We start from the raw sequence: 72,089 nt of genomic DNA, 5'->3' as shown, positions 1-72,089 counted from the left end.
GTTCAGCATGGAAATATCATTGCAACAGCTTTTATTTAGCCAGAAATCAAGAGTGTAAGTTTTTATGCGCTTAAAAGCATTTTCAGGCCGAATGAGCAAATATGCTTGTTTCTGCCAATTGCAGCAAAATACTGAAAGGAAAGTGGGTTTGCCTTCATATTTGACCCAGAACAACTCAGTTCAGCATGGAAATATCATTGCAACAGCTTTTATTTAGCCAGAAATCAAGAGTGTAAGTTTTTATGCGCTTAAAAGCATTTTCAGGCCGAATGAGCAAATATGCTTGTTTCTGCCAATTGCAGCAAAATACTGAAAGGAAAGTGGGTTTGCCTTCATATTTGACCCAGAACAACTCAGTTCAGCATGGAAATATCATTGCAACAGCTTTTATTTAGCCAGAAATCAAGAGTGTAAGTTTTTATGCGCTTAAAAGCATTTTCAGGCCGAATGAGCTGATTTCTGCCAACTGCAGCAAAACACTGAAAGGAAAGTGGGTTTGCCTTCATATTTGACCCAGAACAACTCAGTTCAGCATGGAAATATCATTGCAACAGCTTTTATTTAGCCAGAAATCAAGAGTGTAAGTTTTTATGCGCTTAAAAGCATTTTCAGGCCGAATGAGCAAATATGCTTGTTTCTGCCAATTGCAGCAAAATACTGAAAGGAAAGTAGGTTTGCCTTCATATTTGACCCAGAACAACTCAGTTCAGCATGGAAATATCATTGCAACAGCTTTTATTTAGCCAGAAATCAAGAGTGTAAGTTTTTATGCGCTTAAAAGCATTTTCAGGCCGAATGAGCAAATATGCTTGTTTCTGCCAATTGCAGCAAAATACTGAAAGGAAAGTGGGTTTGCCTTCATATTTGACCCAGAACAACTCAGTTCAGCATGGAAATATCATTGCAACAGCTTTTATTTAGCCAGAAATCAAGAGTGTAAGTTTTTATGCGCTTAAAAGCATTTTCAGGCCGAATGAGCAAATATGCTTGTTTCTGCCAATTGCAGCAAAATACTGAAAGGAAAGTGGGTTTGCCTTCATATTTGACCCAGAACAACTCAGTTCAGCATGGAAATATCATTGCAACAGCTTTTATTTAGCCAGAAATCAAGAGTGTAAGTTTTTATGCGCTTAAAAGCATTTTCAGGCCGAATGAGCAAATATGCTTGTTTCTGCCAATTGCAGCAAAATACTGAAAGGAAAGTGGGTTTGCCTTCATATTTTACCCAGAACAACTCAGTTCAGCATGGAAATATCATTGCAACAGCTTTTATTTAGCCAGAAATCAAGAGTGTAAGTTTTTATGCGCTTAAAAGCATTTTCAGGCCGAATGAGCTGATTTCTGCCAATTGCAGCAAAATACTGAAAGGAAGGTGGGTTTGCCTTCATATTTGACCTAGAACAACTCAGTTCAGCATGGAAATATCATTGCAACAGCTTTTATTTAGCCAGAAATCAAGAGTGTAAGTTTTTATGCGCTTAAAAGCATTTTCAGGCCGAATGAGCAAATATGCTTGTTTCTGCCAATTGCAGCAAAATACTGAAAGGAAAGTGGGTTTGCCTTCATATTTGACCCAGAACAACTCAGTTCAGCATGGAAATATCATTGCAACAGCTTTTATTTAGCCAGAAATCAAGAGTGTAAGTTTTTATGCGCTTAAAAGCATTTTCAGGCCGAATGAGCTGATTTCTGCCAATTGCAGCAAAATACTGAAAGGAAAGTGGGTTTGCCTTCATATTTGACCCAGAACAACTCAGTTCAGCATGGAAATATCATTGCAACAGCTTTTATTTAGCCAGAAATCAAGAGTGTAAGTTTTTATGCGCTTAAAAGCATTTTCAGGCCGAATGAGCTGATTTCTGCCAATTGCAGCAAAATACTGAAAGGAAAGTGGGTTTGCCTTCATATTTGACCCAGAACAACTCAGTTCAGCATGGAAATATCATTGCAACAGCTTTTATTTAGCCAGAAATCAAGAGTTTAAGTTTTTATGCGCTTAAAAGCATTTTCAGGCCGAATGAGCAAATATGCCTGTTTCTGCCAAATGCAGCAAAATACTGAAAGGAAAGTGGGTTTGCCTTCATATTTGAGCCAGAACAACTCAGTTCAGCATGGAAATATCATTGCAACCGCTTTTATTTAGCCAGAAATCAAGAGTGTAAGTTTTTATGCGCTTAAAAGCATTTTCAGGCCGAATGAGCAAATATGCCTGTTTCTGCCAAATGCAGCAAAATACTGAAAGGAAAGTGGGTTTGCCTTCATATTTGAGCCAGAACAACTCAGTTCAGCATGGAAATATCATTGCAACAGTTTTTATTTAGCCAGAAATCAAGAGTGTAAGTTTTTATGCGCTTAAAAGCATTTTCAGGCCGAATGAGCTGATTTCTGCAAATTGCAGCAAAATACTGAAAGGAAAGTGGGTTTGCCTTCATATTTGACCTAGAACAACTCAGTTCAGCATGGAAATATCATTGCAACAGCTTTTATTTAGCCAGAAATCAAGAGTGTAAGTTTTTATGCGCTTAAAAGCATTTTCAGGCCGAATGAGCTGATTTCTGCCAATTGCAGCAAAATACTGGAAGGAAAGTGGGTTTGCCTTCATATTTGACCCAGAACAACTCAGTTCAGCATGGAAATATCATTGCAACAGCTTTTATTTAGCCAGAAATCAAGAGTGTAAGTTTTTATGCGCTTAAAAGCATTTTCAGGCCGAATGAGCAAATATGCTTGTTTCTGCCAATTGCAGCAAAATACTGAAAGGAAAGTGGGTTTGCCTTCATATTTGACCCAGAACAACTCAGTTCAGCATGGAAATATCATTGCAACAGCTTTTATTTAGCCAGAAATCAAGAGTGTAAGTTTTTATGCGCTTAAAAGCATTTTCAGGCCGAATGAGCAAATATGCTTGTTTCTGCCAATTGCAGCAAAATACTGAAAGGAAAGTGGGTTTGCCTTCATATTTGACCCAGAACAACTCAGTTCAGCATGGAAATATCATTGCAACAGCTTTTATTTAGCCAGAAATCAAGAGTGTAAGTTTTTATGCGCTTAAAAGCATTTTCAGGCCGAATGAGCAAATATGCTTGTTTCTGCCAATTGCAGCAAAATACTGAAAGGAAAGTGGGTTTGCCTTCATATTTGACCCAGAACAACTCAGTTCAGCATGGAAATATCATTGCAACAGCTTTTATTTAGCCAGAAATCAAGAGTGTAAGTTTTTATGCGCTTAAAAGCATTTTCAGGCCGAATGAGCAAATATGCTTGTTTCTGCCAATTGCAGCAAAATACTGAAAGGAAAGTGGGTTTGCCTTCATATTTGACCCAGAACAACTCAGTTCAGCATGGAAATATCATTGCAACAGCTTTTATTTAGCCAGAAATCAAGAGTGTAAGTTTTTATGCGCTTAAAAGCATTTTCAGGCCGAATGAGCAAATATGCTTGTTTCTGCCAATTGCAGCAAAATACTGAAAGGAAAGTGGGTTTGCCTTCATATTTGACCCAGAACAACTCAGTTCAGCATGGAAATATCATTGCAACAGCTTTTATTTAGCCAGAAATCAAGAGTGTAAGTTTTTATGCGCTTAAAAGCATTTTCAGGCCGAATGAGCAAATATGCTTGTTTCTGCCAATTGCAGCAAAATACTGAAAGGAAAGTGGGTTTGCCTTCATATTTGACCCAGAACAACTCAGTTCAGACTGGAAATATCATTGCAACAGCTTTTATTTGGCCAGAAATCAAGAGTGTAAGTTTTTATGCGCTTAAAAGCATTTTCAGGCCGAATGAGCAAATATGCTTGTTTCTGCCAATTGCAGCAAAATACTGAAAGGAAAGTGGGTTTGCCTTCATATTTGACCCAGAACAACTCAGTTCAGCATGGAAATATCATTGCAACAGCTTTTATTTAGCCAGAAATCAAGAGTGTAAGTTTTTATGCGCTTAAAAGCATTTTCAGGCCGAATGAGCTGATTTCTGCCAATTGCAGCAAAATACTGAAAGGAAAGTGGGTTTGCCTTCATATTTGACCTAGAACAACTCAGTTCAGCATGGAAATATCATTGCAACAGCTTTTATTTAGCCAGAAATCAAGAGTGTAAGTTTTTATGCGCTTAAAAGCATTTTCAGGCCGAATCAGCAAATATGCTTGTTTCTGCCAATTGCAGCAAAATACTGAAAGGAAAGTGGGTTTGCCTTCATATTTGACCCAGAACAACTCAGTTCAGCATGGAAATATCATTGCAACAGCTTTTATTTAGCCAGAAATCAAGAGTGTAAGTTTTTATGCGCTTAAAAGCATTTTCAGGCCGAATGAGCTGATTTCTGCCAATTGCAGCAAAATACTGAAAGGAAAGTGGGTTTGCCTTCATATTTGACCCAGAACAACTCAGTTCAGCATGGAAATATCATTGCAACAGCTTTTATTTAGCCAGAAATCAAGAGTGTAAGTTTTTATGCGCTTAAAAGCATTTTCAGGCCGAATGAGCAAATATGCTTGTTTCTGCCAATTGCAGCAAAATACTGAAAGGAAAGTGGGTTTGCCTTCATATTTGAGCCAGAACAACTCAGTTCAGCATGGAAATATCATTGCAACAGCTTTTATTTAGCCAGAAATCAAGAGTTTAAGTTTTTATGCGCTTAAAAGCATTTTCAGGCCGAATGAGCAACTATGCCTGTTTCTGCCAAATGCAGTAAAATACTGAAAGGAAAGTGGGTTTGCCTTCATATTTGACCCAGAACAACTCAGTTCAGCATGGAAATATCATTGCAACAGCTTTTATTTAGCCAGAAATCAAGAGTGTAAGTTGTTATGCGCTTAAAAGCATTTTCAGGCCGAATGAGCAAATATGATTGTTTCTGCCAATTGCAGCAAAATACTGAAAGGAAAGTGGGTTTGCCTTCATATTTGACCCAGAACAACTCAGTTCAGCATGGAAATATCATTGCAACAGCTTTTATTTAGCCAGAAATCAAGAGTGTAAGTTTTTATGCGCTTAAAAGCATTTTCAGGCCGAATGAGCTGATTTCTGCCAATTGCAGCAAAATACTGAAAGGAAAGTGGGTTTGCCTTCATATTTGACCCAGAACAACTCAGTTCAGCATGGAAATATCATTGCAACAGCTTTTATTTAGCCAGAAATCAAGAGTGTAAGTTTTTATGCGCTTAAAAGCATTTTCAGGCCGAATGAGCTGATTTCTGCCAATTGCAGCAAAATACTGAAAGGAAAGTGGGTTTGCCTTCATATTTGACCCAGAACAACTCAGTTCAGCATGGAAATATCATTGCAACAGCTTTTATTTAGTCAGAAATCAAGAGTGTAAGTTTTTATGCGCTTAAAAGCATTTTCAGGCCGAATGAGCTGATTTCTGCCAATTGCAGCAAAATACTGAAAGGAAAGTGGGTTTGCCTTCATATCTGACCCAGAACAACTCAGTTCAGCATGGAAATATCATTGCAACAGCTTTTATTTAGCCAGAAATAAAGAGTGTAAGTTTTTATGCGCTTAAAAGCATTTTCAGGCCGAATGAGCAAATATGCTTGTTTCTGCCAATTGCAGCAAAATACTGAAAGGAAAGTGGGTTTGCCTTCATATTTGAGCCAGAACAACTCAGTTCAGCATGGAAATATCATTGCAACAGCTTTTATTTAGCCAGAAATCAAGAGTGTAAGTTTTTATGCGCTTAAAAGCATTTTCAGGCCGAATGAGCTGATTTCTGCCAATTGCAGCAAAATACTGAAAGGAAAGTAGGTTTGCCTTCATATTTGACCCAGAACAACTCAGTTCAGCATGGAAATATCATTGCAACCGCTTTTATTTAGCCAGAAATCAAGAGTGTAAGTTTTTATGCGCTTAAAAGCATTTTCAGGCCGAATGAGCTGATTTCTGCCAATTGCAGCAAAATACTGAAAAGAAAGTGGGTTTGCCTTCATATTTGACCCAGAACAACTCAGTTCAGCATGGAAATATCATTGCAACAGCTTTTATTTAGCCAGAAATCAAGAGTGTAAGTTTTTATGCGCTTAAAAGCATTTTCAGGCCGAATGAACAAATATGCTTGTTTCTGCCAATTGCAGCAAAATACTGAAAGGAAAGTGGGTTTGCCTTCATATTTGACCCAGAACAACTCAGTTCAGCATGGAAATATCATTGCAACAGCTTTTATTTAGCCAGAAATCAAGAGTGTAAGTTTTTATGCGCTTAAAAGCATTTTCAGGCCGAATGAACAAATATGCTTGTTTCTGCCAATTGCAGCAAAATACTGAAAGGAAAGTGGGTTTGCCTTCATATTTGACCCAGAACAACTCAGTTCAGCATGGAAATATCATTGCAACAGCTTTTATTTAGCCAGAAATCAAGAGTGTAAGTTTTTATGCGCTTAAAAGCATTTTCAGGCCGAATGAGCTGATTTCTGCCAATTGCAGCAAAATACTGAAAGGAAAGTGGGTTTGCCTTCATATTTGACCCAGAACAACTCAGTTCAGCATGGAAATATCATTGCAACAGCTTTTATTTAGCCAGAAATCAAGAGTGTAAGTTTTTATGCGCTTAAAAGCATTTTCAGGCCGAATGAGCAAATATGCTTGTTTCTGCCAATTGCAGCAAAATACTGAAAGGAAAGTGGGTTTGCCTTCATATTTGACCCAGAACAACTCAGTTCAGCATGGAAATATCATTGCAACAGCTTTTATTTAGCCAGAAATCAAGAGTGTAAGTTTTTATGCGCTTAAAAGCATTTTCAGGCCGAATGAGCTGATTTCTGCCAATTGCAGCAAAATACTGAAAGGAAAGTGGGTTTGCCTTCATATTTGACCCAGAACAACTCAGTTCAGCATGGAAATATCATTGCAACAGCTTTTATTTAGCCAGAAATCAAGAGTGTAAGTTTTTATGCGCTTAAAAGCATTTTCAGGCCGAATGAGCTGATTTCTGCCAATTGCAGCAAAATACTGAAAGGAAAGTGGGTTTGCCTTCATATTTGACCCAGAACAACTCAGTTCAGCATGGAAATATCATTGCAACAGCTTTTATTTAGCCAGAAATCAAGAGTGTAAGTTTTTATGCGCTTAAAAGCATTTTCAGGCCGAATGAGCAAATATGCTTGTTTCTGCCAATTGCAGCAAAATACAAGTGGGTTTGCCTTCATATTTGACCCAGAACAACTCAGTTCAGCATGGAAATATCATTGCAACAGCTTTTATTTAGCCAGAAATCAAGAGTGTAAGTTTTTATGCGCTTAAAAGCATTTTCAGGCCGAATGAGCAAATATGCTTGTTTCTGCCAATTGCAGCAAAATACTGAAAGGAAAGTGGGTTTGCCTTCATATTTGACCCAGAACAACTCAGTTCAGCATGGAAATATCATTGCAACAGCTTTTATTTAGACAGAAATCAAGAGTGTAAGTTTTTATGCGCTTAAAAGCATTTTCAGGCCGAATGAGCAAATATGCTTGTTTCTGCCAATTGCAGCAAAATACTGAAAGGAAAGTGGGTTTGCCTTCATATTTGACCCAGAACAACTCAGTTCAGCATGGAAATATCATTGCAACAGCTTTTATTTAGCCAGAAATCAAGAGTGTAAGTTTTTATGCGCTTAAAAGCATTTTCAGGCCGAATGAGCAAATATGCTTGTTTCTGCCAATTGCAGCAAAATACTGAAAGGAAAGTGGGTTTGCCTTCATATTTGACCCAGAACAACTCAGTTCAGCATGGAAATATCATTGCAACAGCTTTTATTTAGCCAGAAATCAAGAGTGTAAGTTTTTATGCGCTTAAAAGCATTTTCAGGCCGAATGAGCAAATATGCTTGTTTCTGCCAATTGCAGCAAAATACTGAAAGGAAAGTGGGTTTGCCTTCATATTTGACCCAGAACAACTCAGTTCAGCATGGAAATATCATTGCAACAGCTTTTATTTAGCCAGAAATCAAGAGTGTAAGTTTTTATGGGCTTAAAAGCATTTTCAGGCCGAATGAGCTGATTTCTGCCAATTGCAGCAAAATACTGAAAGGAAAGTGGGTTTGCCTTCATATTTGACCCAGAACAACTCAGTTCAGCATGGAAATATCATTGCAACAGCTTTTATTTAGCCAGAAATCAAGAGTGTAAGTTTTTATGCGCTTAAAAGCATTTTCAGGCCGAATGAGCAAATATGCTTGTTTCTGCCAATTGCAGCAAAATACTGAAAGGAAAGTGGGTTTGCCTTCATATTTGACCCAGAACAACTCAGTTCAGCATGGAAATATCATTGCAACAGCTTTTATTTAGCCAGAAATCAAGAGTGTAAGTTTTTATGCGCTTAAAAGCATTTTCAGGCCGAATGAGCAAATATGCTTGTTTCTGCCAATTGCAGCAAAATACTGAAAGGAAAGTGGGTTTGCCTTCACATTTGACCCAGAACAACTCAGTTCAGCATGGAAATATCATTGCAACAGCTTTTATTTAGCCAGAAATCAAGAGTGTAAGTTTTTATGCGCTTAAAAGCATTTTCAGGCCGAATGAGCAAATATGCTTGTTTCTGCCAATTGCAGCAAAATACTGAAAGGAAAGTGGGTTTGCCTTCATATTTGACCCAGAACAACTCAGTTCAGCATGGAAATATCATTGCAACAGCTTTTATTTAGCCAGAAATCAAGAGTGTAAGTTTTTATGCGCTTAAAAGCATTTTCAGGCCGAATGAGCAAATATGCTTGTTTCTGCCAATTGCAGCAAAATACTGAAAGGAAAGTGGGTTTGCCTTCATATTTGACCCAGAACAACTCAGTTCAGCATGGAAATATCATTGCAACAGCTTTTATTTAGCCAGAAATCAAGAGTGTAAGTTTTTATGCGCTTAAAAGCATTTTCAGGCCGAATGAGCAAATATGCTTGTTTCTGCCAATTGCAGCAAAATACTGAAAGGGAAGTGGGTTTGCCTTCATATTTGACCCAGAACACTCAGTTCAGCATGGAAATATCATTGCAACAGCTTTTATTTAGCCAGAAATCAAGAGTGTAAGTTTTTATGCGCTTAAAAGCATTTTCAGGCCGAATGAGCAAATATGCTTGTTTCTGCCAATTGCAGCAAAATACTGAAAGGAAAGTGGGTTTGCCTTCATATTTGACCCAGAACAACTCAGTTCAGCATGGAAATATCATTGCAACAGCTTTTATTTAGCCAGAAATCAAGAGTGTAAGTTTTTATGCGCTTAAAAGCATTTTCAGGCCGAATGAGCTGATTTCTGCCAATTGCAGCAAAATACTGAAAGGAAAGTGGGTTTGCCTTCATATTTGACCCAGAACAACTCAGTTCAGCATGGAAATATCATTGCAACAGCTTTTATTTAGCCAGAAATCAAGAGTGTAAGTTTTTATGCGCTTAAAAGCATTTTCAGGCCGAATGAGCAAATATGCTTGTTTCTGCCAATTGCAGCAAAATACTGAAAGGAAAGTGGGTTTGCCTTCATATTTGACCCAGAACAACTCAGTTCAGCATGGAAATATCATTGCAACAGCTTTTATTTATCCAGAAATCCAGAGTGTAAGTTTTTATGCGCTTAAAAGCATTTTCAGACCGAATGAGCTGATTTTAGTCAATTGCAGCAAAATACTGAAAGGAAAGTGGGTTTGCCTTCATATTTGACCCAGAACAACTCAGTTCAGCATTGAAATATCATTGCAACAGCTTTTATTTAGCCAGAAATCAAGAGTGCAAGTTTTTATGCGCTTAAAAGCATTTTCAGGCCGAATGAGCTGATTTCTGCCAATTGCAGCAAAATGCTGAAAGGAAAGTGGGTTTGCCTTCATATTTGACCCAGAACAACTCAGTTCAGCATGGAAATATCATTGCAACAGCTTTTATTTAGCCAGAAATCAAGAGTGTAAGTTTTTATGCGCTTAAAAGCATTTTCAGGCCGAATGAGCTGATTTCTGTCAATTGCAGCAAAATACTGAAAGGAAAGTGGGTTTGCCTTCATATTTGACCCAGAACAACTCAGTTCAGCATGGAAATATCATTGCAACAGCTTTTATTTAGCCAGAAATCAAGAGTGCAAGTTTTTATGCGCTTAAAAGCATTTTCAGGCCGAATGAGCTGATTTCTGCCAATTGCAGCAAAATACTGAAAGGAAAGTGGGTTTGCCTTCATATTTGACCCAGAACAACTCAGTTCAGCATGGAAATATCATTGCAACAGCTTTTATTTAGCCAGAAATCAAGAGTGTAAGTTTTTATGCGCTTAAAAGCATTTTCAGGCCGAATGAGCAAATATGCTTGTTTCTGCCAATTGCAGCAAAATACTGAAAGGAAAGTGGGTTTGCCTTCATATTTGACCCAGAACAACTCAGTTCAGCATGGAAATATCATTGCAACAGCTTTTATTTATCCAGAAATCAAGAGTGTAAGTTTTTATGCGCTTAAAAGCATTTTCAGGCCGAATGAGCAAATATGCTTGTTTCTGCCAATTGCAGCAAAATACTGAAAGGAAAGTGGGTTTGCCTTCATATTTGACCCCGAACAACTCAGTTCAGCATGGAAATATCATTGCAACAGCTTTTATTTAGCCAGAAATCAAGAGTGTAAGTTTTTATGCGCTTAAAAGCATTTTCAGGCCGAATGAGCAAATATGCTTGTTTCTGCCAATTGCAGCAAAATACTGAAAGGGAAGTGGGTTTGCCTTCATATTTGACCCAGAACAACTCAGTTCAGCATGGAAATATCATTGCAACAGCTTTTATTTAGCCAGAAATCAAGAGTGTAAGTTTTTATGCACTTAAAAGCATTTTCAGGCCGAATGAGCAAATATGCTTGTTTCTGCCAATTGCAGCAAAATACTGAAAGGAAAGTGGGTTTGCCTTCATATTTGACCCAGAACAACTCAGTTCAGCATGGAAATATCATTGCAACAGCTTTTATTTAGCCAGAAATCAAGAGTGTATGTTTTTATGCGCTTAAAAGCATTTTCAGGCCGAATGAGCAAATATGCTTGTTTCTGCCAATTGCAGCGAAATACTGAAAGGAAAGTGGGTTTGCCTTCATATTTGACCCAGAACAACTCAGTTCAGCATGGAAATATCATTGCAACAGCTTTTATTTAGCCAGAAATCCAGAGTGTAAGTTTTTATGCGCTTAAAAGCATTTTCAGGCAGAATGAGCTGATTTCTGTCAATTGCAGCAAAATACTGAAAGGAAAGTGGGTTTGCCTTCATATTTGACCCCGAACAACTCAGTTCAGCATGGAAATATCATTGCAACAGCTTTTATTTAGCCAGAAATCAAGAGTGTAAGTTTTTATGCGCTTAAAAGCCTTTTCAGACCGAATGAGCAAATATGCTTGATTCTGCCAATTGCAGCAAAATACTGAAAGGAAAGTGGGTTTGCCTTCATAGTTGACCCAGAACAACTCAGTTCAGCATGGAAATATCATTGCAACAGCTTTTATTTAGCCAGAAATCAAGAGTGTAAGTTTTTATGCGCTTAAAAGCATTTTCAGGCAGAATGAGCTGATTTCTGTCAATTGCAGCAAAATACTGAAAGGAAAGTGGGTTTGCCTTCATATTTGACCCCGAACAACTCAGTTCAGCATGGAAATATCATTGCAACAGCTTTTATTTAGCCAGAAATCAAGAGTGTAAGTTTTTATGCGCTTAAAAGCATTTTCAGGCCGAATGAGCAAATATGCTTGTTTCTGCCAATTGCAGCAAAATACTGAAAGGAAAGTGGGTTTGCCTTCATATTTGACCCCGAACAACTCAGTTCAGCATGGAAATATCATTGCAACAGCTTTTTTTTAGCCAGAAATCAAGAGTGTAAGTTTTTATGCGCTTAAAAGCATTTTCAGGCCGAATGAGCTGATTTCTGCCAATTGCAGCAAAATACTGAAAGGAAAGTGGGTTTGCCTTCATATTTGACCCAGAACAACTCAGTTCAGCATGGAAATATCATTGCAACAGCTTTTATTTAGCCAGAAATCAAGAGTGTAAGTTTTTATGCGCTTAAAAGCATTTTCAGGCCGAATGAGCAAATATGCTTGTTTCTGCCAATTGCAGCAAAATACTGAAAGGAAAGTGGGTTTGCCTTCATATTTGACCCAGAACAACTCAGTTCAGCATGGAAATATCATTGCAACAGCTTTTATTTAGCCAGAAATCAAGATTGTAAGTTTTTATGCGCTTAAAAGCATTTTCAGGCCGAATGAGCTGATTTCTGCCAATTGCAGCAAAATACTGAAAGGAAAGTGGGTTTGCCTTCATATTTGACCCAGAACAACTCAGTTCAGCATGGAAATATCATTGCAACAGCTTTTATTTAGCCAGAAATCAAGAGTGTAAGTTTTTATGCGCTTAAAAGCATTTTCAGGCCGAATGAGCTGATTTCTGCCAATTGCAGCAAAATACTGAAAGGAAAGTGGGTTTGCCTTCATATTTGACCCAGAACAACTCAGTTCAGCATGGAAATATCATTGCAACAGCTTTTATTTAGCCAGAAATCAAGAGTGTAAGTTTTTATGCGCTTAAAAGCATTTTCAGGCCGAATGAGCAAATATGCTTGTTTCTGCCAATTGCAGCAAAATACTGAAAGGAAAGTGGGTTTGCCTTCATATTTGACCCAGAACAACTCAGTTCAGCATGGAAATATCATTGCAACAGCTTTTATTTAGCCACAGTTCAGTGTAAGTTTTTATGCGCTTAATAGCATTTTCAGGCCAAATGGAGCTAATATGCTTGTTTCTGTCAATTGCAACAAAATAGTGAGAGAAAAGTGTGTTTGCCTTAATATTTGACCCAAAACAACTGAGTTCAGCATGGATATATCATTGCAACAGCCTTTTTATGTTACGTTATTATGCTCTTAAAAGCATTTTCAGGACGAATGGAGGTGGTTTTGAAGATATGGTTGCCTTGTCAGAACAATTACAACAAAATAGTGAATGGAAAGAGGTCACTTTTGTTTCCTCTTGTGAAACAGGCAATACCTCCAGGATTGTCTAGGGCAGGGGTCACATACCTTTTGAAACTGAGAGTTACTTCTCTGGTACCGAATAATGCGTAGGGCTACCAATTTAATACACCCTTTTAAAATAACAAATTTGCCGAATGTACCTTTAATTATATGTTTTTAATAATTAGTTAAATTAATGATATTCATTCAATTCAATTTAACTTTATTTATATAGCACCAATTTACAACAAGGTCATTTCAAGGCACTTTACAGAATCTATGTGAAAACACAGCTCAATGATTTCTCACACGGGCATCATGTTGGTGACTCGTGTAGGGGCTAAGATTCTGTGTTCTGACATGCCTCGACACCCCTCGTCAATGAACACTTACTGCTAATGATTTTGATGGAGTGTCATTTTAGATTGTGTGAAAAATTCCTTTTGTTTTAAAGATCCGCCCTTTCTTTCCTCGTCCAGCTGTATCAAGAATGATATTCTCGTCAAGGAGAGTGGTGGAGAGGTGTGTTATGTTGAGTAGAGCTATTGACATGCCAAGACTGGACAGGTGTATTGTCACGTACCAGTCAGTGCCTGCCACACCAACGTCGGCCATTAGTTTATGCATATTGAGTTTTTGTCCAGGTAACCTACGATATGTAGTGTTAAACAAGAAAAGTACATAGTCAGGAAACCGAGACGATGGCTTCAACCTGTTCTTTGATTCTTTAAAAATTCATGTGGATCTGCAAACTGACAGTGCTTTGATGTCAGCAGGAATGGACATCTCCCTGATCAACACTCCTCCAGCTCTTGCTGAAAACCATTACAGCATATTTCGATAAGCTCCAGCTTTGCTTGGATTCTCCCTGCCACGTTGGTGGAGTATGTTTGTCTCCTTCTCGAGTCTCCATGGAAAATGAATGGCAGCTGTCTTTGGCCCAGGGATCTGTCTCTTTAAGGGGGATTTAGCTGTTGTGTAGCTGTGGTGTAATTTTTTACTTTTTCCAATTTCTGGTACACTGAACTGTTGATTCTCGCCTCCCTGGGGGTCTAGAGGATTAGGCACTTTCACCACCACAGCCCGGGTTTCATTCCTGTTCAGGGAATGTGCTTTTGACGCTGCCTTAAAACCAGTAAATGCCCAGGAATGCTTTGTTGCCTTTTTAAATAGTTTACCTCCATACCCAAATTCCCCTGTCGTATTTGTGCACAGAAGATTGATGAACTCTTCCCTCAAATTAGAGTAATAAGCTTTGTAGGTGAACCCATATTTTCTGTGGATTGGCTGCAAAAAGGGAGCAGCCACACTCACGAGCACCACTTCAGGACAACAGTGGTAGGTGTTATTGGAAGGAAAGTTATGTTATCCAAAGTAATTCCTCATACTCACTCAATGCATTGGCCAGGAATCAAACCAAGACCAAGTGCTTGGGAAGCAGCTGTTCTTAACCACTATACCAGAGGATGGTCCCTGGTCTCAACGTTTGCCACAATGTGTATATGGGGTAAGGGACAGTGTAGTGGGGTGGTCCAAGTGATCACCAAGTTTTATGAACTTTCAAGAAACATATTGGTAGTTTCAGCTCAGGTGGCTTAAATGAGAATTGTGTGTCTGGAAAGAACAACGACGTGACAGTATTAATGGGAAACAAATGCCAAATTTGAGCCACAGTATAAAAGTATTATTCACTTTTGTGACCTCTTGTGAAACAGGCAATACCTCCCTGATCGTCTAGTGGCTCTCAAACGGCGCTCTCAAACACTGTAGCCTGGGGTCGCCCCCCCATCACGGAACGCTCCTCTCTTTCTGTATTTCGCTAATGAGAGGAGTCTCATTTTAGATTATGTTCACCAAAATAGTTGTTTTCAAAATCCGCCCTTCCTTTGGTTGTGCAGCTGTATCAAGAACAATATTCTTTTCAGGGAGAGTGGTGGAGAGCCTAAAGTCCCCCGTCAGCATAAACATTTAATCTTGGTGTCCATCTTCAACGTGTAATGGCATAACTCTCAACTCCAGTGGGAAAGATTACTTGAGTAAAACAGAATCTCTACAGCTTTTATTATATCCAGCAGTTGTCATACTTGGCATCAGGTCTGGTTTCAGTTAGTGGTGCTGGCGATTGGAAAGACAGTTATGTTACTTCTAGGTATTCAGAGGCAACCACATCTACCTGGACAGATCAGAGAAAGAGCACTTAAAGACTGCATGATGAAGTGGGCCACCTCAGCTCTGAACGTGCACTACATCTTGCCCATGCCAGGTTTTACTGGCCAAGAATGACCAGTTCCGTCGAAGAGAAATGTAGGAAATGTGCACGCTGTGTCAGGAGAAAGGTTTTGCCTCAGAAGGCTGCACCACACATTTCTGCAACCTACCCACTGGAACTTATCTGCATGGATTATTTGTCATGTGAGCCAGACAGTCAAGACACACATTATTCATTACTGACCATTTCACAAAGTTTGCTGTGGCTGTTCCTACTAAAGATCAAAAAACACAAACATTTGCAAAGTCTTTGTCAACTGCTTTTTTCTGTGAATATCATAAAAACACAAACTCGCAGACAAGTGGGAACGGATAATATATGTTGTGGTTAAACGAATCAAAGATAGCCCGATGTATGTGGTAAAAGCAGAAATCGCGGAAGGACCACATTGCACTCTGCACAGAGATCTCCTTTTGCCTTGTGGATTCTTACCTGTAGAGAAGAGGGCTTGCTCTAACTATTAGTGATGAATAATATGCTGTTCTGGCATGACAGAGGGCTTTTTTATACATTATTAAATTGTTTTTCCAGGCCTAACGGGATTTTCTAAATTAGTGGACTGACACTCTAACTTGCATGACGCCTGCTTTATTATGCACATTTTCAGATAAATATCTTTTGTAGTGGAATTGATTTTTAACTGCTGTATAGTCCATTGTTGTAAATGGTATTAGAAAATGGTCAGACAAAAGAGAATTATGATGAAATACAGTTAAATTATTAATTTCAATGCCTTATGTAAGGAAAAGGCCTAGGGTGTGACTAAAACGGTGAGGGGATTTATTTACATTTAAGAAAAAACAATTAAATGTAATAATAAATTAAATGCAGTGTTGAGACACTTACTGTCAACATACTGTCAACATGAATGTTAAAGTTACTCACTATAATGACTTTATCTGTACTAAGCACTAAATCGGATAGAAAATCTGAAAATTCAGTCAAAAACTCTGAGTAAGGGACTGGAGGACGGTACACAATAACAAATAGAATTGATGTGAAAGGCTAAGAGTAAGGCTCTAAAATGAGTTATAACTATGTTTAGGTCTAGGTTTTATTGGTAAGCTTGAGTGGAAGATTGCTGCTACTCCTCCACCTCGACCGGTGCTTCTAGAAACATGATAATTGTTATGACTTGGGGGGATGCCAACTGCTGGTTGGCACTGTGTCTCCAGTGGAGGCTACAGAGCCAGACCACGGCAGTGTGACATCGGGGTCTTGGGTGAATAAATATGTAGCTCAAGGTATTTAGAGCTGCGAGGTGCCTGTAGATGGTGGAAATGTTGCAGTGGAAATGTTGGAAAATGCCAACATTTGTGCAAACTTGTAGGCAGTTTGCACAAACCTGCATTGAAAAACTACGGAAGTGACTTCTATCCAGCATTTTAAATTTGATGGCAGCAACACATCTCAAAGAAGTTGGAACAAGGGCAACAAAAGGCTGGAAAAGTAATTACTACAAATAAAAAAACAAATGGAGGGCTTTGGACAACTAATTAAAAGAAGCAATGCGTCAAAATGCGTCTAAATATTGTGGAACAATTTCAGAAAAAATTCTCTCAATGTAAAAGTGTGAAAGCTATGACAATCCCACCATCTACAGTATATGATATCATCAAAAGATTCAGAGAATCAGTTGGAATCTGAAAGGTCAAAACTGGATGCGCTTAATCTTTGGGCCCTCAGGCAGCATTCCATTAAAAACAAACGTGATTTTCTACTAGACAAGACTGCATAGGCTCAGGAACACTTACAGAAATAACTGTCGCTGTATCGTGCAAAGAAGAAGAGATTTTTGCTTGCCTTGTTCTTGTAAGTTGCTTTGGATGAAAGTGTCTGCTAAATGACTAAATGTAAATGTACATGTAAACCATATGTAAACACGATCCAAAAAGGCTGCCATGATCTCTGGCCCAAAGCTCATTTAAAATGGTCTGAGGTAAAATGGAAAAATGTTCTCTTGTCAGATGAATCAAAATTTAAAATTTTTTTTGAAATACATGAATGCCATGTCCTATGAACTAAAGAGGAGAGGGACCATCCAGCTTGTTATCAATGGACAGTTCAAAAGCCTGCATCTTTGATGGTGTGTGGGTGCATTAGTGCCAATGGTGTGGGCAGCATACACATTTGGAAAGGTACCATCAATGCTGAAAAGTACATAGAGGTTTTAGAGCAAATACCCATCCATCTGGACAACGTCTCTTTCAGAAAAGGACTTGCATATTTCCGCAAGACAATGCTAAACCACATACTGCATCCATCATCCAAAACATGGCTTTGCAGGAGAGGAGTCCGACAACTGGCCTCTTCATTTTCCAGATGTTTATAGGCAGTTGTTAAAAGAAGCGGGGATGCTACACAGTTCACAACCTTTTGTGAAATGCGTTGCTGCCATCAAATTTATAATAAGCTAATATTTTTAATGAAATTGTAAAATGTCTCAAATGTGCTCTATTGTGAATAAAATGTGGGGTGGTGACATTTGCAAATCGTTGCATACTGTTTTTATTTATGTTTTACACATCATCCCTTCTTCTTTGGGATTGTAGTCGTACTGCTCTACCTTCCTGCACCATAGTCCCTACAGTCAAACCAGTCTGCCATAAAGCCCAGATCAGAGAAGGGCTGCAGTGATGGTTAGCCTTCTAGAATTTTGTCCCATCTAGGGTGTGACTAAAACGGTGAGGGGATTTATTTACATTTAAGAAAAACACAATTAAATGTAATAATAAATTGAAAATTAAAAAATTAAAAACCTAAATTTAAAATTGAAACGCAGTGTTGAGACACTTACTGTCAACATACACTTACAAAGCTGGATCTTAGTCAGTAAGCTCAAGTTCTTGGTAACCTCTCTTACTAAGGTCATTCTCCACAGATTGCTCAGTTTGGCTGGGAGATCGGCTCTTGTAAGAATCCTGGTTGTTCAAAACTTCTTCCGTTCAAGAATTATTGAGGCTCCTATGCTCTTGAGAACCTGCAGTGCAGCAAAAAAATTTTGTAGTCTTCCCTAGATCTGTGCCTTGCATGCAGTTCCTTTGACCTCATGGCTTTTGGTCTGTTATGGTATGCATTGGCCTTCTACAGGTGTGTCCCTTTACAAATCGTGTCCAATCAGTTTAATTTACCACAGGTGGACTCCAGTCAAGGTGTAGAAATATCTCTGTTATCATCAAGAGAAATGGGAGGTACCTAAGCTAAATTTCAAGTGTTGTTGCAAAGACTCTAAAAACTTAGACTAATGAAATATATAATACTTTTTCCTTTTTCATTCATTTGCAAATATTTCAACAATTCAGTTTTCACTTTGTCGTATTAGGATACTGAGTGTAGATTAATAAAAAAACATGAATTTAGACAACTCTACTATCAGGCTGCAGCACAAGAAAATTGGAAAAGTGAAGTAGGTCTGAAAACTTTCTGAATGCACTGTGCAGCAACTGTTGCTCAGATTTGTCACACAGGGACAACAGCATTTCGGCCCATCGTGCTTGCTGCAGAGAATCATGTGCAAGCAGAAGGCACAGGGTTGCCAGCTGTCCACAATAATAATCAATGTGCGCAATGTACTGCAATTTGTTTGTGTTGTTGTATAGCCAGTGCTGCGGTCAACTCTACAGCAGTACACAGTAGACTGCTGTAAAGAAGAAGGTAAATGTTAATTCTTTATCAAAACTGTAAAATGTCAGTATATATGCATACAATGCTTTTGCTACGTTTTACTTGCTAATACGTTTCATATCACATAAACATATTAGTTATCTTGGATTCACTGTGTTTTGATTGAAGTTCCCTCTGACGGCTGAGCCAAACAACACCAAAGATACATGCTAGTGTGACGAGTTTCAGAAGATGACCAGTGGGAGACCTTCTTGTGGGCTATGATGATGTAATTGTTGGGTTTAGGGGTTGTGCTTCTGCAGGGTTCATAAACTCAGGTTGAGTGTTTTTTATTTCATTGATTTTTGAGTTTATCTACAGGAGGACAAAAAATAGTAAAACACAGAGGAACTGTCCTGCAGGTGAATGGATGGGGGTTCTTAACAGCCGGTTTCTATACTGATGTTGTATTCATTCCCACTCCTGCAGTTCCTACACCTTGCTCATAAATCACTGCAGGGAATTTCACTGCAGTAGAGGAATCTATTCTTCCATCGTTAATTTTCCATCTGCTCCACCACCTCCTCTCTCTATTTTTGTGTAAGCTTTGTAAAAACTTTTTCTCCATGAGAATGACTGGTTGAAAATGTTGTTTGGCTGACATATTTAGGCCAAGCTAGGATGCTGCTGTAGCAGCAGTAACAAGCATTCCCACACTACTAGAAGAGAACTGGAGGCAGAAATACAGAGCATTAAGTACAGAGCACAGAGAACGTAAAGACTAGTAAAAAACAAAAATCACCACATTCATTGCAAACACTGTAAAGGTTTTATTTGATTGCTAATTTCAGAAGGAAACAATATTTACCATAAGCAAGAACAGATACAGAGGTGTTAAGGAATAAGGAATACTTCTGCCAGGAATGGTACCATGGGACCATTTGTGCCCCACATATTATTTCTAACAAGTTGGAACTGTGCTTCTTGACCAAATTCTGAATGAACTTATACTTTTACATATTGCAAAATAACAAACAATCACTGTGTTGGATTTAATCCTACTTAAGATGTAGGACAAATGGGAGATGCAGGGGTGAGAAAACTGCCTGCCAAATGCTGGGGGCGTGGGTTCATTTGTATTAAAAGGAAGTTATCACTGCAATTCACACCTCTCGGGTGTTAGGGCATCTTCATGGTTACCTACTGGACAGAAACACAACCAGAAGGACAGTCATGCAGAGCACATGATGCACAGATAATAGTAAACCTTTTTCCTTTAGTCTACTGTTAAGGATCACTGAGATACGACCAGCAGGGATTTTTATAATCATTACATCTGTGTTCATGTCCATCTCACTTCAAGAGATCACCTGGGCCTTCATAGATGGGAACTTCCTTCTTACAGGTCACTTGTTAGTTTTAAATTCACTAAAGTCACAATGTTCAGTGTTAAGCCCACGATTAAATACTAACTATAACCATAACATTACATTGTAATTACTATGTAATATTTACACCCAATGTGCTCCACAGTGCAGAATTTCCACCTGCATCAGCATGTTTGTCCAAAATGAAATTAATAACCTGGATGGTTACAGCTACTGGATGAAAAAAAAAATAAATCAAATAACGGTTCTCTACCCACTGGAACAATTGGTATTGACCAGCACCTTTGTACATTGTGTTAACTTTCACAACCCAGCTGCATTTAATGCTGGTTCAACAAATGGCTTAGAAACATTTGAAGAGAGACCAGATGGCTGAAAATCTTCAACATAAGTAGGTTGTTTTACTATGAACAACAATTCAAAATACAGGTGCTACCTGCAGGTATTTCTGCACCTGTACAGACTAAAGATCTTATAATAATGTGTCAGATAGACATTTAATCAAGATGTAATTTTTTTCTGCCGTTTATTTAATTCTCTGGTTTTAACCTGATCAGTATTTGTGCTTCAATAGTGTCTTCTCAATAATAAATGCAGATATAACGTTGAATCTTTTATTTATTTTTAACATCTAAAGTAATTGGTTTCCTAACATTTACAACCCCAATTCCAAAAGAGTTGGGAAGATTAGAAAACGTAAATAAAAACAGATTGCAAAGATTTGCAAATCTCATCAAACCATAGTTTATTCACTATAGAAAATTAACAACATATCAGAACATCATATCAGAAATATTACCATTTCATGGAAAATATTAACTTATTTTGAATTTAATGGCAGCAACACATTTGAAAAAACAGGGGCAACAAAAGGCTGGAAAAGTAATCGCCACAAATCAAAAACAAATGGAGGAGGATTTGACAACTGATGAGGTTAATTGACAACAGGTCAGTAACATGACTGGGAGCATGTTAGAGAGGCAGAGCCTCTCAAAAGTAAAGAAGGGCGGGGGTTCACTGATCCGTGACAAAATGGGGGAAGAGTTGTTGGTTCACTTCCCGGCTCCTCCGGTCACATGTCGAAGTGTCCTTGAGCAAGACACTGAACTCCAACTTAATTGCTCTTGGTGAGTGTTGGCCAGCTGCATAGCAGCTCCCCCACCAGTGTATGAGGGTCTATGTGATTGTGAGTGCAAATGGGTGAATAAGAAGCAGTGTAAAGTGCTTTGAGTGCCGATAGGTAGAAAAGCGCTATATAAGTGTAGACCATTTACAAGTCAAAGGAACTGGTTGTGGACTTTAGGAAGTCTGGTACTCCTGTCCATCTTCTTTCCATACGGGGAGAGGGGGTGGAAGTAGTTTCAGAGTACAAACACTTGGGGGTCCGCCTGGACAATAAACTGGACTGGTCAGTTAATGCGGCATCAATATACAGGAAAACACAGAGCAAGCTGTGTTTTCTAAGGAGACTAAGGTCTCATAAGGACTCATAAGATTTTATGAGTCTGTGGTGGCCACCTCAATCGTCTATGTTGTGGTTTGCTGGGGCAGCAATATGAAGGTAGCAGACAGTAACAGAATGGGCAAACTAATAAGGAGGGCTGGTTCTGTTCTGGTGGAGAAGCTGGAACTTTTGCATGTTGTGGCTGAGGAGGATGTTGTCCACACTCCTCTCAATCCTGGACAATCTCTCCCACCCACTCCACTGGGCTGCACAGATGAGCACTTTCAGCCAGAGACTGATCACAATCAAGTGCTCAACAGAACACCACAGGAGATCCTGTCTCCCAGTGGCCCGTCTGTGAAAAAGAAGGGGACTAAATAGACGAAATAGTCAAAATGGACAACTAGTATTGTTTTTATTTTCATTTACGTTTACTCCTGCAGCTGGGTTTTTTCTTACTTATTGATCAGTAGTATGTACTTGTACTTGTCGATTGTCTTGGTTTGGTGAAAGTTTTTCCTTTAATTTCTACTTTTCACGGGGAGAGCAGCTTTAACAAGGCAAAACAATTTTCCTATGGGATCAATAAAGTTGTTTGAATCTTGAATTTTCTGATTGTTTTCACCTGTTCCTTGGTTCATTTATACCCAACTCTACCCACAGTCCACTGACGCATTCTGGGCATTTCTCCTTGTGCTTCTGCCCAGTTCCAGATTATTTATTATCGTATTTCATGGACTCATTACTTTGGTCTGAGATTTGGTTCATAGTTTTTTCTGCCTTGTTGTCACCGCATCACCAGTTCCTGTTCCCCAGCTGATCGGTGCAGCAACTGTCTCTGTTCCTGGGTCAGCCGACATCCCTTCAGGCCCTGCACCTGATCCACAGTTGGTTGGTTCCTCGCCTGTCTCCGGGTCAACAGACATCCTACCTGCTTTTCACGTCACACCTTGGTTTCACCCCAGTGCCTCAACTTAGGTTATACCAAGAACCAGCTACTATCTACAACTTTTGCAAAAGGAAAAAGAGCCAAGTAAAGTCAAGTCAAGCCAGTACTATGCAGTGAAAAGCCCCACTAGCCTACTATTGATCACTAGAAAATATAGAACAGACAGTGGAGATAAATGTAGGGAGGTGAACATAACCTTTCTTCAAACACTGTCCAAGAGAAATCAGTAGACAGCAGCTGTTTTTTTCCCCAATATTTATGGCCTTTATTTTAAATTGGGAAATGTACTATTGGCCTTTCCTCAGGAAGAATTATGTTAGAAAGCTGAAATTAAGAATTGTGAATAAATACTAACTGGTTTACAAGAGCAATGTTTTGTTTTATTTACAAATAGTACAAAATACAACATATCAAATTTGAAACTGAAACTTTTAATTGTTAAAAAATACATAATGATTTTAATTGTTCAAAATAAGCTGGGGCAGTGTCATTCACACGTTGTTGCATCACTTCTTTATTCAACACTTGGTTTGGGAACTGAGGGATATTAGCTTATTTTAAAGCAACAAAAAAGGCACAAAAAAACCCCACCTGATATTTATAGCTTGTAAGGTATAGTAAATGCACAACAGTTCTGTTTCTGGATTTTGTATTAAAAGAGCTTTGGAGAAAAGTTTATCATTCTTTAAAAAATGTGTGTTTAATGCTTTGAGAAACATGTTTTTCAATGTAAAATTACAAAAAGTTTGAGGATCTAATCATCTACGGTCTATAATATTAAAACATTCAGAGAATTCAGAGAAATCTATGTACACAAGGTGTAAAAACTATTCACAAATGCAAAATCTACCATGTAAATGGTCTATACTTATATAGTGCTTTTCTCCCTTACGGGTACCCAAAGAACTTTACACTGCTTCCCATTTAAACTAACAATCACACAAACTCACACACAGATGGGGGAGCTGCTATGCAGCTGGGCTGCATCATTGGGATTAGTTGTTTGGGTTGTGTCTTGCTTAAAGACACTTTGAGATGTGACCAGCACACAATTCCCCTATAATGTAAAGAAACAACCATATATTAACAAAATTCAGAAACCAGGTATAGAGAAGTAGTAAATTGCCCCGTGTTCTGATAAATGAAAAATGTTAAATTGTTCGTGGAAATTATGGATGTATCCTCCACGCTAAAGGGGAGAGGGATCATCTGACTTGTTTTAAGTTAACAGTTCTGTGATTGTGTGGGAGTACATTAGTTCATAGGTCATAGACATGGGTTACTTTTATATCTGTAAAAGGGCATCTTTAATGCTGAATGATATACAGATTCATCCCAGTAGTCTTCTTCATCTATACAGATTTTTTGAGCCACATAATGTTTACTGAAATCCAGACATTTTTTAAAAGGAAGGCCTTGCTAAGTTAAGTAAGACAATTTCAAACCACATTCTGAACATATTATAAAATGGATCTATTTCTCATTACATTTGAATCCTATGATAAAGCATTTTCTAATGTCCATAGGGGTGAAGGATGAGAATGTAACCACAAGGGGGCAGAAGCCATTGTCTTCTTGTGTCAGTCCCAAGTCTGGATAAATGCAGAGGGTTATATTAGGAAGAGTATCCAATGTAAAACAAATGCCAAATTAAACATAGGAGAAGGAGAGATTGGTGACTGTTGCAGATTTTTAGACATGTACATGTCTAAAAATCTGCAACAGTCACCTTCACTAGAAGGGAACAGGTGATGAGAATATGATGGGCAGGTTTGGTCTTAAGGACGGGAACGCAGAAGGACAGATGTTAGTAAAATTTGCAAAGAGGATGGAATAGGTTGTAGTGAACACTTTCTTCCAGAATGGGCGACATATAAGAGCAGATGTAGAAGCACTCAGGTGGATTACAGCTTGTGCAAATGTCGTAATCTGAAAGAGATCAGTGACTGTAAAGTATTGATAAGAGAGAGTGTAGTCAGTTTTAAATGACTCTGGTGGTGACGAAGATGAAGAGCACTAAGGCAGAGCAGAGGAAAAAGTGGTAGTTGTGTACAATGCTGTGTAGCTTTCGGGAAGGAGTTGAGACAGTCTCTGGGTGGTCAAGAGGTTCTTCCAGATGACTTGACTACTAAAGCTAATGTGGTCAGGGTGACAAGTAGGAGATAAGGTCAGAGGGGTCAGATTGAGGTGGTTTGGACATGTTCAGAGGAGAGATTGTGAATATATAGGTGGAAAGATGCTGAGGTTGGAGCTGCCAGGCAGGAGGTCTAGCGGAAGACCAAAGAGGAAATTTATGGATGTAGTGAGAGAGGACATGAAGTAAGTTGGTGTGAGAAGAGGATGCAGGGGATTGGGTTAGATGGAGGTAGATGATTCACTGTGGTGACCCCTGAAAGGAAACAGCCAAAAGCAAAAAGGAGAAGATAGGGGTGGGGGATGAGAGTAGTAAATACCTCTGCCAACCAATGAGGCATTTGCAGCACTGGACCATTTATTTTAGACTGTAATGTTATTATGATTTGCTTGTAGTCAGGCTCCAGGAATGGTCATGTTGTCCAGTTAGTGGACCATTTGATTTCACACAGTATCACTGCTAGTGTAGCACCATTATCCCATGATTTGTTTTTCTTTACTGTATGATAAAATACCTACACTAATGATTATCTTATCTGGTCTCACTGTGATTTGAGTTTGGTGCTAATCAAACAAGACTAAGTCTAAAGCCATAGTAGAGGCACTTTGAGACTATACTTGGAAACAGTAAAATTTTGTATTTTAACATGCCCACAAAGCTACAGTAATACATGAATGTTTTTCAAGTACATTTGGTAACATTTGACCTATAGCATTAACAGCCAATGGATGTTCAGTAAGGAACAAAGTGGGACAGAAAAAAGAGAACAACTCAGAAAAATGTTACATGAACTTTTATGATTTTCTTTAACTTACTTTTTTAAAACCGTTACAAAACAAATAAATCGAGGAACAAACAGAAAACGAAAAACAACTTCTCGAGACCCCCCCCTCCCATTTTACATTTCATATGGGTGTAAGTCACATGGCCACAAGTCTTTGAACTTGATTAACTTGTGTGTTCAGTCGCAGTCCGTCTACAAGGCACCCTGACAAAAATTGGGTTGTTCTTGCTCAGCATAGGCCCTCGCTTTATGAGATGATAAAAAGTGTTGGTCTATAGAGAGAGATGAAGACTAGCATTTACAGTACATACAAACACACATTCTGAACTGTTTTTTTACATTTTCTCAAATACTGTTACTTAGACAAAAGGACTGCACTGTACAAGAACTTTACGAATAATTCTGCTGGCCAAGAACATGTATAGTTATAATGCAAACTTTTCTCTGGAGCCCACACACTCACAAACACATTCACACACAGGCCAGTCATCATGTTGTGGTGAGGGAAATATTCCAGAATGGTTCCATACAGTGCACCAGGTCCCAAACAGACTGTAATTCCAATCCAGCCCCTGCTACTCCACGCAGTTCTGATGGCACCCTGGGACCTGGTTTTGGTAGATCCTTTAATACGATCTGATCCAGACTGAGATCATTTAGCAAAGACTGAAACCCACTGCAGACTAGCTTCTCTCTTTTTCATCCCTCTTCTCTGACCGTCCCCTTAGCGTTCTGAAAAAACAAGATTCAGTTCAATATTAATGTAGGACCGAATCGCACTGATATTAAAGTTTTCCATCCTTAAGAAACAAAAGGCAAAAATGGTTATGCACAATATAAAAAAAATTTTCAAAGGTTCAAAAAATATTTTCTTTCCCATTTTTTTCAAAGGTTCAAAAAATATTTTCTTTCCCATTTTTTTAATTTGGTATTTAGTCACAACAGAGTTATTTTTCCTTCTATTCTATTCCCTTTCTCCTCCTCTCACCACTGGCCCTTAGCAGCAGTGCTCCTCCTCTGCTGGGAGATGCTGTAGATCTCCTGCAGCTGTTTCTTCTGGTCATCACTGAGTGAAGCTGTCAAACACTGGTACCAGGCTGTATCAGTGTTCTGGACCCCTAAAACACATAGACATAGCACGGTTATGATGAAAGTTGCAGAGTTAGTGAGACTCACAGAGAGAAAGGACAAGACCTAGGTTATAAGATTATGCTCGGTTTTGTATGTAATGCAAGTTAGCATAAGTGAATAAAAGTCTGACTATGGGTTTATTTGCAGTCTTGTGGAATCGACCAAATTAAACTTTTCTAAGGATTGTACTGCTTTTATGGTTATTACATATTGGAAAAATGACATACTAAGCAGAGCGGAGGTGAAGAACTGATACTCGTCTTCTCCATTGTCATAGTCAAGAGGCGTGCTATACTCCTCTAGGGGTGTTCCCTCAAAGCCATCATCATCCCAGTAGTCTTCTTCATCTTCATCTTCATTTTCACCACCCTGGCCTGTCGGCATGCTAGACTGCTGCCCCATGGCATTACGGTTCTCACTCACCTCATCTTCATCGCTTGGAATCTCCTCTGCGAAAACAGGAAATAATACAAATCAATTCAAATAAAAGTCCTCTTAAGGCAGTTTCTGCTCGATAATTTTAATGTTTGAAGGCTGAAAGAGAAAGAAACGCTACTTGGACACCACATAATAAGACAAACTATATAGTTGGATACTTATCACAGAAGTGGTAAGTCTATTTAAATAAAAGTGATATACACAAATACTTCCATTACTCTTGGCAAAATCATTCATGCATAACTAGGTAAGGGAGCGTTGGTGTACAGCTATTTCTAAGTCTCTCCAGAGATGCTTAAGTGAATTAAGGTCTGGACTCTGGGTGGGCCATTTCAGGACTTTCGCTAAAGCCACTCCTGTGTTTTCTTGCTGATATGCTTCAGATTATTGTCTAATTGAGATGTAAACCATTGCCCCAGCCTGAGATCCTCTAGAAAAGGTTTTCACTTAGGATTGCTTTCTGCTTCCATCTTTTTTTTTGTTCCAATTAGTCAACATATAACATATAAATATATATATATATATATATATATATATATATATATATATATATATATATATATATATATATATATTTATATATATATATGTGTGTGTGTTTTATATATAACTTTTTTTTATATATAACATATAAAACATATTTTTGGTCTAACTGGACCATAAATTCTTCTTCCAGCTGGCTTCAGTGTCTCCTGCATGCCTTCTGACAAAGTCTAACCTAATGTACTACTTTAACATTTACGCCTTTTTATGTTTTTCCCCCTTGACTGAAAGCATATTTCATACCAGAACAGGTTTAACTTTATTTGAACTAAAACATAAGCTTTTGTGGTAACAACACACCATTCAGAACCATTTATTGCGTTGGAATCAATGCATTTTAAATACCATGCCGCACGCGAGACCCTTAGCTGTCACCATAACAATAAGTTCATTTATCAGCCTGGCACACAGGCAGTAGACAAGACATCTTAATTCCTTTATGCTTGACTGAAGCAAAGTTGAGCCTGTGGGAGCAAAAAAGTAAATGTTCTGCAGCTATTTTGAGAGTGACGCTGAATGAGGATTCGAGAAGTAGACGATTCATTGCAGAATGGAGCATCTCATTTCATTACTATCACTAAGACAATTTCTATCCTCCTTTGCGTTCTTTCTGTCCTAATTCATTCTTTTGCTTTTGTTCCATCATCACTGTACTGGTGTCCTCCCAAATTCCCTTTACTCTCACCTCTCTTCCTGTAGTTTTCAAACTTTTTTCCTCACCATTTTGGTCTTCGTCCTGAGGGCCTGCATGGGCTAGGAGGTCTGGTTTGTTGATGAGGCGAGATGCGTAAAGGTGTTTGAGGCCCAAGAACAGGAGTAGGATGGAGGGGACAATCTGACCTGCGACTCCTTCGAGCACAGGGGGCCGGCAGGGGAGCTCCATCAGCACACTTAGGCCGATAATGCACATCTTGCGGTCATGGAGCCTGAGGAGTGGAGTGGAGAGTGAAACAAAGAGAGAGACTGCAAATGAAGAGAACTGACAGCATAAAATCCTAAAAAAATATTTTAAGAATCCACAAATAAGTATTTATTGTAGTTTCAAGCTCTCTACAGACATTAGAAATGCCAAGTTAAATCTCCTTAAAACATTGTAATCCACAACTAAACTGGATTTCACAACCAAAACCAAGAAGGAAAGCTGGCAAAACTTTTTTGTTCTGAAATAATTTTTGGGCATCATAGGATAAAACAACAGTAAAGAAAAGGGCTGATGTTTGTTACGTAAATTAACCACATCTTATGTATAGCAGTACAAAGGCTTCTAAGTGATTCTATGAAAACTTTTAACTGTTATTCCAGCTATATTAATACAAACCCGATTCCAAAAAAGTTGGCACACTGTACAAATTGTGAATAAAAAAGGAATGCAATAATTTACAAATCTCATAAATGTATATTTTATTTTAGAATACAACATAGATGACATAGCATAGATGACTGTGCTTGTCTACAAATTAAAAAGATGTGACACTCCTGACTAACTTGTTTTGACTGCACACAGTCGCTGGTGTAAAGGTGAGGGAATATTTGTATAAAGTTGAGGCTTTCTAGACTTTCCGTTTTTATTGTAGCTGAGCACAATGAATATGTGTGAATTACCAATTAAAATGGACGCAGTGAAACGGGAGCTGGATTAGATCAATCTGCTTGTACAGCCACTGTAAGGTTTTTTTTATCTAGGTTTGTATTTTAAGTACAGATTATATTACTTTACACAATTATCTATTTTACTATTAATAAAAGATATATTCTTAAATTAATATGGATGTATTATGAAAATATTTTTTTAAGTTTATAGTTCATATAGCTGTCTTTTGCCAGAAGAAGGAAAACGGGGAATGTAATCTGCAGCCTTTCAACTTTAAAATATATCATCAATGTATCCTGTTATGATCCCATATATTGACGGATATCATCCCATCCCTGCTGACTAAAGTTTGTTTTTACAACACTGTCTTTTTTCTTTCACTTCACTTTCGCTTACATAAGGTATCACACATAACTTCTTTGCTGAAAATTGGTAAATATTTTTCGCAACTGATACCTCAACTTTGATACTGCTTCGTGATTTCTTTCAACGTCAAATTAGAATCGTCAAATTAGACAAAGGAATTACTTTAACCTGCATTAACCTTGTTAACCTTAGTTCTCACCTCAGCTGGGCTCCATCTGTCTTCCTCCTGACCTGCAGTGTCCCCTGTATGTGTGTGTGTCTGTGTGTGTGCTATAAATATGATAAGGATCTGTCAACATTCAAACTTACAGTCGTACTGTTTGCCCAACATGTTTACAGTCACACTAAGTTTTGCCCTGTTGGGACATACGTAAGTATCAACATTTAGTATCAAATGAAAAGGCGTTTTTCCGAAGTGGATAGATTTGAATCAATTCAGTCCCTTTAAAGTAGCCAAGTTCAATATCCAGCGCTAAACCTAACCAGTAAAAACGCTTCCTCCTCACCCCAGAAAGAACTCTGTGTCATTCATCCACTGGTTAATGAAGTGGGCAGTAATTGGCTGTGGGTTGTGTGGGAAGTGCATGTTGTCTAGAGTGTGGATGAGAAGGGCTGGGTTGTAGTACAGAGCAGCAATGGCCACCTGCAGGCACATGGTCCTCAGCTCACTAGACTTCACTCCCCTCATCAAACGCTCCAGCACTGCCTCCACAAACAGAGGGATGCACTGCAGGGAGGAAAACAGCGAAATCAGGCTGTTGAACTGTCAGCATCAATTTATCCATTTATACTTTTTATTGTTGCACATAAAATGTTATTTTACAAATAAGGACCAAGATCTGACTCTAGTCTCACAAGTGTTAGCTGGTCATTTTGATTACTTCTTTAAAAATATTAATTATTCATCATCATTCATCAGCAATTTGTAAGCCACTTAGTGAACCTTAGCAGAAGAGGGTTCCGGTGCATCAACATTGACATTATGCACCACCCAGCTACAGCAGCTGCTATGTAATATTATAACATTGTGCAGTAAATAGGTCTAAAGCCTGACTGGTGTCACTAAAGACCAATATTATACTCAACATGAAGACATGTAGATGTAAGGTCTGTCCTGAATGGGGCTGTCTCTGACCTGATCGATGCCTCTGCCTCTGCACTGCAGTACAATAACCTCCAAGAGTTTGGCAGCATGACACTCTGCATCCTCACCTGCATCTACGGTCAGCACCTACAACAGGTCAAAGATTGAAAAACAAGAGTCTGCGGCCTTTTTTAGGGAAACTGGAAATCTGTTCAGGTTCTATGCAACTGTGAGCAGCTGAAGACATTTGTAGCCCCACCTTTTTGCACATGTTATAGATGACTTCTAAGTGCTTCGGGTTGGACAGAAGCATGTCTGTATCCACAGTAACGTAGTTATGCAAAAGAGGCATCATATCTGTAACACAAACAAATCATCATTATTGCGACTACCATTTGTAGGGGGTTGGTGAATCAACATGCAAACAGCAAGATTTTCTGTCCTGGTATACTGCAAAAACTAAAATACATCATTTATATATAATATATTTACTATGAACATCAATGCTCAAGTTCTTTGTAAGATTTGGTTTATTCTGATTAATATTTAATTACCATATACAATTAGTTTCTAATTATGACATACACCACATCCCATATTTATATATTGAACCTTGTCCAAAGTAGCTAGTGGTCGTGATCCCTACAGTCCTTTTATATGGCTGACACGGACTGTATTTACATGCATGTAAGTAAACTGATTACTGGAAATTCGTATAAATACAGCAAATGACAAATTAAATGACTTATTTTTGAAGCCTGGATTTTAACTCTACAGTGAAAGAAAACACTACTTAATTACTTTTTTGGCTGTGTTCATGTCTTTGCAGAAGGGAGAGGCAGAGTGATGGGGGGAGTGAGGAAAAGAGGGGAGAGAAGCAGAACAAAACTGCCTGAGTAAAAAAAGAAATTTGCAGTGGAAAGTTATATAGAGCTCTACAATACACTTTATATTACTTAAATTTTCAGTTGGAATTTGGGTGGACTTTAAAAAAGAGGCGACATTCAATCCTTTCATTCAGCCTTTTACTCAACTGCCTATCTGATCCCTTGTTCTGAAGAACCACTGTTGGAGAAAGATGATTAAAAACCTGGTTACACATATACATGGTTCTCTAGGAGAAATCTACCTGGGGAAATTAGGTTTCCCTAACCCCCTTGCCTGATTCTGAAAACCAGCTTTTCCGTTTACATGAAAGTAAAAAAATTGGATTTCCTTGAAAAGCCGACTGCACCGTTGTTACTTAAGTGCATGTAAATGCACTGACTAGTCATTCAAACACCTTTTGTTACTTCATGACATAAGATTCCTCTCTGTATCCCAATGATAATAATGCCTATTCTACCTATTACATTTCAACAAGGCACAACTCCTAACTGAACACTTTTTTACATAACTGTCACATGAAGCTGATTAATATGTTACCAACAGTGTGCCAAGCTGTCATCAAGGCAAAGAGAAGCTATTTCGACCTAAAATATAAAACATATGGCATATGCGTTATTTCAATGTTTGTGTTCAGTTGTCATTTACAATGTTCTGTAGAAAATAACAGAAACAGCTAACAAAAAATTTAAATAAACACTGAATGTGAATGTAAGCTGTATCTCAAACTTGCATATGCAAATCATAACAGCCATTATTTGGTTGCATCTGAGTATTGAAGGCACAGGATAAAATTTTGGCGTCTAAGGTACCTGTGAAGTAATCAAAGCAGTCATGTTGGAAGACCTCGTACAGAACACCCAGGAGTTGCCACATCTGGGGGGAGATGGTCTGACAAGTGAGGCCAAACGCCAGTGAGAGGATTTCCTCGTAGAATTCTGTATAGGAGGCCAAGAAAGGATTGTTTATGTACAGTCTGTCACGGAACACATTCACAGCGCATTCTATATGACTTCACCTCGATGACTGAGACAAAAAAACAGCTTTAATTGGGATTTGTGTAATGTGCCTAACCATACGTGCATACTTTAATGGAGAGGTAATACCAGACTGAGCATGGCCTTGAGGAATAAGGCAATTTCGTATACTTGTCCTCTTTATAACAAATCCCTTTATGAAATTTGATTTATTTATTTTTTTTAAGCTCTAAAAGGTTAGAACAATCATGAATATCTTTAGCTCAGGGGCTGTAAAAGTGATGGTCCTTCTGGACCTATGAAGATCCCATTCAAAAAAATACTATGCTAACATTTTTGACTCATGTCAAGCAGCGCAATCTTAAACCAGCTTTAAGAATGAGAGGTATTATAAAGAGTAGGTGGTGAGTTTAGCCTATGTCTAGGAGTCACTGCAACTAATAAACAAAAAAATATAGAAAATGATCAGCTTTATCCTTACTAAAAATGAGATTCCTTCAGAATAGGTTTTGAACAAACCCACCGATTAGGTAAAGGCTTAAATTATTACATCATAATATCCACTTTAAAAATTCACCACAAGATATGGATCAACATCTTAGTCCAACTTTTACATCATTTACTGTCTGTAGTGAGGCATTATTAGTGACGAAACCAAAAAAAAAAGAAAAGAGAAGAAAAGAAAAAGGCGATTAAAGACACTATAAAGAGTGTTTAAAGCGTGTTTAAATTAAAAAGGTCAAGTATTATCAGATGGACCGAAAAGAAACAACCATATATAGATAAGACAAAGACAGCAGTGATTTGTGTACATCTTAAGCTGTAGTTTTCTGATGTTAAAAAGAGGAACCACAATATGAGTCTTTTATTGTGTCTCCTCTGATTAATTTAATTAACACATAAGGAAATATCTTAACCAGTACAGGCACACGGGTACTGAGGCTGTTTTTCAGAAGCTGTAATACCCCCAAGAGGAAGATCATCAATATGATTATGGAAACTTAACTTATACTTAGAGGGGTATAATTCTTTTTTGGCTCTGCAGTCTATTTTCTGAAAAGCACCCAAATTTGAAGATGTCTACTTTCAAGGGCAGTTGTGCACATATTTGCTGACTAGCTTCTTACAGTACAGACTTATAGAATACAAGAAGCCTTGTGGGCAAGATCGCCACTGAATCATTTCTTGTTATGAATCAAATTAGTTGGGAAAAAGGGACAAAGTCATCTATGAAAGTGAAATAACATTTTCGTTTTACAGTTTGTGGAAGCCAGAGGGAACAATATCAAATTAATTAATGAAGCAAACCTGTGATGAAATTAACAGCTTCATATTTTTAGGGTGAGGTGAGACTGACAAAAATTTAGCAATGGTGCAGGTTGACGAGCGAATCTAAGTGTGTAAGTGAGTGGGTTAAGCAAAAACACTGAACTGCATGTGCACACACACCTGCCATACCTATGATGGGCTTCTGCAAGACCAGGCCAATCACCTGCAAACAGATGCCCTCCAGCTGCTGAGTGATCTGATGGATGAAAAGATAAACAATATAAAATTTTAATACTATAAATACAGCTGGAACAGCAAGTATTTTTAATTTCTATAGAGTCAATGTGTGTGTGTAGGACCTCCTTGTGGTCCTCCATAACAGTAAGGATGGTGTCAATGGTGCTGAGGATGCCAAGAGCCATGACAGTCTTGTCCTCGTTCTCCTCGTACTCCTCACTCTGAAGGACCCTGGTGAAGATCTCAGCCTGCCAGGCACACAAACACTCTGAGGTTAGACATACAATTCAGAACAACGTACAGCACTCCGTACTTGGCAACAGTCATAAAAGAAATGTTTGTATTGTGCTTGTACCAGGTTCTGTGTCATGTCCACAGCAATGGTGGCCACTTCCTGGTTGTACTCGCAGATCATCTTCTGAATGACATTGGTTAGGTCGTCATTTTCCGTCTCTTTCACTACATGCAGAAGCTCCTGCATGACTGGTCGTATGTACGGCCTGATGTACAACTTGGCTACGCAAAGACACACAGAGGACAAAAGGGGACATTTACATAATTCAATATCACTATATATAATTTTCTATGAAAATATCAATGAATATCATGATGTGGTAGCTTTGTGTGAGGCACTGTAAGTACAACCATGACTGAAAGTATTGAAACCCTGTCACTTAATTTAAAAATAATATTCCATTCATTTCCCATCAAAGTACACATTAAGTATACAGTACATGAGTTAAACTACACTTAACATGAACGTTCTGGAGTAAATTTAAGTCAACTTTAAATTACCAAAAAAAAAAAAACTGAATATCAGTTTGCTGCACTTGGATTAATTAAATTCAGATTTTCAAATTAAGCAACTAAGTCCGTATTAATTTTTAAAGCTATGAAATTAGATTAGCTAAAATATAAGAAAAAAATCATTGGTAGTTGTTAAAAGATGTTTAAAGATGTGTATGCAGTTTGTAGTTATATATGATTTAATTAGTTCCTTCCACTTGTTTTTATACTAAAAGTCTTTATTTAGAGATTTAGGCAATAGATGTACAGTGCATCCATAAAGTATTAATTATTTTCGTCAAAGTTCTACAAAGAATACCCCATAACGTGAAAGGTTTGTCTGAAATCTTGGCAAATTTATTAAAAATACGAGGAAAGTATTCACAGCCTTTGGCATGACACTCAAAATCAAGCTCTGGCTACCGCTGGCTTTCCACTATCATCCTTGAGATGTTGCTACAACTTGATTGCAGTCCACCTGTAGAAAATTCATTGAACATCATTTGGAAAAGCATACACCTGTCTATATAAGGTTATATATAATGACATTTAACGGTGCCTATCAGAGCCGAAACCAAGCCATGAAGTCCAAGGACTTGTCTGTAGACCTCCGAGACAGGATTGTATTGAGGCACAGATCTGAAGAAGGGTACAAAAACATTTTTGCAGTATTGAAGATCCCAAAGAGCACAGTGGCCTCCATCATCTGTAAATGGTATAGTATATTGAACCACCAGGACTCTTCCTAGAGCAAGCCACCCGGCCAAACTGAGTGATCGAGAGAGAAGGGCCTAAGTCAGGGAGATGACCAAGAACCCGATGGTCACTCTTACAGAGCTCCAGCATTTCTCTGAGGAAAGGAGAACCTTCCAAAAGAACAACCATCTCTGCAGCACTCCGCCAATCAGGTCTGTATGGTAGAGTGGCCAGACGGACACAACTTTCAGTAAAGGCACATGACTGACCACCTAAAGGATTCTCAGACCATGAGAAACAAAATTCTGAAGAAACAAAGATTAATATCTGCAACGGAACGGTTCATCTTTCAACAGGTCAATGACCCAAAGCACACAGCCAAAAAAAAAAGGAGTGGGTACAGTGAATGGGAGAAACTGCCCAAAAATAGGTGTGCCAAGCTTATAGCATCATACTCAAAAAGACTTGAGGCTGTAATTGGTGCCAGAGGTGCTTCAACAAAGTATTAAGCAAAGGGGGTGAATACTTATGCAAGCGTGATTTTATTTTTATTTTTTTTTTATTGAATTTGCATTTCAAACAAACTTCTTTCATGTTGTTATGATGGGGTATTGTAAGTAGAACCTTGAGGAAAATAATGTATTTAATCAATCTGGAATAAGGCTGTCACATAGCAAAATGCTGAAAAGTTAAGCAATTCGAATACTTTCTGGATGCACTGTATTTCAAGCACTAATTTATTATCCACATTCTACAGACCTTGTTCTTGGTTGCTGACCAGTGTCTGCAAAGCGATGGCAGCCTCCACCTTGACAGGCATCTCTTTGTCATCAATCAAATCCTGTTTGACCAACTCAACGGCATTCCTCAGCACGAGCTCATCGTGGAAACGCAGCGGGCTGAAGCTGTGCAGCACCCAGCATGACTGCAAAAACACAGCAGAGGAGTTCAGATGAATACAGTGCAGCAAGACTACAATAGATCTCTGAACCCACCACCTCAAGTGTCTATAACTGCTGCACCAGGTGTGTCACTGTGGACTATTGAATACATCTGTGATGCAGAAAGCTTCAAAACACAGACTCACAGTGACTGAACGGAGCAGCCAGCAGGACTGTAGGGAAGAAATCCAAAGGAAGAGTTAAAATTTTTTAGGTACCATTGTTAAGTGACGTCCACATACAATTCATGCACCAAGTCGCATACACAATTGTTATTGGCACTGGAATGGGAACGCAACAACAGAAACCAGCCACAGCTGTGAGAGCTGACATTGTGCCTGTGTGGCCACTGGCCTACAGTCGTGTGGTGCCATCTGCTGAATACACCTAAGCATTACTTTAAGTCCTGTACACAGAGACAATCTCATTGTTTTCATGTCTCATTTTATTACAGTTAAATCATTAGTACCTTTTCAGATGAAAAAGCCATTTTTTTTTTTATTAATTTCTTTTTTTTTTTACAAAATGAAATCAGCTACTAAATGACAATTAATTAGAAAGAAACATCTCTAAAGATAATTTAATATTAAGGTGCCCTGGAAGCCTAATGGTTAAGATCCATTCCACATAAGAGCAAGAGTACCTTTAGTGGATGTTAAACTTCACAAAAGATATGTTCTTTCCTATTTGGCTTAAAAAGGAGCTCCTCCACAAATGTCCAACAAACCTAACAAATGCAGGTTAATCTCCTCTGTTTTTAACTGACTATGAGGGGTTGACATTGGCTGATGGTGAACCGATATAACCCCACATTTCTGTGCGCATCTGTCCACTGGTCATTTTCACATGTTTTGGAAATATTCAAAAATTTCTACAATTTTAAACAGAATGTAGGTACAGAGATAAAATCAGTAATGAATCCAGAGATTGATTGGGATTGTAGTGGGATTTCAGTTTTAGTTTAGTTTTCTTTATTTGAAGCCCCAATGTGGAACATTTTAACATAAAAAAAGATTCAAAATCACGTTTGATGGTACACTGAATAGTAACAGGGCAAACAAATTCAACATATTCCAAATAACAAATTCAGCAAAAATGTCACATCTGAGGAAGCAAAGATCAGGAAAATGGAGAGAGGACAGAGAGTAAATATCAGACATACTTTTTATCATTGGCAAGAGCTAAAAGACAATGGAAATAAGCTAAGTCGTTGTTCTTGCTGTTGGCTCAGTAAGTATAAGCCCATCTGCTGCTGTTTTTTGTGTTGTGTTTGATATGTGGCTGTGTTAGGGAAGTTTTAGTTTTAGACCATGTTGAAACTATGCTACACAGGAAGAAAAATATCTGAGCAATACATCTTTGTTGAAACTTAGCCGAGTTCTGCTTTTTCACGTGTAGCAGAAACACAAGGTAGCAAAGGCAGACTCCTGCCCAAGGTAACAAACTGACCTTTCCTTCCCAATGTAAGGAGAGTGGACCCCCTACTTTCCCAGATCATGCTTTGGAAAGCTTAAATCAAATTTCTCTAGATGAAATTTCAACCGGCCAAACTGAGTGTTCTCCTGTGACATGTAAATGCACATAGACACTGAACCCCTGACTTTGTAGGTTTAAATTATCAACACTCCCCTACAAGAGAACCATCCTTATCAAGATCCCACTCAGGTTGAACTCAGGAGATCCTGGTATGCGTGATTCTCCCTTATACGCCCCTACCTTGGTGTGAAGCAGACACTGTCGTAAAACCATAAACCTTAACCACAGAAAGAGACTGACTTTGGCAACTTTGGCGCAGGAAGGTAGCGTGGTTGTCCACCAATCTCACATTTGTTGGTTCAATCACACGTCGAAGTGTCCTTGAGCAAGACACTGAACCCCAATTTAGTTGCTCCCGGTGAGTGTTGGGCAGCTGCATAGCAGCTTCCCCACTGTTTCAGGAGTGTGTGTGATTGTGATTGCAAAATGGTGAATAAGAAGCAGAGTAAAGCGCTTTGAGTGCCGATAGGTAGAAAAGCGCTATATAAGTGCAGACTATGACTTTAATTTGGAACAAGTCCAATATATGTATGAACTAATGTCATAAGCTTCATGAAACCTGAATAATAAGTTTCCATGAGAGATTTTATGATGTTTGACCTGAATCTGGTTAAAATCCGATGGAAATTCGTAGTGATAATATTTTGTTAGAAAAATTGGTAAATGTATGATGGAACCCACAGCGCCACAGAATGGTAATAATGCTCATCATGTCCATGACTAATCTGACCTTTGTCCCACTATAGAGCTTGTAAAGTTTTTAAATGCATTGTTAATATTTGATTTTATATCACGTGACCTAATGCATGCTTTGTTTATGATATTTGGCAATATCTTGATTCCATGTAATTTTTGACTACCATGCAAGGTGCTCACCTGGGAGCAACTTGGAGTTCAGTGTCTTGCAATGACATTCAAAGATGTGAAAAATATTGGAGAAAGTGGATGAAGTAAACCTTCTTTTTTTATTTAATATATTTCAGAAATCTTTACACGAAGATAAAAAAAAATGTATAGAACAAAATATAAAACTATAAAATAAAACAATAAATAAAATGTAAGAAAAAATACTCTGATTACTCCGTTCTGAAAGCGATGGAGAACCTGATACTGAATGTGAATGAGAACTAGGACCTTGTGGCTTAGATCAAATTTAATTTTTCCTTACATATATTTAAATGTTTAGATCTCATTCACTTGGGGAGAAAAGTTTTATTTGGGCAACTCTAATATGACCACAGCTGAACAAGAGCAGCTGAAACTGAACAGTGATTTTGTACTGTAAGATACGGCTAAAAACTACACAATTCATTTCACATGTCAGGAGAAATGTTTATCGGTCAGATGAGGTAAAAGCAGCTGTAATGTCAGTTGTACTATAAACAATGAAAGCAAATGTGCTTTCAGCTGATGCCTTGCTTTTTAAAAGCTCCATTATTTTCATGTCTCAATTTATAATTGAGACACAATGACACGGGTCCTTGTGGGGGAACACCAATTACTGTAGAATGGCATAAAAACAAGATATTTAAAAATAATGCCTGTGTAGGGAAAATAAGGGTTTTACTCACCCTGGCTCGTAGGTAGCCCATGGGAGAGTTGAGCAAAGGGAAGACATAGTTTTGCAGCATCAACTCCATTTGTTCCCTGTACATCCGCTTCTGCAGAATGACACATGCACACAGTGGTGATTTCCACAGGAAAAAAAAAAAGTCTCAAACAGAAGTGTGTGTGAAGATGTGTGTGTACCTTCAGTAAAAGCTCAGCTAAAGCTCCGATGCAGTGCAGTGCTCCATCCTTCCTGCGGAGGTCAGCAGAGGGGTCTGTAAGTATCTGGTGGCAGAACTCCATCATCTGAGGAAGAACCTGCCATGAGGAAAACAAAAATATGACACAGAAAAAGCTGATGCAGTGAGTTTATTATTTAGAGTGAGAGTGGCATCTGAAAATTTATCTGAATGCCTTCAAATAACTTAAATAACTAAATTGCAGGAATAGAAAAACTACTCTAAAATATACCTGATTTTTCATTGTAGTACTGGGGGAGTTCCCGTGACTCTCGCCAATCTTTGTGTAGCCTCAGTTGTCGAACAAAGGTGCCCATGAGGCCATTTTGGCAACTGAACACTACCTAGACTTTCTTTGACATGGTGTTCCTAAAATAAATTTGACCTTCCCTGAAAAAGACATCATCGGGATGCTGCATATGTTGGACCTTAATCTGTTTATACTGTTCAGCAATAATGAAGCCTTCACAGTTGTGCAAGTTACCCACACTTCATGGTTGCTTTTGAACTGTGAATTCCTTTTTAATCAATTGGCATTCGCTGAATTGCGCCCACGTGGCCAATTCATTTTAAAAATGCCTGTAGACACATCTACAGCCTGCACTGCAACTTCCTCTCACATGTGTGACAGAAAATTAGAGCACGCTGATGCATGACATTATTTGAGAGCATCAATGTCAGTAACTAAACCAGATGCGTTTTTTGGCACATAAAGAGAGCAGTGTTTGAGATTAGTGGACCTGAACATATTACTTTGGTCATGATACAGTCTCTTCTCTCTTTCTGTCTGACAGCAGCCCTGACTCCCAGGTGCCCCCACCCTGCCAGGAGTAGACTACCTGCTCAGCTGAGAATCACATGACAGAGAGAGAGGTGGACCAAGAATCTGTCAGTGATAGTGACAGAATATTATATTATTCAAAAATGATTCAGCTGCTGTATGATCATTGAGGAAGATGCTGTAATGTGTTATACAAAGTGAAGATTGTGTACTTAGCCCAGCTTCACTGATACCGATGTGGTAAAATTGGTGACAGAAACAAAGTATCAAACAATGCAGCCTTTCTAGGAAAATAATTTTATCAGATATTCTTGTTGCTGCACTATAAATAATATTTTTATGAAATAAAATATTTCTGATCTGGTTCTGAATTAATTTAGTTTGAGCAATTGTATTTTTTGTTTACAATTATAATTATTTAAAATAATAAAATAATAAATATTTTGAATAATCATAAAAAAGCATATATGTCTCATTAATATACATTATATATATATAATATACATTAATATTAAATTATATTTTTTATTATGCTAAAAGAGAGAAAGTCCTTTTTTTTTTAACTATGATATGTTTGAAGCTGCTCACAGACAAAGTCACAGACTTATTTAACCATCAAACACAACACTTGCTGGTCATATGTACATCTACCAGTAATAGAGCATGTACAACCACAATCTGGTGAACATTGAGAACAAAAACTTACAACTCATCACTTACAATTCTGACAACCCTCTGAAGTCCCCCTTTCACTTCTAACCCAGCTTCATAACAACGGTGCTCTTTAAGCTACTACAATAAATTGTTACTCAACAACGGCTTTTGGATTGTCAGTAGAACAGGTTTTGCACCTTCATTTAGCATGAGAACGGAAAACAAACACATTTTTTATAAATGGGATATTTGTAAGTTTGCTTTGTTGTCTTTGAGAGTGAGAGGAACCAGCTACCCACTTCAGCCATATCCAGGGTAGTGTGTGTACATGTACTTTGAAGGGTACTGATTGCCAATTAGACAAATCAGCAATTGACTGTGGCTCAGGAGGTAGAGCAGTCATCCACCAATCCCAGGGTTGTTGGTTCAATCCCCGGCTCCTCCAGTCACATATCAAAGTGACCATGAGTAGGACACTGTACCCTAACTTAGTTACTCCAGTCAGTTAAGGCCACCTGCATAGCACTTCTCCCATCAGTGTGTGCATGTATGAATGGGTGAATGAGAAGAAGTGTAAAACGCTTTGGCTAAAAATACATGGAGATATAAGTGCAGACCATTCAGGTCTCTCTGTGACAAAAACATGAACGATGGATGCCTAATTTTTAGCCTTTATTTTTTAATGATGGTTATTCAAATATTTAAGTACAGAAAATGGGTATAAAAAGCATTTAGGTAAAAATATAAATCATTTTCTATTTATTAGGGGCAACTGTGGCTCAGGAGATAGAGCGGTTGTCCAGCTGTTGTCAATCTGTGCCAAAAAATGCCAATACTCACCTCCTTCCTTTTGCGGGCAGCTTTACAAAGGAGGCTCTGAGCGGCTGTGGCCGGGAGGGCATGATCATCATAGAGGTCTGCAACACAGACAAACATGCTCACTCACACAAAAAATTGGATTGAAACAACATGTTCAAAAACAAGGCACACACCTTTCTCAAACACCCCATACAATGGCAGAGATGAAGGTGAAAGGTCAAAGCTAAAAAGTGTAGACCAATAAAAAAACCAATTCACTTTCTGTGAGTTTGTCTTGTACTTTATTAACGTACTGTACACGACTGTAACACATCTTAAGTTGAGCAATGTGATGTCTGGGGGAGATTTCTGGTGGGAATGTAGGTGTCATTAATGAAGTCAGAAACACAAAAAGTGTTTGAATACTCACTGAACTTCATGCGGATGTACTCATAGGGGTCTTCCTGCCAGAGCTTCTCATCCTCATCTTTGTAACACATGAGAGGGAAGATGACCTCTTGGCATATGGTCTGCAAGAGAGGAAGAAGCATAACAGACTTACAATTTAACCTCTAAATAAAGGACAGATTCACAATTTTCAAGTGAGTCCAAAAACATCAGCCAGGTACATGTATGAAGACTAAAAAGCGGTTTTAATTGCTGTAATTTTTTTCAGTGAAAATGATGGAAGTCAAAATCCAAAGCTGTAGTTTTGTTAAACCAGGTATTCAAATTTGTCAAAAATTCATCCAGGGGAGGTAATGTGGGAGTTCAACAAGGACTCAACTTCAGCCCAGACTAAAGAAACAGCTTGGACAAGTACTGAAAGAAAAACAAAAACAAAAAAAAACACAAGTCCATTTGCTCTGATATGACTTCCATATATAATTAAAAAATATAACTCTAAAACAAGTCTCATTTTAGTCTTTTTGGTGTAAAAAGAGTTGATGTAGAGAGAACGTAACAAAAATATGGAATTTAATAGTATGCTGTAACAATGGAAGATAGGTTAAAGCCTGACATATTTAGATTCTCTCCCTCTCTTTAAAGAGGCCACATTGTGTACAAATTAAGGCTTATATGTTACTCGGGGGCTATTTTGATATAAGAGTTTATGATTTTCATTTGATGATGTCACTTATGGAGTGAATGTAAATACGTGCTCACCTCAAGCATTGGGCCTTTAATTATGTGTGATAGTGTATATTTATTACACCAGACCACAAAATGCACAATAAGGCCACTTTAATTCATTTTTACACAGATGGAAGACTACAAATTTTGCCGTCCATTAATTTACATAGGACGCATCTTTTGAAGGTATCTCGTAAAGAGATCCAGAAAGAATTATTCCAGCAAGTTAAGCCTGTTTCAGTGTTCATATGTGCATCTCATTGTCGTTTTGAGACACATTAGAAAAACTGTGAACCTGTCCTTTCATTAGTTCATCAACACAGCATTAGTTGCCAACAATCTATTTACAATCAGTTATTTGGCGGGCAACAAAAACAACTAACTTGTTCTTCTATGTTTTATTTACCTATAAACTAAATACTGTATATCTGGGGTTTAGGCTAACACATTTATAGCTATTGCTTTGGCCTCTGGGAATTTTTTTACTGACAAATGATCAATTTGGAGATAAAAAAAATAGATTTTCCACAATATGATGAATTAAGTCTGCTGTTTAATGTACTGGTTAGACATTAAAGAATGATCTAAGAAGTCAAGTTGGTTGGACTGATTTCTGTGTTTATATCAGAAAAGTTTAATGTTTGATGTTTTGTTGTGACAATACAGCCTCACTAGGAAACTGTTGGCATACATTCCTAGTGGAAACATTCCTAGTACAAAATATGAGAAAATGTGTGCCTGGCTACATGCAGCCTTTATTTTGGACATTTTGAGTCGTGGTAAGATTGAAAAGGTCTGTCTTTAAAACACGCAGCATCAAATTCCTCCCTGCTTGTCCTACCTGCATGTGTGGTTTCATATGTTTCCAGGTTATGGAGTGTGACAGGCTTTGGGTGAGGTAGTTGAGGCACTGCTGCAGGACACGAGGAGTAACATACTGCTTCTGTCGGTGCTGGTCCACAACTTTCAGCAGGACCTGGACAGACAAAAACAAAAACAAAAAACAAAATATAAGTCAGTCAGAACTAAACAAAGTCTAAAGCACCATCTTCAAGTCTCAGTTATGAATGCTGACCTGCTGTATGCCCACTGCATATGTCTTCAGGAAAAATTCTGCAAACTCATAGTACTCCTTTGTCACATTGCCAGGACTTCCATATCTGTAAGTCAGAACAGAAGAAAGTGAACAGCTGAAAACTCCAAGTGGGATTATTAGTTACGATGTAAGAGCAACTCTGGATTTACCGCTCAAACAGTCTGGTGATGATTCGCAATGCCCACTTCTTACACTTCCACCATGCCAGCTCAGGACGGTCATCCTCATCAACCTCCAAAGTGTCCTAACAAAAACACACTTTACAGTCAGATTTATGAACCTGTATAGCCAAAGAATAACAGTAACATTTACATTTTACTTTTATAAAGTAACTAATATCTTATGAGGCCTTAATAATCAGTTTCAAAATCCTTTTTCTAAGTTGCAGTTTTCCAGGATAATATTTGACAGAGGGACAAAATGTGCAGCAGATCAGAAATCTGTCACTATTATTTAAATAGTCATGTTTTTTAGAGATGTCAAGATCTGTGGATATTTCAAAGGATCAATACTCACCAAAATAAATCCAATCAAGTTCCAATACTTATTTACAGTGCCTTTAATAAGCATTTATTAAAAACACTGGATCATAGACAGTTTGATTTGGCTGTTTGACCAAAATAAAAGTGAAAACAGATCTCTATAAACTAATCTAAATTAGTTAACAGGTTCTGGAAAAGGAGTAATGACAACAGGTGTTGCCTGTTTTCTTCTGCAGTCAGCATTTTATGGGACAGGGACAAAAAGAAAGAAAAGAAACAAAAAAAGGAAAATTAAATCTCAACAAAACTTTGCTAGAAGGTATGCTGGGGACTGATGCCATCTGAGACCAAAATTAAACTTTATGACCATCAGACAAGATGCTATGACTGTCGTTTACTTTTTGGACAATTGTAGTAGCAGAAAATGTAACAAAGTGAAACATCTTCATCCTACAAATATTACACAGTGGATAAAATGTCAGATGTCAGACATACATTAAATGAAGTATTGAAGTATAAGTAATAAAGTATTGGACCCAGAAAACTGGGTTGGGACATCCTCAGTTTTTTCTTTAGTTTTATAGTTGGTAAATTGCCTAATGCATTGTACAACACATTTACAGAACTTTCTGCTGTAAATCAGTCTCATTTCTCATTATCCATGGATGTGGCCTACCAAAAAATGTTGTTCAGGTGTTTCAGTCCCCCCTTTTGTAACCCTACTGTTACATTCCATCAGGTCCAGGAAAATTATTGATTTAGTTATTGTATGCATGTGTGTGTCTTACAGCGGGAACATCTCGGTCCATTATGGCTCGCAGGATTTCCATCCACTGTGTCATCACTGTATTGTTGATCAGCTGGAGAGGCAGCGAGTACTGCAGGACAAACATAAGGTTATTGCTTTCAACTATACTCAAGTAAAAGCACTGTTACTCTGTGAAAGAAATACTCAAGTAGAATTAAAAGTAGCCAGCAAAATGCTGAAGGAAAAACAAATACTTTCTGGCAGAACAACCTCTAACTATAATTGGAGTCTGAATGTTTCCACTCCTCCGTGCACAGCAGGTTTTTGCACCACATATCCTGCAGTCACTGTCCCTGGCTTTTATCACAAGCTGACACAAACACACAAAAAAAAACACACACACACCTGTACAAGAGCATGGAAGATCTTGAGGATCTGTTTCTGAATGAGGACAGAGAAGATAGTGTAGTCGACAAGCAGCTGGCTGATGAGCTGCTGGATTCTCAGCAGGAAAATTTGCATGGCTGCAAGCAATGGCTGCCTCTCATCTGCCTTTCTGTACCTAAAGTTAACACACAATTGCAAAAAGAAACATAGCAGCAAAGTCTGAGTTCCTCTGTCAGCTTTATGGCTGTCAAATGCTACAGTGCTAAGGACAGCAGTTTTTTTAATTGAAGCACAAGTACTATGGGTGACCTCATTTATCTGCTGTCCTGACGTGAAGAGGTTCAGAGAGGTGATACGGAACACAGGAACATGAACAGGTTACTTACTCATAGGTTTTGACCAGCTGGTAGAGAGCCAGCAAACTTCCATACCAGCTGCCACTGCTCTGAGACTGCAGGTACATGTTGATCTTGTCCACTATGGCAGTCCAGCGTCCTGGAAAGTCGTGCTTAATGATGGCTCGTAGACACATGGTCAGCTGGGCTCTACCGACAGTACACAAACAAGAGTCACTAACTACAACAGCCAGGTTCGTTTGTCCATGACACAACATCCATGACGCTCTTCAAAAGAAATGAACACTCTAATCCAGGGGTCACCAACATGGTGCCCGTGGGCACGAGTAGCCCGCGGTCCTGTTCTAAAAATAGCTCACTATAGCACCATATACCAATGAGCTGCATCTAATTTTTTGTTGCTATTCTTTTCTAAAATCACATTTGAAAGTTATTGTAAGAAATAATTAACATGATCTGTGTCTTCACATAGATGAACATCATTAATTTAATGAATTATTAATAATAACATATAATTAACGGTAAATTGAGCAAATTTGTTATTTCAAAAGCGCATATTAAACTGGTAGCCCTTCGCATTAATCAGTACCCAAGAAGTAGCTCTCAGTTTCAAAAAGGTTGGTGACCCCTGTTTTAATCCATAGAGACACAGCCAGAATGATAGGGTGGCATGCATGTGTATCTACCGTATAGACTCTGGGCAGCGGATGATGGCCTCTACAATGTGGTCTCTGATCTGCTGCCGGTCATTTTCGTGGATGTTGAAGGGAAAGACGACTTCACCCAGAGATGGCTCCCTGTCCTGCCAGTACTGACTCACCATGTTCTTCAGGTAGATTGCAGCTTCACACGCACGTGCACACACACACACACACCCCCCGTTTATTTTACTCAATTTTCCCTACACTGTTATGTTGTCAAATACTCACTCGAGACCACGTGTGGATTAAAGCCACTAAAAATAGTCCCTAACAAATTCCTTCCTCTTTCACAAAAACTAGTGAGCAGCTGGAACAAATGGAGGCAAGTAGGTTTAGAGAGATGGAATAACACATTATTAGTTTGAGTTTTTTTCATTAAAGTTGTTTACAAATGTAAAACCATTGCATTTGTTTCTTTAATGAGGTGGCTGCATATAATGACATACATAAGAGCCATCTCATCTGATATAAAATTAATTAATTAGCTTTGGTCACCTGATCAAGGCATATTTAAAGGTAAGTGAGATGAAGACGGCAGTGAGTACTGTTTTGCTGGACTGTGTAGTGCTGTACCTGCTTGGCGAACAGGAAATTCCACTTGCTCGGAAACAATGATCTGAAGCAGGGTTGGGGCAAAGTTGATGATCTTGTAGGACTGTAACACACAGAACAGACTCAGTGAAGAGAACTAAATCTGCAAATTCTGTGTGTGATACAATAAAATTTAAATCTACTTCTGAAAAAACATTGCAATACATTCATGTGCACACAAAAATGTGTTGGATACACTGTTATGACATACAGTCCCCTGCAAAAGTATTGGAACAGCTAATTAAATTTCTTTTGCTGTACAATGAAGTTCTTTGGGTTAAAGATCAAATAATTGCTATTAGAACACAGTTCAGTATTTCAGATTTAATGGTATTCAAACCTAGATATTTTAAATAACAGAACAATATGTGGATCAGTTTACACAAACTTTAAGTGAGCTTAATATTGCAAAATGAGACTGACAGATGTTTCTTGTTACCCAGGTGTGTACAAACAATAAAAAGTTCTAAATGAATAAAATAATCTTCGGTTTTACCTGTGAATACTGTATTTGTTGTTCAAAATAATAAATCAACATAAAGACCACAGAGCTGTCTATGAGAGGTAAGCAAGTCATTTTAAATCTAAGAAATGCAGGAAAACATATCTCGGGTTGTGTGGCTGCTTCTGGTAAAGACTTAATGATCTTTATTAATGACATTAATCATGATGGAAGCAGCAGAATTGAATGAATTCAGAGGTGAACAGAAAAATTGTGCCTGCAAATTTACAGAGAAATGCATCAGAGCTAATTGGAAGGAGCCTCATCATGCAGCACTGACTCAAAACTCACCATACTTTTAAGTCTAGGCTAAAACTTTCCTCTTTCATAAAGCTTATAGTTAGTTATAGTTAACCCACCAATGCACTGAGCTCCTTTCCTCCTCTTGACCCTCCTTTCCTCTCACCCCACAATTGTCACCACTGTATGACTTTAACTCTGTGTGTTTCCTCCCGTAGTTGTCTTTCTCCTCTTTCTCCCTCTTTCTGTCCCTTTCTGTATGTGTCCCCGGCTTTGGAGCTGTGTGTTTTCCAGTGTACAGCTACTGGTCCAACCAAACTGCCCAATGTTTTATTGTTGCTTTTTGTTGCTCTTTTCTTTTCTGTCTCCATTTTTCACACCCCCCCAACCGGTCAAGGCAGATGGCTGCCGAACCCTAAGCCTGGTTCTGCTGGAGGTTTCTCCTGTTAAAGGGAATTTTTTTTTCTCTCCACTGTTGCCTAGGGCTTGCTCTAGGGGGGAATTGTTGGGTTTTCTCTGTACATCTTTATAGTTTTGACTTTATTCTGTAAAGTGCCTTGAGATAACTTTGTTATGAATTGGCATTATATAGTAAATTGAGTAAAATTGAGGTTAAAAGTGGAAGGTATTAGACTGAGCAACTCAATAACCACATATTAAACCATCCGAACATGTATTTTATCTGCTTAAGAGGAGAATAAAGGGAGAACCCCCAAACACAAACAACTTAAGGAGGCTGCAGTTTTAACCTAAAAAGGCATCAAAAGAAGAAACCAACAATTTGGTGACACCAGAAAGTCACAGACTCGATACAATTAACGCAGACTGGGGATCTGAAACAAAGAATTAACTTTTATTTACTTAAAAAAAAAAATCAGACAGATACTTTGGAACAGATTAACTGTGGGTGACATGATACAAAAGCTTCTAAGTTCTATGTTGTTTAATATATAAAGTTGAAAGTACCATCAAATAAAAGCTATTTTTCTTTTCTCTTTGTCAGTTCTTTTTTAAAGGCTGAGAGGTGAAGTTGACTGTGAACTAGACAATAGGAACGTTATACATATTTTCTCTCATTTAAGAGATTGTGTGGTGGTACCAAATACTGGGAGCTGCAGAACCTGAACTGCAGACAATTCTATAGAACACCTTTCTGCTTTTTGGATAGTTTTCAGTACCATTAGGAATACACACGTTTAAGGTCCAAAACCATATAACTTCAGTTTATAAATGAAGTACAACATTTTTACATTCTTTTAAAATCATAATAGAACTGTAAATGACATGAATGTAATATACTTAATTTTACGGGAAATCTAAAAACTAAGTTGTAGGTTCTATATCATTGAATGACTGAGAGTTAACATTTTATACCACATCACAGACAAGTTGCCTAAAGCACATTATGGTGCAATAAATAACTCCTATATATTTATCAATGTGATATTTAGAGCCGATACTTGTGGTTTTATCACTTCAGTGTGACACGAGGCTTCTGAACGGGCTCCTGTGTTGACATGCTAAACTTTATGTAGCACTGGTGCTGAAGGGTCATGGTGATGAGGCTTTGACTCCTTTTGTTTCTCGACGTAGCAGTGTGGGAACACTTCGGCCAAAATGACGATCACTGGCCTGACAGAAACCGTCAAAACCGCGGCGGAACACCCACCAGGCCGAACGCTAGGCTTGATCGCCAACACACGGCCTGTCCTCGTCCACAAACACCGGCATCAGCCCCCTCAACTCCCTTCCCAAAAAACAGCAACAAACAAAAACCGAGCAATTAGTTTATCTTGCCCACCTGATTGAGTTCATTCTCCGCGGCTATCCTCAGATTAGGGTCGATCGTCCCTTTCAGAGCTTGGATTATCCGGTTGGGATCCATCGTGTGTTCACTTCCACGGTTCCTTCGGCGTATTTACTATCACATACATGTAGCATTAGCTAACGTTTGTGTCCTAAATCCAACCAAGAGTTATGGATCTCCTGCAACTGTGGCCGAGCAGCAGCAAACATGCGAATTATAAACACAACTTCCGCTCACTGCTTTCAAAATAAGTCATAATCGTAAGGCTCATTATCAGCTTTTCAAAGCTCCTGTGGGTTTATCGTGAAGGTAGAGTCACAGCTCACTCTTTCAAACTTTCACTAGCTTTACAGAAACCTTGGCCCTGCCCCGTTTTACCGGCAACCAGCTGTCGGCGGATGTAAAGCAAAGTAAACAGACAATTCACGGTTTTTCCTGCTCTTCGCCACAGTGGTCCCTCGGAAAGTTTGCTGCCACCTCGAGCGCTGGGGCCGTTACTGCTGGAGACTATTCTGCTTTAAAACCTGCCTCTGCAGCCCCTATATTAATATATCTGATTCTAGCTGAAAAACTTGAGGTAGAACAAGCGGTCAAATGATGTCATTTGGATGAGTTCTGGAGGAGCAGAGAACGTTGTCAGCATGTTGACAAAACTAGTTTCCAAAAAAAGGACAGAAAGATGGATAACTAAATAGAAATTACAGTTTTAGACTACAGTATAAAAATATGTCTAAAAGAGGTAAAAATGTGTAGTTGATGTAGAGTGAGTCCAGTTAGTCCTTGAGAACAGAGAATTGGAGGCTGTTGACACCAAGAAGTCCCTGTGGCACTTTACTTTGAGGCTACCGTAACCTACCAAAAATATATTTTATAAAAAGTTAAGACTAGATTTGATAAACTGAAAATAAAGTTTTAAAGTGACTAAACACTACTTTGAAGTGAGGAAATTAATTTAACATGAACAAAACAAAAAAAAGTCAAAACACTGTGTGGTGCAGATGCTCAAATGCTCAGAGCAGATAACCTGACTTTACTCCTCTAAAATTTACAAGCCTCACTAGATCCTCAAAATCACTTTCAAATCAATTTCAGCCATGAGTTTTCTTACATCTAGTTCAAATGGGTCCAGTACTTACCTACAAAACCCCTCAGAATGTCAGCATTTGTCTTTAGTGTTGATTAGCATAATGCTAGTATACTAAATAATGCAGATCAGGGGTCACCACATTGATTTGGAATGTTTTTACGTGGGATGCCCTTCCTGCCACAACCTTCACATTTTTAATCCAGAACCTGCAGCCACCAAGGTTGCCCCTTGGAGTCGCTAAGTTGCTAGCACAGGTGCAAACTAAGTTTATTGAGAATGAAATTGTGGAAGATTTGTGCGTGGTGTAGCTTAGGTCTTTTAAATCCAAACCTTACATCATATGACCAAATTGATTTTAATTAGCCTTGAAGTTGTAGATGTAGCTCGTTCAGTGCCAGTTTATTTGAACAGGTGGAAATTCACTTCAACAGCCAAAACTGAAAGTAACAGACGCACAATAAATGTAATAGAACTTCTTCCATTGCACAAAATCACAACAAAAGCTTAAGCTTTCAGTTTTATTGCTCATCTTTTATTCTACATCATCTCTTCAAAGTAGTCTGTTAGTGTAACTATTTGGCTTCAAGTGTTTGACGCCATACCCACCACCCACAATCACTATTTCCTCAAATTCACATTTACAAACAAAGATCTGGAATTGAATGCATTGGAGCCCAGCATCACGCAAAGTGCTGATAGTATTAACCTAATTCGTTAGCCATTTAACATCTGCACCATCATCCAAAGCCATCCAGAAAACAAAAAGGCACGAATTCATTATGTTGCATTAGAGTTCTCACAAAAATCAGTGATCTGCAGACAGCTGGTATGCTACAGGATGATTTACAGCAATGTGACATGTGATCAGAGCCCAGATGTACTAGTTAGAGCACCACCATTTTAACTACAAGTTCATAGGAACAAAATTTATTTGGTAGATGTCAGTCACATTCCCCATGTCAAAAGGTATATGACTGGATACAGATCATTTGGCTACTGATGCACCTTATGGAATGGGCTTTATTTTGGCAAGGGCATTGGCATGCAGTCTGACCACAATGCTGAGTTTGCTTAGCACTCAATGGTGATTAAACAGTCCCAACATTAGAACAACAGCACCTCAGTCCTGGTACAGCAGAAAGCCAGAGAAAGTGCTGTACTTCCAGGTGCTGCCATAGATGGCACCACGATGCAGTCTGAGCCAAACCTGGTCTCCTTGGAAGAGAGGCAGGATGGCGTGGTTGCTGGCTGTTTCGTGATCTGGAGCCCCATCGTTAGCATATGCTGACACCATCACATCCTCATTGCGCATGAGATTGATGTAGAGCGGCACATTTATGGCAAGCTTCAGGATGTGGAAGATGAAGACGTAGGTTCCATTTATAGGGCAGGTAAAGCGGCCGATGTGAGTGTCATACATCTCTCCCAGGTTGCAGTGCAGTTGGTCAAACACAATTGGCTGATCCAGGTTACCAGGGGCGAAGTTGGCAGTGCGAGAGGCAGTGAATGCCACTCGTAGTGGCTGAGAGAGTGGGTAGAGTTGCATGGGAAGCAGTGCTGTGTGGTGGTGGCTGTGGGGAGTTAATGGAAGCTCCATGGTAGAGACAGACAGAGAATCGCCATGACCTGAATCCACAACTGTGAAGGTTCCCTCCCGGTCTGGGCTGCTGACCTGGGAAGAGTCACTCCATGCTGCTACAGAGTAAGGACAAAAAGCTGAGTTGAGGTCATATTTTCACTAGCAGCCATCAAGTCTAGGTACCACACATGCTCCAGTGCCCCCCCAACTAAACGATAAACCTAAACTTCATACAAGCAGTGAGAATACCCATCGGTTTAAGCTTAGGTCTTATGTGCAAAACCACTTTCGAGAGTGACAAATGATTGGTAGCTCAGAGTTAAAAATCACATTCTTACCACTGGAGTTATGCCTCCCTCCTCCTCGTCTGTAGCTGTGTTGGTATCCAGAGTCCTGAGAAAATACCAGAGAAACTAAAATCTATGTAGACAAAGCAGCAATGGACTGTCTGCAAGCATACGAATGTCTTTGCTTGTGTTTGCTGGCAGCAAACAGCCATATTATTAGTAGATAATATGGTAACGCAACACAATGCTCTTTCAGATTTGTCCTTAGTTTCATAAACAGTGTTTTGTCTTGATAACTTTACACATTTTCCTCAATTGTGTGCCATAATAGTAGTGAGCTCATCCAGAATGTTTTGGTGCTTTTCAACCGTTCCAATGTAAAGCTTTTATCCATCACATTGGTTAAAAGACAAAAGTTTACATAATCAAAAGCTCCATCTGTATATATAGTTAATAAAATAATTCAAGGAACCCAGTAGTTAGACATACTGGAGGACCACTGTTTTGGTCTATGGGCAAAGATGGCATCTTGTTGGTAATGGTCACAAAATGGTCAAAATATAATTGCCTCAAAAGCTGAAATGGAAGTAGTGTGGATTGACCAAGACTAGTGGGGGTCAGACTTTCCACATCTGAAGGAGAATCTGAAAGGACACGGACTACCACATGCAGGCCAAAATGTGATATCCTTAGACTACCCAGCAATCAAGCTTCTCTTCTGAATGTTGATTTTGTCCAGTTAAATGTTTTGCCATTTAAATGTTTTGTGGTGAGCATGGGTGGTACCTATGTATGTGTTCCCAGTTATATAAAAATAAAGTGTTTTGTAAGTCTATAGTGTAGATGCAGATCTGTCTGAGGGATAATGACTTCTATCTATGCTACACATTCTTCTTTGCCATATACATACAATGTGTGATGAGGCTGAAGGACTGAGCATATTTCAGATCCAGTTCAAACAAAGTTATACCAGACACAGCACTTACTCAGACAACAAGGCCATTTAAAATTACATAAACATTTACTTACTCTAGCAGCATAGATGAGAGGGCCAGAGTCCCTGAGATGAGTCTGGATATATGATCCTCCTGAAGAACAGAAATCAGAGTTAAGGTTCATAAGGACCTCAATAGAATGAAGTTGACCTACAGCACCGGATCCTGAACACAAGGCACAAACAGGAGGGAAAAGCAGGAGTGAGTGGTGAAACCCCAAAAGGAGAAAATCGAAAGCTGGTGATAGATACCTCGATGCCAACCAGAAGAGCGAAAGGTTTGTGCCAGTCCCCTGCCTCCTCGTGCCATACCTCTCACGGATCCTCTGTAGTACGGCTGGCCTGGTCGACCCACACTTCCACCTGACTGGCCAGGGGACAGGAAGATCTGTCTACCATTACCAACCATATAATCTGACTGGTACACTAGAGAAAATGCAGCACAAGAAAGGACTCAGACAACAGCTGACCAGAACAGAAGGGTTGAAACCTTAGAAACATGTAACATACTTTGCTGTTCATCTTCTGAGGGAGCAAACTCTGGTGGTGTTTGGGTACTTGCAGTGCTGTATCTGGTTTCAGAGTAAACTAGGGAGTCTGGTTTGTAATTCAGTTCCCCGTTCTGGGCTAAAGACGTATTTACCTTGAAGACCTACAGTCAGAAGGAAATTGACTTTAAGTTAGATTGAACAAACTGTGCAAGACTGTATCCAAGACCATTTGGATGGGTATAGATGGGTTAAGGACATCTTGTAAGTTAGTAATAATTGGACAATTGAAAATTAAGACACATCTTATATTGAATTTTGGAAAATGTTTTTCTGAAGTGGGGGTTGTATTTTGAAATACATTGTTGATCCTATGGGGAAAATGTTCAGTAAGACCGCACAAACTTACCCGAGTGCACAAGCTTTTGCAAAGTTTACAATGACAAAGCATCCGCCTATGGCACTCTTGTACTATAGCTGGAATTTAAACACATCTACTGGGGCTTCATACCATAAATTCTAACAATGCACAACTTATAAAACTTACTGCCTGAATGTTCTGAAACTGTGCAGGGGTCAGTTTTCTCCTGGTGGGGGGTGTAGAGTAGTTCTGTTCCTGGGGCGGGGTGGAGATGCAGCTTGCCATTCCATTACATGGGGACTGCTTCCCTGACGCTATTATTGGCGTCTAGAGCACACGAAAGGTTAAAAGGGTACTGAAAAGATAAACTGACTACATTTGTGAATGCCTTTGTCTACTTCCAAAAACAGTAATTTACTTGAGGATGGCTTTTCTCCTCCAAACTGACGGAGACTGACGACTCCCTGTGGTACAGTGGTGGTGAGGAAAAAGAATTTCTTTCAGCCAGTTGAAGTGGCTCCTGCAGAGAAAAGGCAAATTCAACAGCCACTTAGAGTTGTGGAGTTTTAAAATGTTGCGTGTCAAAGCAAACACGGCTGCTTCTTACATGAGGTAGTTCCTTTGAGGAAAGTTCCAGGTCGCATGCCTCTAGGCACTGATCCCCAGTGGTTAGGCTGACTTTGCGCTCCATGTGTCTGGTAGGCAGTGGGGTGGACTGAGTAGGGGGATAAAGATGAAGTGATGACAGGTCCAAGTGATTTTCATTTAATTCACAACTGACTAATCAGAAAAAACAAAAGAAAAAAAAAAAAAAAAAAAAAAACACTACTTACATGCATTGCTTTGGGCAGGTCCTCCACTGGGCTTCTCGTGTCTCTTGAAGCTGGTTAGATAAGCGGAAAAAGTTGATCAAGAAAAACATTAATAAAAAAATTTATAATAATAATACATAATCATCATCATCATCATCATCATCATCCTTTATTAATTTTGTCTATTAAACCCAAAACATCTAATTTGACATTTTGCCTACTTTCCAAAGATACTGAGCCATGAACTCCATAGCTCAGTATCTTTGGTTAAATATAACCATCTTCAAGTGAGCTCTACAGGAAGTTTTAGATCCACTTTTGTGTTAGTTGATCAAACCACTGATTAAGACAATGGGATACCATTTTCATGCCATTAATTACCCAGAGGAGAGGGTGATCCAGGGGGTCTTCTCAGTCTAGAGTGGCTATTGGTGGGGGAACTTTCACCATCCAGAAGAGACTCCTAAAGAGGACAGGGTCCTTTTAGGATGTTTTCACATCTACCTTGTTTATTCTGGTTTAAACTTGTCTAGTCTAAACTCAGTCACACTCAGGTGCCAACCAAAACAAATAAAGACCCTTTACTAAATGGGGTTTAAAGCAGACAACATTAGCAGGTTTTATGTAAGCTGCTAGTTCTCAGCTCCTCTTTAACAGTTTTTTTTAAACTTAGTTTATTGCCAAGATAATTACCAGGGTTATGATCAAATGCAGATAGGGCAGTTGCTTCATAGCAAATTTTCACAGGTGTTGATTCTTGTTCCAGCATCAGATATATTTAACCAATGAGTGGACAAAACTTCACAGAACATGTGGTGATTTTGTGTGAAAGGAAACTGAACCAAGGGGGAAACAAACCAAGTTTAAAAACTACTCCACTGATTCAGTCTAGAGCAAATGGACTCTAGATTTGAACAAATCTATGTCGTCACTGGATGGTTAAGAAGAATAGATAATAAATAAGATATTCATGGGTTTGTAAACTGCCAAATTCCACCTGCATGAAACTGAAGGAGCCATGGAGCTTTGTCATAAGGTCCTCCAGTTGTTGCTTTCTTAAGATGGGGTCTTCGGGCAGGTCAGATGGAGAGCTGAAAACCTCCACAGGCGTGTCCATGTATACTGCCTGTTAGGAATCAAAGTGATGGTTTGCAGGTTGTTTGCAATGAAGATGACAGATTCTGAGACTGTTTTGTACTCACCCACTTGGTACTTTGCTCTCCTTTGGCTTTCCGCTCCTTTCTCTGCAGAGAATATGGTATTTAATAGGTGTGCACACCAGCTCACTAGTTTGCAATTCAGACACTTCTGTTTCTTTCCCATACAGAGTCTACAAGTTACGGTCAGTTTTGGGCAGCTGTTGCATCAACATTTGATTAATTTACTGAGATTTTGTATGATGATTCAATACCCTCTGTACATATGATTTATAAAGATTAGATTCATTTGGCATAGATCTGAGTCTTTGAAATTGGTTTTAATTTTCTCTTTAGCAGTCATCATAGCAATATAGCAAAGCCATTAAGCCCAAGTTTGTAAATAAGCTTGTTTTTTAGCAGTCAGTCAAACTGAGGAAAAAAAAAAAAAAAGACTGACATTCATTCACTTTTAAATGACATGTGCAAAACATAGTTTGCTTAATTTTATGTTTATGCATTGCTTTACTTGGGTATTTTAACATTTTGAAAATTACAGCTGCACAACTAAATGCGTATACATGATACTTAGGGTAAAGAAACATTACTCATGGTTTAAATTTGTAAATATCTAATATTACAGTAATAGAGCAAGATGCACAATGCAAAATTTAACAGTAATAGTAAAATTCAAAAGGCACAAAGTGACTGTCTCCTCCAAAAATATTGGAACTAAATGGCTAATTGATTTGTTTTTGCGCTACACCGGAGACATTTGGGTTTAAGACCAAAGGATGGCTATGAGATTAGAGGGTAACATTTCAGCTTTTTCTGGTGTACATCGTGGAATATTAAACAAAAGACATCACCTTTTGTATCAGTTCAGCCACATTTATGTCTCAAGTAATGGAGCATGTGACTAATATTAGCCATGGGGTAAAACAAATAACTTCTGTACTCAGCACCATACACAGGTCATCAACAGAAGACAGCTGTGAGGAAAAGACCAGACGACATCAACAACATTCACAGCACGAGTGAAGGCATCACAATCCACCATTTGAATAAAAAAACTTAATGAGTAAAAATACAGAGAAGAAACCACAGAATGTAAACCCCTCATTAGAAAGAAGAAGCAGAAACCCAGAGATGACCAGCAAAAGTTCAAGTTTCTTGAACTTGTGAGACCAAGATGATCTTCTACCAAAGTGATGTGGACCAACATGTGGAGGAAGAAAAAATCTGCTCATGATTTAAATGACACAAGCTCATCTGTGAAACATTGTGAAGGTATTTTCATATCTTTGACTACATGGCTGCTTCTGGAACAGGCTCACTGATCTTTGATTATTTTAATCATGACTGAAGCATCAGAATGACTTCAGAGGAGAAAAGAAATATCATGTCCTCAAATTTATAAACGAATGGATCAAAACTAATTTGAAGAAGGCTTATTATGCAGTAAGACAGGCTGTCAACTTAAAAGGACTTCAGGGGGAAAAGTGGAAGCTTTTAGACTGACCAAGTCAACCACCACATCTTAACCCATCTGATGTCTTTTTTTAGAGAAGAATAAGTACAAAAGTTAAATAAAAGCTGACATTGGTATCTTTAGTGTAGATCAAAGGTGAATTAGACTTTTAATTTGACTTCACCTGTTTGCAGCCAGACTGTTTCTTGGTGGAGGCTGGGACTTTAGGGATCAGAGTGGCAGCACCTCTCCAGGGTTTGGAGACTGCAGTCTGAGGCGACATGGGACTACCAGGGGATTCCATATCCCAACAGTCAGGGGGCTCCTGCTCCCTCTTTGTTTGAAAGTCCTCCTTCCAGCTCTGAGTGGAAGGAGTCTCTCTGTCAGTCAGGTACACTCTGTTGAAAGACTGCCATATCACCAACAGAGCATCAGTGGGTCCTGGAGCACACTCACACTCACACAGACACAACTGATATTGGCCTTACCTCCTTAGACACTTCACATGGTTGTGACTTTGATATGGCTGACAAAGAAAAAAAAAAAGAATCTTAATTTTACCATTGTCAGACAAGGCAAATGGTTACAGGAAATGGATTAAAACTACAATGTGCAAAATTGTACATAGTACATTTTAGTTATTACCACTGAAAGGACAGTAGTAATCGTAGTAAATTTAAACATGATCGTACTGTTGAGAATGGCAGAGCTCCGCAACACCTCTGTGTTCCTGCTGGGTGGAGGGGGCAGACGACTGAAATACTTAGAATTTAACAGCCTGGTAAGCTCCTCTTTCAGCAACTTAACTGAACACACAAAGCAGCAGAGAAAGAAAGGTCTTTATATACATATCTGAATTAGTTGGACTCCAAGCCAATGACCCTCATGCAACAACAGACCTATTTGTTCTCTTAAAAATAAGAAATATGGCAGCTGAGGATTTGTGGCATTGACCAATTTTCTGGCTCCTTATCCTGTTTCACATATTCAGTCTGGACAATGTCAGGCAAAACTTGGCTCGGGACATTGTTCGGAGTTGCGTTTCACATGGGAGAAACATCACTTTATTTCAGTGCATAGTCAACTCACAGGAGACACATTACATAAATCTTTGGCTGAAGGAAAAAACAACAATTGAAAAGGTTCCATCACTGGACTGCTGTTGTAGTCCAGTGATAGAAACTGTCACCGGAACTGCGCCTGGATGTTGGGAGAGTCTTACTAAGACATTCTCACATACACCCCCTCCCGACAAAGTCAGGACTTAAATTTAAACAATGCCATCATAAACAGCTGGCCTGTCTCCACAGGCACATATGATTCAGACTTAAATTAAGATGTGCAGCCTAAACTTTAAGATTTCAAATTCATGTTCCAATTCACCACCACACTTTACAAATATAGTATTAAATGAAGAATTTTACATATTTGGTTTTACTGGCATATTTCAGCACAGCAGCTTCTACATTTCTGTAGTCAAGTGGGAAAAGTCTCTTCTTACTGACTCTGGGTTTTAATGGATGTCTCTGTGCAGTATCCTCTGTTCTAAAAATTCAGTTAACACCTACTATTGAATCTACTCAATATCTGTGTTTATCAACACATTAACAGCTATGCATGTTATTCACAGTGCACTTTCCTTTTAGATGTGTTTGTGTCCAAATTGAGTCACCATTTTCACCTTCTTGCTCTGACAGACAAACATTTTCTAGTCATTCTGGGTCTTCTATGGTAGCTACAGAACTGAAGTTCTTATTTTTACTCTCAAATAGAAGAAACATACAGAACAGTCACCTTTTATGGCAATGTGGGGCCATTGATTATGCTAATAAATCACAGGTGGCACTAATCAGAAACAAATTAGTCTGTTAAGTGACTTTTATGACTTAAAACTAGGAGAAACTGAGTTTAAAGTATTGAAGAAAACAAGATTGAAGTCTTTTTGCATCAAGCTCACTGTCAAAAGCCATCCACATAGACTATATTTTACCATTTTGCATGGCAACATGCTGATTGTGAACAGCTCTGCCAAAAGCTTGAAGCCCGGCAGTACTTCTATATGTTATTAACATATTGTATGTTATTTGATGCATGCTCAGGTCAAACCATAAATAAAGCATTTATCAGTCCCTCTAGGATTTTACTGACCTTTTTAAAGCTGAATGCCTAAATTTGCAATATTAATTATTTTGTGATTTTGTAATTTTGTGATCATAACATTGCAAGTTCCCAGAGGAAATGCTTAAAAGCATTTATTAGTGATGTGTCATGAGTAAAGACCATTCAGATTTAAGTTTATTACACCTAATTTCATAAATTAAACTGAAATTTAAAGACTTAAGACTGAATTCATTCAAGACTTTTTACTAACAGTAATATATTTTCTTATAGGCTCTAGCAGGGTTTCTACCATATTTGAAGAAATATTTTTCTTCATATATACTCAATCCTTTTGCCAACAAGAGTTCATTGGAGAAAAAGTATTAACTTTATTCATTTAACTTCTTTAAACATTGGACATGCGTAGCTAGGGGTACAGATATCTTTATGATTTAAATACTCACATGTGGCTCCAGCCACTGGCGTGTCCTTCCCCTCCAGCAGGTCCAAGTAGACCAGAGCTGCCTGCTCCATCTGCTCTGTTAAACTATAGCACATTGGGACATAAGGTCTACAAGGAGCCCAGAATAAAACCTTTTCTTGTTTTTCAGTGACTTGTAATAAAATGACCCTCATCTGCTGTGGATACATCCAGAGTGGCAACATCTAATACAGTGAAAAAAAAGTACCAAACCTTTGTTTTACTGCAGTTATTTAAAAAGCACCACTACACAACAGCCATGTTTTAGTGTGAACAAATGCTTCCAATGACTCCACAGTCCACAGTCACATAAGAAAGCATTTGTTCACACTAAAATATAGTTCCAGTGCAAAACACATGGATGCTTGCACTGAAAGATGCAAAGTCCACAGTGTTTGGACACAGTGGGATGGATCCCACTGTGTCCAAACACAACTAAAACATTATAGAGAGCAGTGCTGAGGAACTTTTGCTTCACAAATTGAAACCTTCACTGTTCCTCAAACACTGAAGTTTATCAGTAGCTTAATTTGTAGTGTCAAACATTTTAACAAATTGACAGGGCAGCAAAGACACCAAGACTGAGATCACATTAAGGGAAACTGATTTTATGTTATTCACTTGCTCCAACGGTTTCATTTCTACTTTTGTCTGAACTACTCACCTACTTACCAACTCCCTGTTAAGGACAAACCCACCAAAGGTAACAGGTTAAGCAGGTGACCGTCTCAAAAAACACTCACTTTAGTCTGTTATTCCTCTTGACTCCCAGTTGTGTGGCAAGCTGACTCAAGCTGTGCAGCTGCTGAGCAGTAATGTGGGGCGCCTGGTTTTGTCCAGCCAGCAGGTCCCTCCTTATGTGCTCCTGCTGCAAGCTGTGAAGGACGTGCTGTACCTGGAGTACTGTGCTTAAACGCCTCCTCTCCACTTCCACCATTGCCATCTGCTCCTTCTTTGCTGCCTTCTTCTGGGCTCTCAGCAGCTGCAGCAGCACATGATTCAAAGACCATAAGAAAACATTACAGTGAATTAGTAAAGTAGATGAGTAGAAAACCAACATTTGAAAGACCATTACATTGTAAGTATTAGGACAGTAGCCAGGACACAAGTTAAAACCAACAGGCACTCAGGTCAAAAGACATACATTCTGAGTCAGGTCGTCTAGAGTTTTGTGTAGCTCTCTGGCAAATTCCAGGTTATGTACCACCTCCTCATACTTTTCCACAGCTGCCTGAAGAAAGAGACAAATGGGCAAAAAACATGAGCTCAGACCCCAAACACATGGCATTTATGTTCACAAGTATAAGAAATTGGATGCAAGGTTACAATAATGACTGTAATAAAACCTTAATGCCTACAAAGTGAAGCCACCAACTGGTTTTAGACTGACCAAGTGATTTACAAAACCCATCTGAGAAGGTTTTCACCTGAGAAATGGTTTGAAAAATCATCAAGAGGAAAGAATTTAGTTACCAGTCACAGGCTTAAAGCAGTGATGGAAAGCAAGGGATTTGTAACCAAATATTAAGTTGTATTTACTTTAAAACTCTGTCCAAATATTTTTGCTCACTTAACATTTGAGTCAATGGATATGAAAGGTACCACGATCCATACTTAACATAAGGTGTGAATACCATCAAATAAAAGCTAAAATTCTCTCTTTTAATCTAAAACCCAAGTGTCTGTCAGTGTCAAATACTCAAAATTATTTCAGTAAAATATGTATGCTTATTTTGATCATCTAATAGGATAATAGTACAGTACACTACAGTTAAAAGGTGCAGAAATAAATTTAAAAAAAATCTCAACTTAGAATTTTGAGCCAAATATCTAAATTGTCATGGTGTGATCATGGGGGCCCTTACTAATTCATAATTTTAGTTATGAATAGTCAATAGATTTACTATTTTGAGTAGAATCCATTAGCTTTTTTCCCCGGTACACAAACTACTAATGTGTCCGCACAATATTTAATGATGCTATATGGCAAACATTTGTTCTAAAATGGACATTATATGCAAGACCATCTTGAAAGGGCAGTAATTCAGACATCAATATGATGGTAAAGCTGGGGTGCCAAGCCCCTCATTGGTCAGTATTAGTATTATTGTTTTAGGGTTTAACATTTACATCAAATTACTTTAGAATTAATTAATAATTCTTAAAAATCCTTGATATCATGTGGCAAACAACATAAGTAAAAGCTGGGATTCTGCACCAAGATTACCTTAACTGAGCAATGTCAGAGTTTGACCCAGGTCACACCACATTAGAGTATACATTTTTACTGTTTGATTCATAATTAAATGTTCCCCCTGCATTGGAGTCAGACATGTCCAGTTAAAAGAAAAAAATTGATTTTTATGGTAAAGTTTAAATACTTTATCAAATGATGTGCCAGTCTTATTATTGGAAAAGCCTAATTTGGTCAATTTAGTTTTCAATATAGCAGCCCTTGTCAAGTACATTCTGCAGATAGATTTTTTATTATCACCATCTCATGTGCAATAAAACAATGATTTATTATTTATTATGAATTTATTATGAATGAATTATTTAGAAACAAAAAGTTACGCTTTACGCAAGTTTTTGATTGTGGTTTTACAGAAAGACAAAAAGTAGAGGCAGAAAAACAAAAAGTTCCTTGGAGAAAGTCCTTTTTTAAAAAAAAAAAAAAGAAAGAAAGAAATAGGCGCATCCTCATAAGCATGTTAGTCAATTCTTTTCAACCTTTTTTTAAAAACTCAAATGTTCCTGCTGGTTTGTCAACCACACTGGTCCATTCCTTTCAGACAGATTTTGTGACTACTGTCCTATTTACTGTGGAGGGAATTGTCACATCATGCAGACTGACAACTCATTGATGGGTTTTAAAGGCCATTAGAAATATTGTTACCTTCCAGGAAAAAGTTTGACCCACATGCTACCATATGTATAAAAAAAAAAAAACATTCTGTTTTGGAGTTTGTGTGCTGCCTCTATATAAGAAGGTCTCACCTTCTGGTCCTTGTTTAGGGATTCACCCTGGTTCAGCCTCTTCTTGTAGTCTTCCAGTTTCAGCTGTGGACAAACAAACATGCATGGCATGACACATGTGACCCCCAAACCCTCCCCAAGCCCCATTACAGTTCCAAACCTGTCACTGCCTTAGCTTGGTCACAATCCTACCTTCTTTTTCTCCAAATTGCGGACTTTGTGTTTGAGGCAGATTAGACCATCCTCTATGTAGGTTTCATAGCCAGGGTAGGCGGTGGACATCTCCAGGTTGAGCTGCAGGGCATTCAGCCCACAGGGTGAGGCCAATTTTGGGCTGCCAGCCATCACCTGGCCCTCTGAGCGCTCAGGTGGGGGGGTGGCATGCAGGGTAGGTGAAGGAGAAAGCTGCACCATGTTGAGCTCCACACTGGAAAACAGGGACTGGTCTCAGTTGTCAGGACAAACAGGCAGCTGTAACACTTCAGTGCAGCAGCTACAGAGATGAGATGCTGCTGGTGCCAAGCTGAGATGAAGGTGGACTCAGCCCAGTTTGGGCAGCAGCCAACTCCATGACACTGCATTTACAATGGCCACTGAACAGTGCACTCTCGATGGATCGTGAAAGCAGCAGAAGCAAATTGCAAAAGCTCAGAACAAACATACACGCTTGATCCTGGGTAGAACATCCTAAATAAAACTGTGTGAGTGTGTGTGTGTGTGTGTGTGTGTGTGTGTGTGTGTGTGTGTGTGTGTGTGTGTGTGTGTGTGTGTGTGTGTTGCATCCTGATCTTAGCAGAATGAGAAGTTGAGCAATTTAGATGATCTGAGGAAATAAAACTTCAACACCGGAAGAATTCTGTTGCATCATGTGCTGATATCATGCCGTCGATCCGAATTCAAAGCATCGACACACGACCCGAACTTTGGCTCTGTGTTTCACTGATTTAAAGTTAAAACTCCACACATGTAAGCATTTTATCAAACACGGCACGCCGATAAAAACAGATGACCCACCTCGTGTCTCTGGCTCCTGCGCGTTAAATGTCGTGGAGAGCGACCGGAAACACACAGAACCTTCTCCAGCAGTGATGTTCGCCTCGCAGAGGCCACGCCGGTGTCAGCTCATACCTTTATATACCCTGCCGGGCGAAAACACACACACACACGCACGCACACCCGCACACTGTGACCACATCCGGTTCTGGCACCTGTAGTGCGCGCACATGATCCCGACCAAAAATACGTAAATAAAGAAAATGTAATTAAATAAAAAAATTATCTTGATCACGTTCAAATTTATAGTGAAATAATAAAGTTTTTAACAGGTTAAAATTTTGGTTAGTGCTTCATTCATTCTGCTCTGCTTCAGTTACTAGCTACTTTTTGCAGATGTAAATTCGAAATAAAACTAGAACCAGCTAGGAAAGAATATGGGTAATTTAGAGTCACCAATTAACCTAACATCCATGTCTTTAGACGGTGGGAGAAAACCTGAGGAAATCCACACAAGCACAGGGAGAAAATGCGAACTCCACATAGTGAATAAACATCAGTTTGGACAACAAAGGTAGAAAAGCACTATATAACTCCAGACAATTCCATTTCAACAAATTTAATGCAGCAGAAATAAATGTGAGTGGTTCATAAGTACATTTGGTTACTGCTGTTCCAATCTCAGTCCTTCTGTCTCCAAATAGGAAACTGGTGTGTCCGCTGGTATGATGGCAAATTAGCCACATGTACATGTGATACATGTGTACATTGGTGATTTTGGTAGGTTGCACACAAAAGACTGATAATAATTTTATATTTGTAGTCTTATTCTCCTCCTGACCTGCATTACCCTCAGCTGGTACAGGTGTGCTACAACATCTTACACCTTTGTATGATGTGATTTAAGGAATAGTGACCTTTTTGAACTACCAAGACAAAATAAAGTGCAGTCTATTTCTATTTCATAAGTCAGACTTGTAGAATAATAATGTAGCTCGCTCTCGGGTAAGTACACCTCCCTTTAGGTTCGAAAAGAGCCAAGCATCAGTCACCAAACACAACATGACCCATCAATGAATTTGCCAACTGCAACTTTAGTTTGCGTCTATAAATATGGAACAATACAATGACAAAATATATTCACAGGAAAATAAAATTGGGCCCTTTAATTAAAAAAACATAGTCCTTAATACTGTCTTTTTTCATTTATTGATCACTTTAGTTAATGTACAATGTTCTCCTTATGAAGGTTTTCCCCAGCAGTTTCTAATAATGTCAGTGTCTGTTGGCCTAGTCTGTTGGTCAAGATCATCTGTATGTAGATTTCACTAAAAGTCTGACCTGTCAAATTTTGATGGGTCAATATTCTCTAGGATGCACCCTTGTGGGGTGTTCAACTGTGTACCACTCCATTGACCAGAGCAATCCTACAAAAGGCAGACCACTCATCAGACTATTCAGCGGCCGTGTGGGTGCTGGATTCCTGAAGATCCACTGGGAGGCTCGCCATTTGGAATCTCTAGATCTTCTTTGCTGGACTTGCAGATGGTTCTCACGCCAATAAAAGACCTGACCAAGACAAGAGAAGTATGGTGATGAAACCTGATGAAAGCAGTGCTCCTGACGTTCGGCAGCTTCTGCATGAAAACTTTCCTCTTTCCTTTTCTTTTTTGGGATTTTCTGATCTCAATATTATTAGCACTTCAACAAGGGAACATGAGCAATGATCTTTTCCCTCTCTGGTGTGTGTACTCTCTCACGATGACTGTAAAACTTCTGCTTATAAAAATAATATATATATTGCTTATATAAATTCTTATAATATAATAAAATAAGAAACAAACATCAACATGAAGTTGATTTTTAATTTAATATTTTGTTCTACCTACTTCTATTTTAACCCCGCCTGTGCAACCTGGTTACAGTAAGATATTACAATCTACAGGCATTTAAAATAAAACCTTATTCTAGTTATGTAAATGGGGAGTCCAGTCCAGTACCACAGCATATGCAGTAGGAAGTTGCCTTCTTATATATGAATCAGAAGAGGGATCTTCCAGGAATAAGAAAATTCTACAATATTCTTACAATAAAGTATAACTAAACTAGTATAACTAGTAGATTTTGTATTTCGATATTTAAATAAGCTGAATGGTTTTACAAAATATAAAACATATGGAAAGATCAATATTTCAACTTTCAAATATAAATGTGTTGTGTGGATATACAAGGCAGTTGAATAAAAGTGTAACTAAAGTAGACAAATAATTATATGCACATACAATAGCATATTATTAGATGTCTTAAGAAAAATTAAAACCTCTCAAACAACACTACAATTAAGTCAGTTTTATCAGTTTTTTACTTGTCTTCCTTATCTCGGGACCATGTCCTCTGCAAGTGTGTGGGTGTGTGTTTAAAGGCTCTGGTCTGTTTCAGTAGAACATGACATGTCAAGTCTTGGGTCTCACATCTGTCTTAAGCTTTTGCCTAGTGATTTCTTTATGTTTTTGTCTGTTATTAAAGTTCCAAAGATAGGAGTTAACACTAGGCTTCAGGTTGGGGCCAGCAAGTCTCTGTGGAACATCATCAAATTATTTATGATGTTGAGGTGATGTTAATTTCAGAAGCTTCCAGCCCACACTGGTATCCATACTGATCAGTTCAGGCTGTTCATTCCTTGGGTGTCACAAGTCAAAGTTCTGAACATGTTCTGAACATGGTGTTGGACAGTTTCTGTGAGTATGTGGGCAGCATGACTGGGCTACTGAATGCAGCGTGGTTGCCTGCCCTGAAACTTAAAGGGAACATAAACGTATACTTTCACATCATGAACTCAGTGCTCAGTGAGAACGGCAAGTTCTGAAAGGCCTGCTATAAAATAATGAGGGATACTGAAGTAATAGCCCATTATAATTTGTTTTATTAGTAAGACTGTGAGAGCAAAATATATGAGACAAAAAGTCCTGAATGAGTTCATCAGACTCATCAGTTCATCAGTTGATTCGAGGTTGGTTTTCTGTATGGTGACTGCTGAGAATATGATTGATTAAGAAATATCCAAAGTTATCCTTTAAGTATCAACAAATACAACACAAACATGTGCTTGTAAAATGAGCAGTAGTAATCTCTCCTGAAGTGTTTCCATGTCCACAGAGTAATGAGTTTCAGTTTCGTACTTGCTTGGATACGATACAGAGAATTTGGATAAGGCGGCTGTAGCTCAGTTGGTAAGGCAGTTGACCATGGACCACAGGGTCAGAGGTTCAATCCCCGCTTCTGGCTACATGTCAAAGTTAATAACTAATAATAATAATTTATTTATTTAATAATAATTTAATAACTTCCCTGGGCAAGACACTGAACCCCAAGTTGCTCCAGTGGGTTAGGTGGGCACCTTGCATGGCAGCCACCGCCATCTGTGTGTGTGAATGGGAATTAACATTGTAAAGTGCTTTGGATAAAAGCGCTATATAAGCGGCTATTTGCCATAGTATAACGTATTCTGCACATTGATTTGGAATGAGTCCTAGGCTGGGTGTGGCCACACTTAGTGGGGTGGGATTTGATCCTGCTGCCTTCTGCATCCCATCCCAATGCTCTACTTCTTGAGCCACCAGGCCCCCGAGTTGAAATATATTGAACATAGAATATTTTAGTTAAGGAGGCAAAAGGCAGCTCACAGTCTTGGTTATGGTGAGTTAAAATCAGCAAAAATAAAGAAACATGCAGAGCAGAACAGAACTACACTCATGAGTGGGTCAATCAGATTGACAAGGTTTACAAGTTAAGGTTATCTTTTAACCACTAAGGTCAGCAGCTGAATTCACAAAAGGACAAAGGAATGACTCAATTTCAAATCACAAAGAAACAGGTTCACAACAGGTAAAAGTTGTGAATACAAACTATCCTTGATACTTGACAGAACACTAGGGAAGTTAACTTAAGAAAACAAGACTCCAAACAAAACTAGCTGAAGCCCTCCGGGACTGGACAGAAGGTCGAACAGGATCGAACAGAAAAATGATCAGGACCAGAGTCGATGCTGGGTGAGGGGTCGAGCGACCCAGAGCCAGGAGCCGGAGCAGGATCACCATCGGGGCCAGGTGCAGAGCTGACAACAGCCGACCCAGAGAGCAGAACAGGAACAGGACAGATGTCGGCTGTTCCAGAGGCGGGTGCCGGAACAGGATCAGAGTCAGGACCAGAAGCAAGCTCAGGAGTGTAGTCCAGGCTAGGGTGGGTTCAGGTGGACTGCTTTGGAGCTTGGAAACCTAAGCAGGCGGAACATTAGCTAATGAAGAAGCAGGTGCGCAGTTCTGGACAGGGGAAGGTTGTGCTCGTCCAAACTTCACCCTGAAGGCACCTAAATTGGCCAGTATTTGGGTCACCCCATGCAGACTCAACAACCACGATCTGGACCTGATCATCTCCTCCAATTGCCGTGCTGCTGAACAGCAAGCCTCAGACTCCACGGAGGTGACCGTGGTCTCACGTAGACGTACGGGCGGCTGATGGACAACCGGGTATTAATCTTGTTGGTTAGTGACGGGACTTTGGGGTGGTATTGGAGAGAGGTTCCTGGCTGTGGGATCTGGAGGAGATGGCGTGATGGCTTGCACGTCTCTGGTTCCTTGTTTTGGCCAGATCCTACTATCACAATTAGGGCGAAGGTGGACCCAAGTGAGGAGACTGTGAGGGGGACTGAAATAACAAAAGGCGTTTATTGATAAGAACTTAATGACAAACAGAAAATCGCTCCTAGCAGGAGGGTACAAAGAAATAGGTTCACGACAGGTAAAAGACTAACTATACACTTGACAGAACACTAGGGAAGTTAACTTAAGAAAACAAAACGCTAAACAAAATTAATGTTGACAATGGGAGTGATACATAGTGAAACACTACAAAAGTTTAGGAATAAAATAAGACTAGGATGTGAAACATAAACCTAAATGAACACAAGGGAAAAGACTAAGAAACTAGTAAACAAACACACCAAACAAAATAGGACACGGGTAAGAAACAAACTACTAAACCTGAATGAACACTTGGAAAAAGGCTAAGGAAACTAATAAACAGAAACACACCAAACAAAATAGGACACGGGTAAAAAACAAACTATAGATACAGGACTCAGGATTTCTACGATCAGCTAAACCAAGAGTTCAGAGCGTTGGCTAGAAGTGAGATGATGTTGATCCGGCAGGGAACTGTGGGGAAAGCTGGACCTAAATACTGAGGGGAACAGGTGCAAACAACAAGAGGGATAACGAAGGGTAAGCTAAAGAACAGGACTGGGAACAGGAAGTGGGGAAAATGGGCTACAAAATAAAGGTCCAAAGGGAGAAAGTGTAACGGGAGTGTCGGACCATGACATTCTTATCTTCATGCTGAGTGGATGCTCTTGCTTTGCAGGATTCTCAATTGTTAGGCACCAGATGTCACCTTCCTGTAGTCAGCTTTCTTGATGTGTCAAGTCAAGTCAAGTGGGTTTTATTGTCATTTCTACTATACCCAGTGGTACACAGTACACAGTGGAAACGAGATAACGTTCCTCCAGAACCAAGGTGCTACAAAAACAACACAAGCTATGTAAAGTGCATTGAGTGCAACCTAGTGCAAACAGTGCAGACTAAAAACAGTACAGACAGTGTAGACAGACAACACAAAATAACACAGGACAGAACACAAAACATGAGACAGTGCCGACCAGTAAACCTATTGTATACTTTGATTTTACAGTACAGTACAGTCAAATGTGCTAAAGGTGCAAAAAGCAGCATGTAAACAGTTAGTGCAGTTAAATGTCCAGCATGTATGCAGTGCAATTGCAGTGGAATGTGCAAAAAAACAGCAGGTAAACAGTGTCTCGCATAAATTAATTTTTCCTGTAGAGCAGAGTGAGACGAAGGTAACCGCAACAGGCTTTGTCCAATTTCCCATTATTTACTTACCACTGTCTTTCATATTGTCCTTCTGGTCCCAATTGTACATGTGGTTTGCAGTGTTGGATGATGCCTAAAAGTTTTTGAATGTGTGCTGTTTGTGCGTGTAAAGTCTGTAAGCTGTTCTTTAACATAAGTGTCATCAACAAGTTACTACTCATATGCACATTTTGAATGTATATAAACTATCTGCATTTTAAAGGAACAGAGTGATTTTTTTCAAAAAAAACATTATCACCTATTGTGAAATATGATCTACCGCTGACTGAAGAGTCAGTTTTCAGAATAGAGCTTGTCGCTCCTGAATGAAGATCACATTACTAAACTAGTAACTAAATGCAAAGCTCTGGGAATAGTTTAGACTTATCAGAATGACAATGCATTGTAAAATTATATAGGTCCTACCTGGATTCTGTTCCTGTGTGACTGTGTGGGTGATTGTCAACTGATTTGACATCTGTTCCTGTATTGGTGTCGCCTGATCTGAGGTCCTCCGCTCTCCCACCCAGTCAGTCTTTTGCATATCTACAGAAAAGTCCCCTGCCCAGTGTCCTTACTCACCACAATGAAAACAGACTTCTTGGACACGACATCTTCTTCCTTTGCCACGTTCCCTTTCTTGTACTTTGTCCCAAGGTCTTTGGTTGGTCATGACTCTGAACATTGTGTGTCATGTAGTTAAGCTTCTGTTGAAGGAGGAGTGCTGGCTTAGGTCTTCGCTCCATTCACTGTTGGCTCTGGCATAGTGGGGGAGGGATTGGAGGAGCAAAGTCCAGACCTGGAATCACCTTATGAAACTCAGACAAGCTCAGGCAGTGTTAGAACATTTTGGACAAAGACTTGCGTAGCTCTATTCTCTCCTTTTCTGTTTCAACAATTGACACTATTCAGTCAATTGATTAAAACTTTAAATTTCTCCACACCAAGGTAACAATTCAGTTGGTAAACTGTGCCCAGGCCAGGCGCTAATTTCTCTTAGTACCCAGTACTATTTCTATTGTAGCCCTTCTTTAGCACTATCCTTCCTCATGCGACTCAGATTTCACTGCGCTGCATACAACAGTAATCAATAACACAACGGTTCAACTACAATGACAATGTCTGGTCACCTACCCCAACCTAGTAGTGAGTTTTTATAGAGCTCTATTACCTTGTTCTGTTCTTCTCGTGTTTCTCCCCTGCTATTTCACCTTCGTATTATCCTCTGTATCGCTCCTGGATTGGATTGTTGGTCTGGCTCCTCAGGAGGACAGCGTCTCAACCATAGGGAGGAGCCAGCTGTTATCTGGTGTGCACCGCTACTGTTTGGTCCTTATACCACGTGTCCATCCCACTTCTAACACCAAATTC

At 38.9% G+C, this 72,089-nt stretch overlaps 2 protein-coding genes across 8 annotated transcripts; both read right to left on the bottom strand.

Moving 5' to 3' along the window:
- Positions 1–25,476: 25,476 nt before the first annotated feature.
- On the bottom strand, positions 25,477–50,394 carry ipo8 (importin 8). Of its 4 annotated transcripts, none has more exons than XM_067490531.1 (26): positions 50,021–50,394; positions 47,460–47,541; positions 46,872–47,028; positions 46,216–46,374; positions 45,848–46,004; positions 45,483–45,572; positions 44,362–44,456; positions 44,192–44,276; positions 43,958–44,092; positions 42,413–42,512; positions 42,025–42,101; positions 39,712–39,828; positions 39,534–39,623; positions 36,573–36,599; positions 36,245–36,410; positions 34,359–34,519; positions 34,126–34,251; positions 33,947–34,022; positions 32,333–32,458; positions 30,895–30,992; positions 30,687–30,782; positions 30,058–30,278; positions 28,315–28,520; positions 26,841–27,062; positions 26,471–26,600; positions 25,477–26,214 (listed from the first exon to the last, which is right to left on the bottom strand). In XM_067490531.1, coding segments are annotated over exons 1-26 (3,084 nt in total). In that variant the 5' UTR covers positions 50,105–50,394; the 3' UTR covers positions 25,477–26,213. The 4 variants fall into 4 exon arrangements, with proteins under 4 accessions (XP_067346632.1, XP_067346633.1, XP_067346634.1 ...); XM_067490532.1 differs by having other exon boundaries at positions 33,956–34,022; XM_067490533.1 differs by lacking the exon at positions 36,573–36,599 and having other exon boundaries at positions 50,021–50,393.
- A 1,124-nt stretch (positions 50,395–51,518) lies between these two features.
- Positions 51,519–64,971, bottom strand: caprin2 (caprin family member 2). 4 transcript variants are annotated; one of them, XM_067491033.1, is made up of 21 exons: positions 64,813–64,971; positions 63,991–64,225; positions 63,820–63,882; positions 61,967–62,053; positions 61,566–61,804; positions 60,806–60,888; positions 58,934–59,047; positions 58,730–58,767; positions 58,426–58,650; positions 56,837–56,878; positions 56,632–56,760; positions 56,016–56,097; positions 55,656–55,705; positions 55,430–55,537; positions 55,241–55,342; positions 55,009–55,149; positions 54,484–54,625; positions 54,226–54,399; positions 54,009–54,067; positions 53,031–53,085; positions 51,519–52,805 (listed from the first exon to the last, which is right to left on the bottom strand). In XM_067491033.1, the coding sequence occupies exons 2-21, from the start codon at positions 64,210–64,212 to the stop codon at positions 52,234–52,236; spliced, it is 2,727 nt and encodes a 908-aa protein (XP_067347134.1). In that variant the 5' UTR covers positions 64,213–64,225; positions 64,813–64,971; the 3' UTR covers positions 51,519–52,233. The 4 variants fall into 4 exon arrangements, with proteins under 4 accessions (XP_067347134.1, XP_067347133.1, XP_067347135.1 ...); XM_067491032.1 differs by having other exon boundaries at positions 51,520–52,808; XM_067491034.1 differs by having other exon boundaries at positions 51,520–52,808; positions 58,426–58,602.
- Positions 64,972–72,089: the final 7,118 nt, after the last annotated feature.

Source organism: Channa argus, chromosome 21 (genome assembly GCF_033026475.1).
Source record: "Channa argus isolate prfri chromosome 21, Channa argus male v1.0, whole genome shotgun sequence".
Lineage (NCBI taxonomy): Eukaryota > Metazoa > Chordata > Actinopteri > Anabantiformes > Channidae > Channa > Channa argus.
The sequence above is the reverse complement of the archived record's forward strand: the minus strand, read 5'-3'. Positions and strand labels throughout refer to the sequence as shown.

What these genes read in the sequence shown, in the direction of transcription:
- ipo8 (XM_067490531.1), bottom strand. Translation starts at nt 50,104, where the DNA reads ATGGATCCCAACCGGATAATCCAAGCTCTGAAAGGGACGATCGACCCT. An exon ending in TGGACCGAGATGTTCCCGCT is followed by an intron (nt 44,457 to 45,482) that starts GTAAGACACACA and finishes TGTTTTTGTTAG; the next exon opens with GACACTTTGGAGGTTGATGA. An exon ending in CTGCTTTGATTACTTCACAG is followed by an intron (nt 30,993 to 32,332) that starts GTACCTTAGACG and finishes TTTGTGTTACAG; the next exon opens with ATATGATGCCTCTTTTGCAT.
- caprin2 (XM_067491032.1), bottom strand. Translation starts at nt 64,212, where the DNA reads ATGGTGCAGCTTTCTCCTTCACCTACCCTGCATGCCACCCCCCCACCT. An exon ending in ACCTGCCCAAAGCAATGCAT is followed by an intron (nt 55,538 to 55,655) that starts GTAAGTAGTGTT and finishes CCCCCTACTCAG; the next exon opens with TCCACCCCACTGCCTACCAG. An exon ending in AGTTTCAGAACATTCAGGCA is followed by an intron (nt 54,626 to 55,008) that starts GTAAGTTTTATA and finishes TTCTGACTGTAG; the next exon opens with GTCTTCAAGGTAAATACGTC.